The sequence below is a fragment of the Lactuca virosa genome, chromosome 8 (genome assembly GCF_052849685.1).
Source record: "Lactuca virosa cultivar CGN04683 chromosome 8, Lactuca_virosa_CGN04683_v6, whole genome shotgun sequence".
NCBI classification, from domain to species: domain Eukaryota; kingdom Viridiplantae; phylum Streptophyta; class Magnoliopsida; order Asterales; family Asteraceae; genus Lactuca; species Lactuca virosa.
The window spans coordinates 104,740,577-104,812,665 of NC_136433.1; the positions used below are offsets into that span (position 1 = coordinate 104,740,577).

The following is a 72,089-nucleotide window of genomic DNA, read 5'->3' on the forward strand; positions in this document are numbered from 1 at the left end:
CGTTTTATAGGGCAAGGATTGTGCCCTTTCAGTTTTCCGAGCTCGAAGGAGTGAGCAGGCTTGTGACCCCAGGATCATGTTGTATTCTTGCACGGGGTCAGTTGGTTGAAGGGATTGGCGATAATATTTCAGCGTCTTTGAGTACAGGTGGGTCGATGTGGCATAAGTATTTTGTGATGTCCGGGTTGCCTTAGATCTCTTATATTGGACGGTAAGGGTTTATTGTGCGATCTATTGCACTTTTGGAATTGTAGACTAGGTCTTGGGAAGTAGTTCGAAGCCCAGGTTAGGGAAGAGGTTGCTTCAGTTGTTGCAGTTCAGCTGTGGACGTATGAGCGGGTAAGCGAGTTAGGGTGCGAACCCTGAATAGAATGATTCTAGAGCCCGAGAGCAGGAAAATTGTTTGGAGCACCTTCAGGGGAAAGGGGTATTAAGTGTGAAGTCTACGGATAGGGTCATCCATCATCGTCAGGATTCAGTGATTTCAGCAACCGTTAGTGATGTACGAATGAAAGCGCCAAGGGAAGTGGTTCGTTGCTGAGGCATTATTTGCAGCATTTATCTTTTGGTCTCCAGGACATCAGGGTGGAGCAGAGCCTCCGAGGGCTCAGGGACGCGCTTTCCAGCTTACAGTAGAGGAGGTCAGGAAGAGCCGAATGTCGCTGCGGTATGATTGAGGATCTTAGTAGTTAGGAGTTGTAGTTAGCGTTCAGGAGGACTCTTGGTCGAAAGATAAGGTTTATGATCTCGTTTCTAGGAATAGCAGCTGCGATGCGAGAAGTGTTCAGTTGAGGTTCGAACTTCCTTGAAGTCCGGGTGTGCGATGGCGGAAGGGTTATTCGGTGAAGGTTACTCACTCCCGAGGGAGTCAGTTCATGGTTAAGAGGGAATATATGGAGTAAGGGCGATTGAGCTATGCCGGTTTTGGACATTGGTGGTTAGTAGTCGGTGCACTAAGTGGGGGAGAATTGGAAAATTCTCCGGTGAAAACAGCAAGTATTCAGGGTTGGTTAGGTGCTTAGATTTATCAGTGTTGTTAGCCGAAAGTGTGGCATGATTGGAGCAAGTGATAGAAAAGTGGGGCAAGGAACAGACCATGGTTTCAGGTAAGGTAGTTGGTCGATGTGAGGCCTGGGTTTAGGCCATGGAAAGGATTCCGGGAACGGAACTGGAGTTCGGAACCCCTAAGAGGGCTGGAACAGATTGCATGGGAGAGATTCCCAGGAAGAATGGTTCAGGATGGCGTACGACAGTTTTGGGCGGTCTGGATAGACTGAAGGCCGGAAGGCGTACCAGTCAGACCGAAGGCTCGGGGAACGGTCCAGACAGGCTGAAGGCCCAGGAGGGTGGTCCAGACATGCTGAAGGTTCTGAGAGTGGTCCAGATAGGCTGAAGGCCTGGTAAGGCGGTCCAGTCATGCTGAAGACTCTGGATGTGTTAGTAGATCTGTATGCGGAGAATGAGTGAATATGTCGCCATGCAATAGTAATCGATATGGTCTGGCCCCAAGTATTGATCATGATGATGAAGTTGACTGGAGGCCGTGCGTGGGCCTAGTTTATTATGTGATCGGATTCGGCGTATATGGGAGTTCGAGAATAGCAGTTGCTCTACATGGATAGTGTAGAGTGGAGTTTAGCTCAGTGGCACTTATAAGTGCGGTAAGGGTTGTTGAGTAGACTTCCTGGAAAGGAAAGTTATGTAGCTCCGGAAGGAGTGTGGGTCCTCTGAAAGGAAGGCAGTGGAGTAAATGGATGATCGAAAGTGCTTGGTAGTAAGCACTGGGATTGTACCGGGTATATGGAAGCACATACAGGTTGGATGCCCGTTGAGGTTGTGGCAATGTTGGATGATGCGCAGGCATGTTTTCAGTCTCCTTGGAAGAGGAGGAGGAGAGTGGTTCCAGATTAGAGATTAGGACAGAGGAAGGTGAGACAGCAGGATAACAGACTCGGAGGTAGTCTGGATTGGTGCTGGGGACTGTATAAGGATATTACAGTCGGAGGTCAAGGACCTAGAGATCGTGATAGGGAGGTGTGAGTGGGTTGCACTCCGTGGTGTCGAACCGAAGGGTTCGAGAGTGACGCAAGGACAAGGTCCTTAGTTCCGAGAATGGTTGTAGGCTTGAGTTATGTATGTGGAGGTATTCCAATCTAGGGTATTCCATCATGAGGATTCGTTCCAGGTTGCAAGTTATCAGGGTTATCGCCAATTTTGGGCGAAGGAAGATGGATTAGTATTTTGGCAGAGCGCAGTGGGTGTTTGTGGAACCTAGAGTTCGCACGACACGAAAGTGTGTTCCTGACAAAAAGGGATAGTATCATCGAGTGATACATGATTGATATGTGGTGACATTGAGTAGAAAAGGCCGGTTGTCGGCTTGGAGTATTGGCAGGGATGCTAGGCGAGAAGAGGTTATGTTAAGAGAGATGCAGTAGTAGGGTTGGCAAGAACCTGAGTTAATTGAGATATCGGAGTGTGCAGTGCAAGGGGTTTGTTCTGAAGCGTATACTGCAGTAGGCTTCGAGGACGAAGCCTAATTTAAGTGGGGGAGAATTGTAACATCCCAAGTTCGGAAGCAAGAAGTTGAAGGGTGCAAAGTGTAATTGAAGGAAGGGACTCGACGAGTAGGCCTTCTTACTCGCCGAGTCGGAGCGGGTTTTGGGTCGTGGAATAAGTGGCCAACTCGCCGAGTCGGAGGCTGGGACTCGACGAGTTGGTACTGAAGGGAGAAAACCCTAATCTCAGGGGTTGTGCCCTATATAAAGAATGTTATATCCCTTCCTCAGCCTCCTTACCACTCTTGAGAGCCTGTAAACCCAAGAAATCGAGTGAGCCTCCATTATTAGAGAGAATAGAGCTTTGGAGGAGGAAATCTTGAAAAGAGGCTTGAAGATCAAGAGGCTTGCTGCAAAGGAGTGGTGTAGATCCAGGATTTACTTCAGTTAGAGCTTATATTGGAAGTAATAATCTGTTGCTTGGGCTCTTTTGCATCTAGATCTATTATTTTTTGAGATTTGGGGCATTTTTGGTATGATTGAAGGTTATTTCGGGTTTGGAGGGTAGATCTGAGGTTCCTACCTCAGATCTAGACTTGAGATGGTCCAGAATGTCATAAAGTATCTGTCTAAGAGTTGTTGGTGAAGCCCCCTAGTCCTTAACCCTAGCCCTAATGTGTTTTGGGCCTATATCTCCTTGGTCTCACGTAAAGTTTGCAACTTTATGTGAGGGTTAGACTGTAGAAGAGTGGATCTATGGATTGGAGCCCCTGCATGGCTCGAAAAGCCACTGTATGGATTGAGAACTGGAGAGACTCGGCGAGTCACATGGGTGTACTCGACGAGTTGTATGAACATAGGCATGGACTCGACGAGTTGAAGAACAACTCGGCGAGTCTATTGAAGATTGCCTTGGACTCGGCGAGTCTGTTCTTGGACTCGGCGAGTCTGTTCTTGGACTCGGTGAGTCAGGTCGCAGAACCCCTAACCTCTTCTGGTTAAGACGCAGATCAGTGAGTCGAGGGGTGACTCAGTGAGTTAGACATGATGGGACTAGGAGACCGTTGGACTCGACGAGTCTTGGGGTGACTCGGCGAGTGGAGTCGTGTTCTAAGAGTTTTCAGAGTATAAGGACTCGACGAGTCAACGGGTTGACTCGGCGAGTAGGGTCGGTCAGGAGGTTGACTTTGACTGAGGACTTTGACTTTGACCAAGAGTTGACCAGTTTGACTTCCAAGGGTATTTTGGTAATTTTGGTTTTGGTCCTTTGGTAGTGTGTTGTGGTGAAGTTCGTGTCGGTGGTCGGAGCAGCTTAGTCGTATCTCTTCAGTCGGCAATTGCAGGTGAGTTATCCTCACTATATCGACAGGGTCTACGGCACCAAGGTCGGCCCTTTATCGGATGGAAATCCGGGTAGTGTTTGTTATGTTATTGCTTTGCTAGATCTGCATCCTGGTATTTAGGATGGTGTTATGTTAGTGACCTGGTTAAGGTCGGTACCCGGTATATAGGGTAATGTTATGCTAGTGACCGGTTAGGTCGGAATCCTTGTTAGGATGTTGATATGCTATGTGATCTGTTAGACTGATAGTCTGGTTAAGGATTTGTTATGTGATTGATTGTTTTATGTGCACATGGTTGTTTGACAGGGGTTGGGTTGAGGCGGGTCCTGCTTTGTGCTGAAGGCCAACATACCCAGGGCGGACCGGATATTCCGAAGGCCCAGCGAGTGGTCCGGATAGGCTGAAGGCCCCAAGAGGGCGGACCAGACGTGTCGAGGCTCGGAGAGTGGACCAGGCCGACTGAAGGCCTGGTGCGGGCGGACCAGTCATACTGTAGACTCAGAGAGTGGACCAAGTGGATTGAAGGCCCGGTGCGGGCGGACCAATCACAATGTAGACTCGATGTATATGGTTAGACTCGGAGGGTGGACCAGGTGGACTGAAGGCCCGGTGCGGGCGGACCAGTCACACAGTAGACCCGATGTGCATGGCTGTTCTATTTGTGATATGTTATGAGTATGATATGTGTGGTTGGTATTTTGGGGGTAACTCACTAAGCTTTCGGGCTTACAGTTTCAGTGTATTGTTTCAGGTACTTTAGGAGAACGTGGCAAGGCGAAGGCGTGATCGTACCGCTCCTCATGTTTTATGATTTATGTGATATGGTTCTAGGGGATACTCTGATGTTTAAACTATTTTGAAAACGAATTGTATGAACGTAATGGTTTTTGAATGATTTAAAATGTTTTAAATTGGCTCAAATTTTATTGGTGTTACAGTTATGTATGGCTAGCATGCACTAGTGCTACAGGGTTGGTGGAAGTTTCACAGATGGGTGGGTTGTGTTAGGCCGGGAGGCCAGTTATGAGATATTTAGCATTCCTCTAGGAGTGAGGATTGAGCGCTCGCTATGTTTATGTATATTGTTAGGGCGTTGTGATGATACTTGAGACAAATATGGGTAGGTGTGGAAGGTAGTATGGGCCCGTACTACTGAAAGCACAGGACCCATACGCGTAGCAAGGAAGTCACAACCCCTAGGGTTTAGTTGGGAATTGGCTCTTTGTCATTATATGGGTTATCAGAGACCTTTCTGGTGTGTTACCAGAATGGTGGTTACGAGACGTCTTGAGAGCGGATTCGAGTTAGGATCGGGAGCTGGCAGCCAGGATAGGCCAGCATTGTCAGTGGATCGTGTCGGTGAGATCATCCGGGAGGAGGTGATCGAGATTTGTCTGGGGTCAGATTCCGGAGATGTTTGGGTCTATCAAGACCGCCATGGTTGAATACCTTGATGAGCGCTATGTAGCCATTGTTGAGACGGCTGCCGCAACAGCTTCAACAGCTGTAACGACGGCAGGGGGAGGAGCTGGTCGAGCTTTTCAGTACCGGGACTTGTTACCGGGACATATTCTGATGAGCAGAGAGCTACAGTTATCTGGGATCAGGAAGACGATTTGTACTCGTTATATTTCCGCGGGTGAGCGGGAGAGGATAACACCTTAGTTTCTAGATTTGAGGCTCGGGGGTTTTGCTCGAGGACGGATGTGTGTCGCGGGGACTCCGGAAAGGAGTAATGATTGTGTTCAGCTGGAGTTATGCAATTGGAATTAAAAATGGTTTATTGATAGGATTGGAATGTCGTTTTCTAGGGCAAGGATTGTGCCCTTTCAGTTTACGAGCTCGAAGGATTAAGCAGGCTTGTGACCCTAGGATCAGGTTGTGTTCCAGCTCGGGTCAGTTGGTCGTCGGGATTGGCGACATTAGTTCAGCGCTGATGAGCGTAGGTGGGTCAATGTGGCATAAGTGTGTTGTGAGGTCCGGTTCGCCTTGTATCTCTCGTACCGGGCGGTAAGGATTGATTGTGCGATCTATTGCACTTTTGGGATTGTAGACTATGTCTTGGGAGTAGTTGTAGCCCGGTTTGGGGCAAAGGTTGTTTGCAGTTCAGCTATGGATGATTGAGCTGGTGAGTGAGTCAGGGTGCGAGGCCCTGAATGATATGATTTTTAGAGCTAGGAGCGGGAGGATTATTGGAACACTTTGGGAAGAAGGGTATTATGTGGGACGTCTGCGGACAGGGTCCCACAGGATGGTTGTTCAACATTGTCAAAATTCCGTGGTTTTAGTAAGCGTTATTGATTGCCGAAGGAAAGCGCCAATGGAAGTAACTTGTGGCTGAGATGTTAGTTGGAGCAACTACCTTTTTGACTTCAGGATTTGAGTGTGGGATCATTCTAGCATTAGGGATTGTCGGTTTCACTGGAATTCAAGAAGTGTTCAGCTAGTTCTTAGAAGTGTGTGATCACTTGTGGTTGGCTAGTAAAGGAGTACTAATTGGAAAGGTCTGGTTGTCATCAGATCGATCGTTGGAAAGTGAGAAGGCTTGGGAATTCTAAAATTTTCATGTATTGTGCAGACTTAGTTGAATCTAAGTGGGGGAGAATCGTCCCGGAATGCAGAAGCAGGATCGGTTTTGAAAATGGGATAAGTTTTGCATCGTTGTCAAGAAGGAAGACAACCCAAGTGGCTGTTCAAGTTTGAGGGTTGTATGAGTGGGAGTCCAATAAAACTCCCCGACAAGTAAATCGCGTCTTTTCGATGCTCGATAGCATAATTTAGGGAATCAGGTTGGGATTCTAGCCATGAGTTACATTCAGTTGTGTGTTAGGTCGAGTGCGTGTTCGACCAGTATGGAGAGTGTTGTAAGACTGCGGGGGTAGCCGTAGCATTCACTAGCGATCAGGTAGTATGGGGAGTGATGTAAGTCTGTGGGTGTAGCCGCGGCGTTCACTAGGTTAGTAGATAGCATGGGCGCGTTGTTAGGAAGCGGAAGGGACTGTAGTAACCACCAGTTTGGGTGTGGCAGTGAGGATATGGAAATCCACGGATGGGTTTAAGGGTTCCAAAGAGGGATTAGACCAGGTTAAGCAAGTGATAAGACTGTAGGAACATCACTATAGTTATGAGATCAAGGAAGCAATGGATTGCTTAAGGTTGCTTGTGATGTAAGGCTACCATTGGTCATGTAGCAAATCGCTTTTAGCCTTGGATTTGATGACGTCAGGATTTGACGCATGGATCTGATCGGTTGGATCAAGAGGTTGTTAGAGTCGCAGTGGCATGATAACTAGTGGCAATTAGTTCCAGGGAAGGATTTCGCTCGAAAGTCGTGTGAGGCAACTATGTAGGAGTCCTCTAGCTCTGCGACCGGGCCGGAACCCGGTATTTCAGATGAGTGTCACTCGGTTGTGGCGAATCAGATGATTTTTGGATGAGATACAAGGATAGGTCCTTGGATTTCAAGTTATGGGTTAGACCCGACTTATGTATATAGTGATATTCCAATCAAGGGTATTCCATCATGAGGATGACCGGACCCTACGATTGAGTGGAACTTGTGACAACCGTCAAATTTTGGTCAAGGCAAAGTCAAACTAAGTCAACAAGTCAAACCGGTCAACTCCCTTAACCCTTGTATGTTAGGGTTTACGTTATGTAATAACTGTACAATTCGCTACTTTAATGAGAAAACATCATTTGGAAAATTCGTGTGTTTGATTTTCCTTAGCCTTTACAGTGCTAAACAACATTGGAAATTTAATAAACCCTACTCAAGATTACTTGACGCTAATAGGATCAAAACCCATACACTACGATATAAATTGACGTTAATAGCAACATAGTATAGTACAACGTTATAACTATAATCCAATTAAATTATGATAGCATATTAAAATCAAATCAAAGTATAATGCTCTAATTAAATTAAAAGAATCAAACTTGAATACCATAATTAAACTTCAAATCAAAGTAGATTGTTATAATCAAATAATAACCTATCTTTTATAAAACTCTATTTTTATAAACTTTACATTAAATTTTATAAAACTCTTATATTAATTATGTAAAAGATGCTTGTGTTAGTGGGAAATTATGAAGACCACCAAAAGCAAAAAGATTATTCTCATGGTCTCCCACTCACACCTCCCATCCACTTTCCTTTCCTTTTTCTCCCAACACATTATTCTCTTCACCACTTAAACCTTCTATATTCTTTTTCTCACTCTCAATCTCGAAATTCATCCAAGAAATACTCATATTCCAGCCAAGAACAATCTATTATACTCCAATCTTCATCCCTTTTGAAGCATTCAACAAGGTATGTTGTTAAAAGTTTCAAATTCATATAAGAAACAAATTAAATCCACCAAACTATCTAAAACTTATTTTATGCATAAACCTGATTTTTCTCATAATCCCATCAATAAAATAAGAAGTTCTGGAAATTTTCAGAAAATAATTTATTTTTATTGAATTACTATAATTATTGCAATAAAGTAGGGCAATAATTCACATAAAATACTTTTTGCATTCAATAAATTCTGAGAAAATTCTGGGATGACCTATATATTGATTAAACATAATTTATGAAGTTTCATGCATTTATATTACTGTTTACTATTATTTATGATTTTATTGATTAAATAATAATGAAATATATAAAAAATACTTCCCATAGTCACAAATATCCGAAACTTATACAATGGGCTATATATTATGTTATAAAACTATGGTTAATTTTACAGAATTTTTGGGAATCATTTATTATTTTTCCCGGATTTTGTTGTTGTTTAATCATTAAAGTATTAAATAAATACTAAAACAGTTCAGAAAAATATAAAAATTTTACAGTAATTATTATTGTATGAAATAATGATTTCCTAATAATTTCATAATTTTTCAATACTGTTTACTATTTAAAACCATTTTCCGAAGTATTTAAGCATGTAAAAATGCATTTTAATGATTATTTCATATAAATAATTGTTAAAATCTGTAAATAATTATAATTGGGCAAATTATTATTTTAATAAGAAATTATTAAAATCTGGCCTAAATTGAAAATATAAATTAATTATGCAAAGTAATTAATTCAATTTAAAATTCATTTAACAAATGAATACCTTAATATTCTAATCAAAATGAATTATTGTTAATTCATCTAATATAAGAATATGTGTCTAATTATTTGTATTAATACTCTATTCTCGTTTAGCAGTTCCTAAACCAAAACTATTAATTATATTAGGTTCTACGCCATTTTGACCCGAACCGTCTATCGTACGACACACGCATTTCGTTTTGGGACTAAAGTGAGTAATCTACCCCATACTTTATAATTTTCAATACTTTTGGGGTGTATCATGTGGTTCTAATATGTTCCAACTTCATTTTATTGTTTTATCACAATTGAGACATTGTTGGGACATTTATACGTGAGTCATTAATTGTATAACTATTGTTTGTTTACGCTACATGTACTTGTAGTGCATTACCATTTTTAGTCTAATCTCCATGACAATGCCCGTATTCTTGAGGTACGTTATGGACAATAATAGCGCTATTGGGTTGACCACCCGGCCTTGGGACGCTAAGGTGATTGATCGCACGTGGTTGAGTGCGTTTGATGATTAGATGCTCCATCCTATATATATTTATATATATATATATATATATATATATATATATATATATATATACATACATATGTATATATATAGGGTGAGGACTTATTGTTGTTGTTATCATTTGTTAATCAATTTTTGATTTATAAACCGTTATCTCAAATACAATTGTTTGCCGACTTCAAAAGAAAACCAATTTCAAATTATAAATGTTTCAACTTCACAATTTTCTCTACTAAAATTAGATTACTCACCAACTCTCGTAGTTGACCTGTTTTTACCCATGATGCAGATTTGAAGAATGAAGTTGATGAAAAATAGGTTGTGCCTTAGAAATCCACAAGACTATTTAAATTTGATGTAATAAATGTTGTTCGTATTTGGATTTGTATTTGTATGTTGTGGATCTTGTTTGCATACTTAGTACTTAATTGAATCTAATCATATTATAACATAGTTGTCATGAGACTTTGAACAATATATCACGCCTTGATCGATTCCGACAAGGATCGGGGTGTGACAGAACTGACGTGTTTGGTATTCCAACCCGAGGGTTGATTTGACCAAACATGTGCATGATACGAGGGTATTCCATCTTAGGGATGACTGGACCCGTCGTAGGCATGCCTGGTATTCCAGCCCGAGGCTGATTGGGCCAGGTATGAGTATTTGTGCTTATGAGCCGGTTATTATATGTATGTGGTTCGGGAACTAAAGGATCATAGTTAGCAGTGTGGGATTTGTGATTCGGTTTTCTAGTGGGAACCTCTGATTATAAGAAGTTGACTAGCCAGTTGGGAGTTAAGTGTAATGCATTCGACAATGATCCAGTGTGGACAGTCTGTCAGGGAGCCAGACCATCTCGAGACTTCATATTACAGATTGAGTAAATGTGATCACATTGCAAGGGATTCGTTTATCTTCCTGGTTTTAGAACCCTGCGAGGGTTGGATGAGGTTGCCTTAGAAAGGGTAGGGTTATGCTCGGGATTGTAGCCAAGTAGTGCAAGTTGTTTGGCGTGTAAGGAATGATAAGAAACGATTTCGAGGACGAAATCAAATTTAAGTATGGGAGAGTTGTAACATCCCGTTTTAAATAGAGTAATTAAATAATAAATCAGGAACCCGGGAAGTAATTATTTTGATTATTTTATATTATTAGAGCTTAAAATTTAATAATAATTATTGGAATGTAGTTTCGGGGGTTAAAGAATGATATTGGACTTATATTGAAAGGATTTTATGGAGTCAGGGGCCGAAGTGTAAATTTCTGATCTGATTTGAAAAGAATTGAAGAGGGCAGGGTTGAAAAGGTAAATAATGGGCTATGATTGAAAGGAATATTATGGGGAGGGACTGTAGTTGCCATCATGGCAAACATTAATTGGAAGCGGGTATTTAAGGGATCCGAAACCCTAACCCTAGGGACCATTTGTGCAGTCGTCATCTTCTTCACTCCCTCTCTCTCCGCCGCTGCCGCCGACGCAAGTGAGGATCGAGAGCCAATGTTTGATGGTGGAGTTGGTCGGTTGAAGCAAAGCTGCGGGTGTGATTGTTGCAGTTTGCCGGTTGGGTTCGTAACCCTCTTTCTTCTCCCCGTTCTTCTGTTGCAGCGAAGTCACCCGACCACCGCCCCTCCGCTGTGGAAGCCGGGAATCTCCAGACCGAAGCTGCCATTTCCCCTTCTGTTTCGCTGTGTTTTCTTCGGTGCCACGTCCCAACTCGATCGCCGCCGCCTGTGTGGTCTTTCTTCTACTTCAGTCGACATCCGTCACCTCAAGGGTGGCTGTTGTGCGCATGCTCAGCCCGTGTGTCACGATGGTGTGTGTTTTGGGTTGCTGACCGCACGGGGATGTCTTCTTCTGGCCAGATACATCATGGGAACCACCATGGTGGCCCGCCATGGTGGTCGTCATCTCGCTGTCGCTGTGCACCACCATAAGGTGGGTGGTTGTGTGCGTTTTTCCGAGCAAATGGTTGTGGGTTTTGGGGTGTTTGTGTTTGAATGTGGTGACGATATGAGGCTGCTGGAATGATTTTGGCCGGAGATCTGGAGGAAAACCCCACTGCCACCACCATGAGGTGGTGGCTGCCGCTCTCTACCGCCGACTGTCGCCAAGGTGGATGTGTGTGTTATTAGTGTGTGTGTATTATTAGTATGTGTGTGTGTTTATTTTGGTATAAGCATTGTAACTTGTAACAAGAAAGTGAAATAATGGAAAAGAAAGCCCTAACCACCACCGTGAGGTGGTGGCTGCCGCCACCGGCCGCCGTGTCTGGTGGTGGTGTGCTTGCTTTGTGGTATTGATTCGTTGGGATGCTTGAAACCCTAATGGGCTTAATGAAACTCTAGTGGGCTTAATGGGGCCCAATAAAGCCCTAATTGACCTAATAAAATCCTAATGGGCCCAATAAGGCCCAATGTGACCTAAAAGTCCAATCAATGGACTAATGGGCTAGTATTGTGTTGGAAAACCCTAATAGCATAAAACCTTAATTTTGGGAATTGATCGGCACGCACACGAGAATTATTTAATAACTTGAAATATTAAATAATAGTCATTGGCAAATTAATGTAAGGCAACAATGGACTTAATAGATTAAGTCCTTAATGGGTTAAGTAAGAAACACTTAACCCTAATCATCATTTCATGTGAAAGCCCTAATCTTGCTCGGGCCTTGAGTTGGGCCTTGAGTTGGGCCTTACTATTGGGCTTTGGTGATTGGACTTATAATGGGCTTTCCAAGAATGAGTAAATGGACTAAATAATTGTATGGGCTTAAGGATAAGGCCCATGTGAGAGCCTTGGGCCCAATTTGGAAAATTGGGCCATAGATGGGCCATAATTGGGCCTTTATGAGTATGTGATATTGGGCCATGGGAATTGGATTGGAATAAGTGGATGAGCCTTAAGGAAAGACTGTGTAGAGGTCTGGGCCTAATTTGGAAAATTAGGCCATATGTTGTACTTTGGCCCATTACTTGACTTTTGGGTCTTTGGAGTGTGAGTTGGACCTTGGACCTGGAACCAATTATTAATTGGGTATTGTTTGATGTTGACAGTTCAGGAAGCTGTCAACCAGCAGCTGGAGTTTTATCTGCGGGACTTCAGCAGTGCCGGGTGAGTTATCCTCACTATATCAACAGGGTCTACGGCACCAAGGCCGACCCTTTATGATTTACATCCTGGTTTAGGATGGTTGCTATGTTATTGATATGCTAGATTACATCCTGGTCTAGGATGGTTGCTATGTTATTAATATGCTAGATTACATCATGGTTTAGGATGGTTGCTATGTTATTGATATGCTAGATTACATCCTGGTCTAGGATGGTTGCTATGTTATTGATATGCTAGATTTCATCCTGGTTTAGGATGGTTGCTATGTTAGATTTCGGATAGATCGGTATCCTGGTTATAGTATGTTTGTATGTTGTTATGATCTGTTAGATCGGTATCCTGGTAGATAGGATGTTGTTATGCTATTATGATTGTTATATCGGTATCCTGGTATATAGGATGATGCTATGTTAGTGACCTGGTTAGGTCGGTATCCTGGTTATAGGATGTTGTTATGATTGGTGATATGTTAGATTGGTATGATTGTTATATATATGCAAGTATATGATATTTATGTATACATGCTTGTTTGATTTGGGGTTGGGTTGAGGCAGTCCTGCTTTGTGCTGGAGGCCAACATACCCAGGGCGGTTCGGATAACCTGAAGGCCCTGCAAAGGGATTCAGTCAGACCGAAGGCCCGACGAGCGGTCCGGATACGCTGTAGGCCCTGCGAGGCGGTCCAGACATGCCGAAGGCTCGGAGAACAGTCCATATAGACTGAAGGCCAGTGAGGCGGTCCAGTCAGCCTGACAACTCATTATGCATGATGTTCTGTATTTGTTGATATGATATGATTATGGTTATTTGAGGTTGGTATTTTGGGGGTAACTCACTAAGCTCTCGGGCTTACAGTTTTCAGTTTATTGTTTCAGGTAAATCAGATGAACGCAGGAAGGCAAAGGCGTGATCGTAAAACTCCTCTTATTTTATGGTTTTATGAATTGATTATGGGGATACTCTGATGTCTAAACCATTTTGAAAACAAACTATAGTAACTTGATGGTTTTAAAATGTATTAAAAAGTTTTAATTTGGCTTGAATTTTTTTTGGGTGTTATAGTTTTGGGTAGTCGGACTAGGTTTCCAACTGTGGGTTGAGGACCAATTGTTTATTTGATGTTATTTTGATGTTGTTAGCGCCGGGATTTTCCGGATCGGCAGTCCGAGCTTTATCGGTGATATTCGGCAGCTTGAGATGAGTCTCCTCACTGTGTTTAGCGGGTCGAAGGCACCAATGCCGGCCCATGGTTTATTATGTTAGGGTGCTAGATGTCTGCGTGACTCTTGCATGTTTTATGCGTTGGTATGTATACCGAGCGGGGCTCGATGTCTGGGAGGGCCCGATGACTGTTATATATGCTATTATCTTGTGACTTCCGCATGTGTAGTATGTGATATGTATACCGGACGGGGTCCAATGTCAGGCGAGGCATGATGAGTGTGTTATGGTAGGATAACGGTCACTATACTTGCGGGTCGAAGGCACCAATGTCGGCCCAGTAGATTGTGTTATAGTATGCTAATTGTCTTTGTGACTCTTTCATGTATTTTATGTGTTGGTATACTTATCGGGCGGGGCCCGATGCCAGGAGGGACCTGTTGAGTGTGCTGGGTGGGTCCCATCGCATGAAACAGACAAATTTGAATACCGAGCGGGGCTCGATGACGGATGGGGCCCGATGAGTGGCGGGGGGCCATTATGTGTTTATTTTGTATGGTATGTGGTATTTTGGGCAACTCACTAAGCTTTGTGCTTACGATATTCAATTCATGTTTCAGGTATTTCTAGTTCGAAAGGGGAGTGCCGACGTGATTGCACCGCATCCACCCATGTTTCCGCAATGTGATGATTTTGGGATTGTACTCTGATAACTGTTTTATTATGAAATACTTCTAAATGTTTGAATAAAAAGATAATCGATGTTCTGACTGTATTAAAAATGAAATTTTTACCTCATAGTTTTTGGGACGTTACAAGTTAGTATCAGAGCCTTGGTTTGAGGGATTCGGGCACACTCTCGGGTATGTTTAAACTCAAACTGAGGAATTGATAATATTTTGAAAGAAAATGAGTTTCTTAAAAGATTTTGTAAAAGGGGATAAATTTCTAAAAGGGTTTTATAAAGATAAAAGGGGTGGTGCGTGCAATCATTCGAGCTTAAGTAAGTGATTCCCAGAATACCCATACATGCTTGTTATGATTATATATTATGGGAATTGCATCCTAGGATTAAGATAGGGATACTTTCAGGTATTGCATGATAGATTGGTCTGATATGTGATGCCTTGTAGCCTAGGAAGCATTGGATGTTATGCTAGATTGGGAATATCTATTGGTATCAGTAATTGCTAAGTGCATGCTTTAAAATTGTATACGATTAGGATCTATAGCCATAGAATGATTGATTTGGCCTTATTTCCTATTCCTCATTTGGTTGTGGTCCTAGGGTAGAGTCTTTTATTCGACAGTTTATTTGATCATGTATTGTGTATATTTGATCATGTTCCTTTGGTTATTCTATGGCTGGGAGTGTTACTGCACGAATGCTTCTTGCTTTGTGGTTTGTGGAGCTCTTAAGTGATGTGAGTTAACTATTAAGTGAATATGTTAAGTTACATGTGGCAAAGGTTGAATAGTCTCAGAGTGATGAATTTAACCCTATTGTGCAGCTCTCGTTTGAGTCTAACCGTTGTAGGGATGAGCCTCTTTTTCGAAGGATGATCTAAACTTTGCTGCATGTGGTTGTGTTCATGAGATGGTTAACTGTCATTATGGGGAGTTCTTGAACAGCTGATGGCAGGGTGAGGTTGGAAACCTAGGAAAGCCTAGGAAGTGCTTTAGTGGGTTTAGTTGCACTGTTTAGCGAGTGCTTGGAGTACCAGTTTGAGAAGGCGACTTAGGGGATTTAGGATAATTCTTGAGGAAAGTACGGATAGGTGTGGAAGGTAGTATTGGGTCCGTACTACTGAGAGCATAGGATCCATACTCGAATTGAGGAGAGTCTTGGAGAATCTAGGGAACCTGTGGGATGAGGATTCGTGGTTATGTTCTAATCATTTTTATGGTTGTTTCTTGGATTGGGGATGAACACTCAAGAAGGGGGTTCAGGTTCTGGTCCGGGTCAGGTGCAAGTGTTGAGCCGATCGACAAGCGGATGCGGAATTTCATCTCGTCGGAGATCACCCGTGGTATTTTGGAGCAGACTCCTTTGATCTTTGGTTCGGTCAAGGAGGGGGTTATGTAGTTTTTATGAGCGTATGGGCGCATTCCGTATGGAGGTTATGGCTATTATTGGAGGTCGCACTCTTTTATTCCTTGAGTTCCGTTCTTGAGGAGCTCCCGAGTTCCTTGGGGAGAAGGACCCCATTGCCAATAGGAGATGGTTAGCGGATATGACTAACGCTTTCCGGACAAGTTTCTTACCTGAGGGGTTGAAGGTCAGATTTTCCTCCTCTCTTCTAAAGTACAAAGCCCGAGATTGGTGGGAGGAGGTAGAGTTCGCCTTGATACGATGACTTGGGTTGAGTTTGTGACCCAGTTTAGGGACGAGTTTGCACCAGCTATTGAGGTGCAACAGCTGGAGAGAGAGTTTCAGGACCTTCTCCAAACGACTGAGATTGTGGCAGGGATCACTGTCAAGTTCCGGGAGAGAGAGATTTGTTGGTTCCACAGTATGCAGCGGATAAGGAAATGAAGAAGGCAATGTATCATGACATGCTGAGGGATGACATCAGGAAGTTTGTAAGTCTGTCAGGGTGCGAGACCATGAATGATATGATTGCGAGAGAGATTTGGTGAAGAGACCCAGGACTGATGATTCACGTTTGGGAGGCCATCAGGGTCGGGTCTATTGTGCCATGTTTGGGAGGACCCATGAGGGAGGATCTCGGGAGACATGCCGAGGATGTTTCAGTTTTGGTCAGATGGGTCATTTTAGTAAGGATTGCCCCGTGGGCCGGTTCCGATGTGCTTTCACTGCAACCAGGTGGGCCACAAGAAGGCCGATTGTCCGATGTTGAGAGGTGGAGCAGTGAGTGCAGCTGCTCCAGTTACTTTGAGGAACACTGGCGGTCATTAGGGTAGGGCAGGAGCCCCGTCAATGAAGAGCCGAGCATTACAGTGACAGACAGGGGAGGCCAAAGTTTCAGCAGATGCTATTGCTGATGGGTTTTATGTACTCTAACATTCCTATGGTGCACATACAACCCTAATGCTTTGGATCTAAGTTTTCTCTAATTATACATGCAACATTGTTTTTCCAAAGCACAAAGCCTAAACTAGCATGCAGGGAAACATTTGAATCATAAAAACAGTTAGAGAATGACCTTGTGTAGTAGCTTGCTTGTCTTTGACCTTTAGGAGCCTAGCACCTCAAGTGTGATGCCTCAAATGTCTTATAACAAACCAAGAACAAGAGAATAGACTTGAGAGAGAGGTTGGGAGATCAAAATCGGCTAGCTACAACTAGTGTCCATAGGGGTGCCGAATTTAGGTGTTACGGTCTTCTTATATAACTTAGGATTACAACCATGCAAACCCTAATGACTCTTCATATTACTTAGTCTTTTGGGCTAAACCTTTATGGACTTTCACATAGGTTTAGTCTAACTCTAATCAACATGAGTCATGAGCCCAATAAGAAGTATTACTGATTTACTTAATCGGTCCCTGTAACTTTAATTAGATTCTTTTGATCACTAAATTAATACCAAATTAATTCTTGATCAATACTAATTAAATAATGTGATTCCTCAATTAATATATTATACTTATAATATATTAATAAATCACAATAACCTCTTTCTCAAGTATCCATTATATCAAATTGTTCCAGAGTGTTACAACCCAAATGGACCATGCTATCATCGGGTCAAGTACATACCAATTATAGTTATCGGCTTAGACACCTAATCGAACATTCTCCCACTTGGATAAGTCTAATAACTATAATTGCCAATGTAGCTTAAGAACCTAAGTAGCAATCGTAGCTCTCTAAAAGCCAATGTCGAATCCTGACGCGCCATTTAGATAAGGGATCATATAATCCTCTGTTCTTCAAGATATCAGCCGGAAAAATACATGGAACAATGTCATACTTATTGTCCAATAGTTTGTTTCCCGATTTCTGATTTGTTTGACATAGAAATAATTGAACACATCAATAGAGTTCTGACCGGGCCCGACAGATAAGTCAACACAAAATCATCGAGGGGCCCAAGATATCGATTTTAATCCTCTTAGAATAAAAGGAACTGATAAACTTCGAATTATATGCTTGTACTAACTATTAGTTAAATCATACTCAACAACACGTTTTATAACATCGAGTTACTGATGCGTTTTCGCACTGTCAATATACAACCAACTAATAGTTGCCAACTCATATATCTTGGTTTGAAGATTATACGATATTATCATCTCACAATCACTCGTGATAAATTCCATGAAGTGATTCATGTGAGTGTGGGTTGATCCAATACTCAAATCTTATTTCAATAGCACTCATGAATGTTGTAGCAAACTTTTGCTATGTCTAACACCTTAGACAATCTTACAAACCCTTCATGACAGTCTACGTACATAACCTACTTCCAAAGTATGCTCGACTGTGGATAGTTTGAATAATATTATTATTCTGGAAGTCAAAACATACAAACTGAAACACAAGAATAATCGAATTCAATAGGGTCTCAAAACTTTTGAATATAAATAAAACACCTTTTATTTAATCACCATATTGATTACACATTATTCATTGTATAATGTTTCGATTTATCAACTTAATACTTGAATTAAAACAATAGTTATCCCATGCTCCAAGCATGCACACTATGTTTACCTATGGTCCTAACTTTGAGAAATAAATCAATTGAAGACATTTTCCAATAATGGTCATTTCACAATTCCAAATCCTTATCACAAGTGTAAGAATACCAAACTCTTGCCACTATCAGAATGTGTTAGGTTCTAACCTTTATGCAATGATCCTTTTGTAATGTCATGGTAATAATGTCACAGAGACTTTGCCAACGATATTACAAAGTATTCCTTTGGAGATTGTTACAAAACAATTCCATGGAAGCGAAGTCTCAATTTCAAAGTACATTCCTTTGAACATCCTTCTTGCATAAAAGTTTCTAACCTACACATAGATTCTTAATATCCAACTCCCATTATGGAAACATTTCCATATTTGCCATTTGACTATCAATTTCTGAACAAGAGTTACCTCTTCTCAGAACATGTCAATATGGTCCTTCCAAAATTATACTATACTTCCAACTGTCCATAAGCAACCAATCCTCAGCGAACTTTAGATCGTCCTTGACAGTTGTTTAACTACTTATTCATATTCGGTTCTAGTCCTTTTTCCCTCTTAATGCCCTAGGCATTTGGAAAATTAGAACAGGCGAATATTATAGCATATGCAATCGACCCTATACCCGAAGCATATATGATACGATTCATAATGTCTTACATAAAGACATGATGCTTGACCAGTCTCTTGCTATAATATTTACATATATAGAATTTCCAACGTTGAAGCATTTCAACATGGTATTCATATATATCCTTGACTAAATTTGATTAAAATCTCAATCTAAGCTTTTAGATTTGAAATGAAGTATGAATTCCTCTCCCTTAATTATAGCAAAACAACTTTTCAAACTCTGAAACTTTGCGAATTGAAACTTTTGTTTTCTATAATGAACATTGCTAACTCGCAACACTTAGCATAATAATAATTATGCTCCCACTAGCATAATAATTACATTCTTACTAGCATAACACTTATGCTCCTACTAGCTTTGACATGTACCCAGAAATCAGTTGGACTTCTAGAAATCAATACTTGTTGACTTTCTTACCAAAATTAAAATTTCTGATACAAGATGCTTTGATAAAACTTTATCTAGGCTTCTCAAACTCATACACCTTTCCTTAGATAGCTCACATGTGTTTCTAAACAATTTTTGGAACTTACAACAATAAGTCTCAAATGTTTAGACCTTCGCCATTTCTCACAATTCGAACTATGAAGAGGGATGTCGTAATCATAATCGAATTTGAGAATGCAATTAACACAACTGCTATCTCTTTAAAATCTACTTAGTGAAAGTGTTTCCTCACAATCATTTTCATGAATTAGAGAAACCTTATGACACTTAGATTTTTGATGGTGTATGTATTCCTATCCATGTGAATTTTTCATAACCATAATCACAAGACAAGGTTAGTGACAAATCCAAACTCATATGGACTGAACTTGTTCAATCTAAATTTCTTGCCACTTGGCAGCACAAGGGCCTACCATGTCTTCCAAATTGTTGAGCAAATCACCCTTACTGATCAATGAACTTTCACTGATCAAAGTGCTTTCCCTTATGCAAACAATTGAGAACTCATAGGAACTCACATGCATAGTTATCTTAACTGGAATAGGTACATAAACAAGAATATGTCAACACGATAGGTTATTAAACTCAAGTCGTGTGCTAGTGTTAAACAATAAGTTTATTCTTTATTTGTTCTTGAAACTTTTCAAGACCATTAAGACTCCCACTGACCTCTTGACATATAAGATTCTCTTGTCAAGAACCATTCCTCGACAAACAAATATTCAAGAGTTAGTACGGTTTCTTATCAAGACAAATACTTCTGACAATTGGTCTTAGTTGGTCTTTGTTTTATCCAAATATTACAACTTACCGATTTCAAATGTACAAGAGTAGAAAACATTTTACTCTACATTTGATAAGTGTTATAAACCCTTCTTAAGATTGTGTCACTCAAGGCTCGATCTTGGAGTGTGACTCTAAGACTTGATTTTGGAACGAAGTATGATTTACCTTTTTGATTTAACCATTTCAACAATTCACGATTCCTCTTCTTAGCCATACAAATGCACTAAGATGTTCTTAGAGAATCAATTGTGATGTGGTTTCATAATCACTAAGATAATCATAAAACACGATACTCAAGTACTCTCCCTTCTTTTCCAATTTGGAGAAACTTTTATCTTTCTGCCTAGTTTGATTCTTCTTATTCGTTCTGCTATATATTAAATTTTTTTCAACGATTCAGAATTATACTTAATCTTGTAAGTATACCCATATTTACCAAAATTTTAGCAAATCATGACGAATAGTTTTATCGTTCTTTGTGGTGGACCTGACCAACGCACAACCAAATGTTCCCGATCCCCTAGTCCTTCACTTGACTCACATACATATGTGAACAAGGAACTGGTGTTAATTTCCCAAAGATGAAGGTTCTCATTCATCACACACTATAAGTTGCATGACTCCAAGTTTCTATCCAACTGAAACTTGGGTGATGAGAAGCTTTCCTTATTTGGTAAATTATGACACTACCATAAATGAAAGAATCAAATCTATTTTCCAATATTGCTTAAGAATAGAAACATACAAACATACATTTTCACAAAAGCCATTGCAAGGATAAATATAAAATAAGACAAAATTAAAATTTTTCTTTATAAAATGCAGAAACACTTTTCCTTACAATGCAATTACAAGTGAAAACTATGTTTCTAAGCATTTCCTATGCAATCTATCACAACTCTTAGCAGCAGCTCAAAAATCTAATCATCGAACCATGCGATCGAAATCCATCTCTTCGCGATCAGACTCAGCTTACTCTTCCTTCAAGCTTCCTTTCTTTTCTTTGACCCTACAAAACATCAAAATGTAATTACATTACATCATGTATTAAGAATCTCCAAATAGGAACTTAATAGAGTTAGATAGTGGACTTACTTGAAGTAGAGTCAAACATTTTGACTTTACCATCCTTGCGATCTTTCAGGTAGATACGGAAGCTTCGCAACCAATGCCCCTTCTATTGGAAATAGAAACAAATGGACTCTTTGGGAATGGTACATGGTACAATCTCAGACTTAACATTTCTCTTTACCATTTGATCAAATGACTTGACCATGGCCGATCCTTTTCCATTGGGAAGAGAAATCTTTTCTAGACTTCCAATGTTACCATTGTGAATGTCCATGGAAGTTTAGGAAGTAGATCTTCCAATCAAATTCGTTTGACCAGTACGCCAAATCATTGCTGATTCAGCAACAATTATCAAATATGTAAGATCAATAAGGATCATGTCGCGGTCTGCCGTATAATAATCTTTAATGAACTCACTATATGACTTAGGGAGTGACTGAAGAACCAAGTCAACAACCAACTTCCTTGAGACATCGACTCCTAACATTCCCAGCCTGTCAATGTATAACTTCATCTCCAAGACATGTGCACACACATACCTTCCATCTTGGTGTTTGCTTGCCAATAGGGCTTGAGTGACCTTGAACTTTTCAAGTCATTTAACTTGTGGGTTAGGGAGAATTATTGGAGGAGGTAGAGGAAGTAAAGTATGATTTCCATTTCCATAATCCAAATGTGGAACATCATCTTTATAAGAAAAGTGTTTTTCAAAAGATTCGGGAAGACCATAGTTGTCAGAACTAGACATACACAAGGGAGAAATTCAAGTTAGTTGATTTAAGTCCTTAACATAACACCCAAAATGAAATATTAAGGCTAGGACCCAACACAATATTTTACAATTCGGAAGAGGGATGCCGTAATCCAATTGCAAAATATTTGAAGGTAGGTAATGACGATTTACCAATTTTCACCATCAAAAACGAAATTGATTATTAAGTTTTAATTGGCTTGAAATTCCTAGATTCCTTTGAGATTCATTGAACTTTTCAATGACATGTTTAAATCTCGGTTATGCCCTTCAGGTTTGTGACTGGGATGCCGAGGATCACAAACAAGATGTGAATAACCATGCAAATTAGCTTGGTACACTTAATGTTACAAATCATCCCATCAATGTGCTGGTTAACCACACACGCTCCATTGATCCATGATTGACATTAAGCTACCCTTTGCCACACATTGTCAGTCCCAGATTAGTGTTCCGGTTAACCACACACGCTCCACTAACGACTTAACAAGGTGCAAAGTGCAATTTCATGGGATAGCACCATTTTCACATTTTTCCTAAAGTAACTATGATTGAGAATTTATAAAAGTTTAGTTACTTTAATAATTTTCATTATACTTATTAATGAGAATTAATGTCCTATCCTACCCGTTCGGCTAACGACCCTCCACCAGTCAAGGAAGCAGTGGGTGAGAGTGGACACCCATTAAACCACCATTTTATAGGCAGTAACCTTATACCCCCTTATAGACCGGTTTCGTGAATGAGGCCTACTAACGGTAGCACTGACTTGTCTTATACATATATACATATAGATATTAAACTTTAATATTATAATAGTATAATGGTTTTAAACTTCTAAAATTCTAGGGTTTGGAATTAAAGTTTCATAAATGAGACTCTTCAAGTTCCAAAACTTGAGGGCAAGTTTTGTAACTTGTCAAGACTTTTGATTTCCATAACTTATGGGTTTTAAAGTTCCATGAATGAGACCTTTCAAATTCCAAACTTGTGTACAAGTTATGAAACCTTTCAAGACTCTTTGAATTCTATAACTTACATTAGTTAATGGTTTCATAAATAAAGACTTTTCATATTCCATAACTTGAGGACAAGTTATGGAACTTTTCAAGAACACATATGGATCAAATTAACTAGTCCAATTATGATATGATGGTCATTTACCAATTTGACCTAATTTGATTCATATTCAAGATAGTTTCAAATTTTACGAATAACTAGTATTTTATAAAAAACAAGTAGTTATCTTAGAACTTGACAAACTTCATGGTTTTAGATGGGGATAAACATTATCATATCATTAAAATCAAATTTTATGAACCAAAACTGTTTGTGGTAATGCTCATAATCCAAAACAGGGCAAAAACTCGAAAATTCTGCCATCAGATGCATCAACTCGTCGAGTCCTATTATGGACTCGTCGAGTTCAAGGCAAAACTCATCCAACTCGTCGAGTTCACTGATGGACTCAGCGAGTTGGCCCTGGCAGAATCCTGAAATGGAGTTTTATCAGCTTTGAAAACTTACACAATTGCATCAATACAATAGAAAACACCCATGGCTCTGATACCACTGATGAGTTTTATGTACTCTAACATTCCTATAGTGCACATACAACCTTAATGATTTGGATCTAAGTTTTCTCTAATTATACATGCAACATTGTTTTTCCAAAGCAGAAAGCCTAAACTAGTATGCAAGACAATATTTGAATCATAAAAACAGTTAGAGGATTACCTTGTGTAGTAGCTTGCTTGTCGTTGACCTTTAGGAGCCTAACACCTCAAGTGTGATGCCTCAAATGTCTTATAACAAACCAAGAACAAGAGAATGGACTTGAGAGAGAGGTTGGGAGATCAAAATCGGCTAGCTACAATTAGTGTGCATAGGGGTGCCGATTTTAGGTGTTTGGGCCTTCTTATATAGCTTAGGATTACAACCATGCAAACCCTAATGACTCTTCATATTTCTTAGTCTTTTGGGATAAACCTTTATGGACTTTCACATAGGTTTAGTCTAACTCTAATCAACATGAGTCATGAGCCCAATAAGAAGTATTACTGATTTACTTAATCAGTCTCTGTAACTATAATAGTTTCTTTTGACCACTAAATTAATACCAGATTAATTCTTGATCAATACTAATTAAACAATGTGATTCCTCAATTAATATATTATACTTATAATATATTAATAAATCACAATAACCTCTATCTCAAGTATCCATTCTATCAAATTGTTCCTGAGTGTTACAACCCAAATGGACCATGCTATCATCGGGTCAAGTACATACCATTATAGTTATGGGCATACACACCTAATCCAACAATTGCGGGTATGTTATCTTCTGTTTTCTTCATGCTTATTATCAGTAATTTTATTGCCTTAGAATCTTGTATTGGTTTGGGAAAGCATTATCTTTGGTTTAGTTCTATATTATTGCCTGGGTTTTTATCATCGAGAATTTTTATATGCCATTTTTGCATGCCAAGAGTCCTTAGTGGGTCGTATCTTGCTGAACAGAATTCAGTTTGTTCGGTTGTTGTTCCAATTATTTGATGAAGTTAATTCAGGGGTATCATTAGAAGGTCTATGGTCGGATCAGCTGGTTAGTTCTTCAATGAAGTCAAAGTTTGGATGTGATAGCATTTATTTAGGTAGGATCGGCAGTCGTCTATGGCAGGACCTTTGGGTCCAATCTCTACCGCTGTTAGGGAAGGAGCGGTAGCAGGAAGATGAAGGTGGCAACCGCAAGAGTTTATTTGGTCATTGGAAGTGCCAAAGGAATTATATTATCGTGAGGGTTGAATATGGTTAGAATTCAGAGATCCTTCTGGGGATGGGAAGTCGGAGTGAAGATTCGCCAGTTCAGAGCAAAGGTTATGGTCTTTGTCACCAGCATAAAGGACTTAAGGATTTGGTGCTGTATCATGGGAATCGATTGGGAGTTATTGAGCTTGCTAAGATTTCGTGGAGTATTCATCTGGATTTCAAGAGTTATGTGATCATCGAGATTGGCTAGTAATGGAACGCTAGTTTTGGTAAGCGTAGGTCGTCGGCGGTTCGAATTATAAGGATGTAAGATGGGTTAGGAATCCATCAAAAAATTTGGGCTGGGAGAGCTTCGACGAATCCAAGTAGGGGAGAATCGTTCGGATGTACGGGAGATGAATAAGGTGTGAAACTAGGGTGAGTTTCACATCCCAGTCAGGAGGGAAGACGACTTAAGTGGCCATCTGGATTGAAGTTGTGTAAGTTGGGAGTTCAGGAAACTCCCGACATTTGGTTGGCACCTTCTTTGTGATGTATAGCAGGCATGTGGGTGGATCAAGGTTGGGGATCGTGTCAGAGCCTCGCTGACTGCTCTTGTTTGATGAAGGTTTTGGGGTTCGAAGCATGACCCGAACACCTGATTGGGACTCAGTTGGATGCGGTTTCGAATCAGGATGATGGGGTTGATATGGTATAGGTGTGGTAAGACCATGGGCGGTAACAATGGCGGGATAGGTGTATCGTAAGACTGTGGGGTGGCCATAGCATTCACTGGATTGGCAAATAATATGGAATTATTGTAAGTTTGCAATGGGATTGTAGCATTCACTAGGTTGAGGTAGACCATCGTTGGGGTGGTCGTGAGTATAAGGAGGATCAGTTCGTACCTTAGCTAAGGCGGACAGTGGGGTCAGAGAGCATCTCTTTGTTATGGGAGGAGGACCATTGGGGTCCGAGGCGAGGTTGGGTCTGTGTAGCTCTCAATGGGGTGAGACCTGTGGGTGTGGCCCGTTCGTTGGTATAGACTGGGTGAGACCTGTGGGCGAGGCCCATGTGATTATGGCAATGCAGGTGAGACCTGGTAGAGACCGGTTGGGTCAAGGATATGGATTATGGTTTTAGTAGGATGATTATGTGGCCAGGAAGTAGCTTAGTGTGGTGAAAAGGCTAGGGTAGCCTTATCAGTTGGACCCTCAGGAACCTGGTGGCTGGACCAGGTATGAGACTGGCAGTCTCATCGGGGATTGGGGATTTTTATATCTCGGTTTAGTGACTGGTACCCGTGAATCAGAAGGTTCGGGTGAAATACAAGTGTAATCCTTGGATCGCAGGTTATGAGTTATGCACCGAGTTGGCTTTTGGTCGAGACGTGTATTGGGAATCGCTAGTGTATATGCAAGATCTTTACTTCATCAAGTTATGGGTTAAGGCACCTGACTGTCAAGGATATCAGTTGAAGGATTCAGGGTCAATAGGATGTTTTCAGCGTCGATGGTAGGAAAAGACTCTTAGGTTTGTGTCTCAAATTAGTTCCACTTGTGTGGAGGACAGGCAAGTTATGGGGCTATGGAATTATAGCACTAAAGTATTGGATTGACAGTTAAGGGATCGGTGATCGTGCAACATTAGGAGGTGTTGTTCCGAACGTTGGTTCTCAGAAGGGTGGTAAGGAATGATTTCGAGGACGAAATCTAACTTAAGTGGGGGAGAGTTGTAACACCCGACTCAAAGAACTTTTCAGTTTAGACCCTTGGTGTGTAAATGCTTTGCAGATTTGGTCCCTGGGGGCAGTTTTGCCAACTTTAGAAAAGTTGAAGTACGCTGGGCATATGTATGCAGGGGACAAACCCTAAAATTTAGGGTTTGGACCATATTTATTCTCTCATTTCTCATCTATCATTGCCCTTAGAGTGTAATTTCGAAACCCTAGCTTTCCTTGAAGAGTTTTGCCCCTCTTGAGTGTGTGTTGGTGAAAGTTGTAGAAGATTAGCTTGGAGGAAGGAGCTTTGATCAAAGGGAACTTGTAGATATAGATATATCTCATCATTTGCAGCTTCATTGAGGTATAAAGCTTGGAACTTGCTCTTTGTTTGCTTATATCTAGTCCTTATAAAGCTTTGGTCCCATTTTAGTCATATGATGAGGTCTAGTGGATTCCTCCCACTACATCAGCTAGGAATTGCTTTTCTTGGTATTTCTGAGGTCCTAAGTCCATAAAGTTAGCATCTTGATGGTTGTGGATCAACCATGCATGAGTTTAGGTCATTATGGTGAAGTAGAATGCTAAAAGTGAGGTTTGGGTCCTTTTGATCCATGAAAAGGCTCCAAGTTCATGACTTTATAGCTTAAGACGTTTGATAAGAATTGGATCTTAATTTTGGGCTTTTGGTTGCAAGTATTAAGCACTTAATGGAAAAGTGCTTAATGGGCACGTACGTTGGGCGTACGTATGTGTACGCTGCGCGTATGCTGCCCGGTCCTCGATCATGGATTGCTTGGTAGTACGTCGGGCGTAAGCCTGAGTACGCGGGCCGTACTCAGCCGCCGTTGACTTCAGTTGACTTTCTCGGTTTTGGGCCACTTTTGGACTAGAGGGGTTTTGGGCCTTATTGGGCCATTAGTTTTCCGAGTTCGGGCTATTTCCGGGTTTTTGGGCTTTCTTGGATTAGGCATATGATAGGGTTAGGCCCAATTAGGATATTGGACCATATTGGGTTTTTGTTGCTATTGGTTTGGGCTTCGGATTTTGGGCCAAGTGAGGAAGGGGTAAAATGGACTTTTACCCTGAGTTTTGGGCAGCCGGACTAGGTTTCCAACGGTGGGTTGAGGACCAATTATTTATTTGATGTTATTTTGATGTTGTTAGCGCGGGGATTTTCTGGATCGGCAGTTCAAGCTTTATCGGTGATATTCAGCAGCTTGAGGCGAGTCTTCTCACTGTATTTAGCGGGTCGAAGGCACCAATGTCGCTCCATGGTTTATTATGTTAGGGTGCTAGATGTTTGTGTGACTCTTGCATGTGTTATGCGTTGGTATGTATATCGAGCGAGGCTCACTGTTCTGTATGCTGTTATCTTGTGACTTTCGTATGTGTAGTATGTGATATGTATACCGGACGGGGTCCGATGCCAGATGAGGCCTGTTGAGTGTCTTATGGTAGGATAACGGTCACTGTACCATCGGGGCGAAGACACCAATGTCGGCCCAGTAGATTGTGTTATAATATGCTAATTATCTTTGTGACTCTTTCATGTATTGTATATGTTGGTATGCTTACCGGGCGGGGCTCGATGCCAGGCGGGGCCTGTTGAGTGTGTTGGGCGGGGCCCATCGCATGAAACTGACAAATCTATATATCGAGCAGGGCTCGATGACGAGCGGGGGCATAGTATGTGTTTATTGTGTATGATATGTGGTATTTTGGGGAACTCACTCAACTTTGTCTTACGGTATTCAATTCACGTTTCACGTATTTCCAGTTCGAAAGGGGAGGGCTAACGTGACTGCACCGCATCCACCCATATTTTCGCAATGTGATGATTTTGGAATTGTACTCTGATAACTGTTTTATTATGAAATACTTCTAAGTTTAAATACTTCAATTGCCTTAAAAAGTGCTGAATATAATATATTAGGACTTTTACATAGTGGTTTCGTGGTGGTTTTGACCGACGAACGATAACCTAATTATACCGGTCGTCATACTATATTACTTATGTCATAATTGGACCCTTTATATGCTGGATGTTTTTGTAATACTATGACATGATTGTATGTTTAGCTAGACCATTATGGTTTTACTTGTTTTCTTGTATGTTTAATATGCTTTATTTGGTTGATGAGAAGACCAAATCCGGCTGTGAGACAAACGGTCCGGTTGGGATGATGACAAGATCGGATTAGATTGTGAGTCAAACAGGTCCGGTTATGATGATAGCAAGATCGGGTTAGGCCGTGAGCTAAACAACCTGATATGGTTATGTATATTTATTACTTTGATGTTTGTGATATTTTGGGAACTCACTAAGCTTTGTGTTTATAGTTGTGGATTAAATGTTATTTAGGTTGTTCTTCTGGCAATGGGAAGGCTCCAACTCGACCATGACACATGCACATCTCTTATTTTTATGTTTTATACTTTCGCTACTTCTGATGTTTTTGGATATAATGATTTTCATATGTTAAGCATTTTGGGTTTTGGAACTATTAATTCTTCACCTTTATGGAAAAAGAATGTTTTATTTACATTTTCAAAAAGAAAATTATGGTTTGAAATTTGGGACGTTACAGCTATCCTTAGGCCATAGGGTATACCCATCTTTCACATTTCACTTTTTGAGTGTCATGTCAGCTTTCCACTTACTCGTCTTTCATTCACCAAAAGACATGAAATGGTCACATTTCACTATCTTCAATTTTTTAAATTAAAAAAATATATATATTTTATACAAATATTATACTCCGTTTGTAGGAATTAAAAACAATGAGTTCTAATATATTTTTTTATAAATTTATAGTATATATATAATTTAATAAATATTAAAAAAACTAAAAATAAAAAAAGATTGACCAATCAAACGAGGAGAGAGAGGGCGGGATAGCCTCCCCGCACCCTCTAAATCGCGGTCACGATATTGTGTTTCCGGCCACGATTTCTTTCTCGCACCTTCTTCCCCGCTACATACCCTCCGACCTTATGTTTTCTTTGGAATTTTGATCTTTATAGAGGACCTTATTACTTGTTTACATGTGGTGAATTATTAATAGCAATTGTGTTCATATATTGTCATTTTGAATGTGGGTAGGAGGATAGTAGGAATAAAATATAGGAGGATATTTAATTTCTCATATATATATATATATATATATATATATATATATATATATATATATATATATATATATATATTACATAAATAATTATACATATTAGTACATACTAATATGTAGGTGTATTATATAAGATTAATGATAAAATATGTACAAAATAAAAAAGATTAATGGCTTAATATAAACAACAAAACCTAACCGGTGATAATAGTATATTTTGAAAAAAATAAAAAAAATTTAATAAAAAGACTTGTATATAAATAACTTTCATGACTAAATATGTACAAAAAAAAAAATTATTACCTTTATACGTCATTAACTCTTATTTTACCTTGGACTTAAAGTCAATGCCAACGACAATCATCACAACAAAGAATCATTTTATGTTCGACACATGCAACAAATAAAACATTTATATGATATCATTTTATGGACAATAGGTGCAACAAATAAAGCATTTATATGATATCGATACATTTTGATTTATTATAAGAACAAACATTGTGATTTAAGACGTTGATATGAAGTTTTGGAGAATTTATAGTTTTTAGGTTTTAAGAAAAAGCTTGGACATACAAAAAAGATTGTTAGACCATAGGAGCATTTAGATCTTATTCTTAAACAAAAAAAAATTATAATCTAAAAACTACTTCAAATAATTTTTGAAATCTTAAAAAAGTTTTCTTATTTTACGTAATTTTATATATTTAAAAACTAACAACTATTTTTACCTTGGGCATATACAAATTATAGTTTCAAGTACTAGTTATCTGTTCCCTAACTAGTTCACTAAATACGTCCCTTATTCATTTTCTGTTACATTTTTACTTCATCAAATGATTTGCGTTTAGGCGATGTAAAATATGTACATTTGCATTACATTAGGTCAAACAAGAATGACTCACACTTTTATTGATAAAAACAATAATAAATAAAATATACAGTATGTTATTTGTTTTTAGTGCTTACTAGGTTATAACCCGTGGAAACCACGGTAGTTATGTTCAAAGTTTTTATTATATAGACAAAAATAAGATTAAATGTCAACATAAGAAAAAACAATGTATTTCAGATTGTAAGTAAAGCCGGATGAATTTGATAAGTAAAAAAGAAAATCTTTTAAAATACATTTTGAAACACTTCTTTGTATATATAATTTGACGTTTTGTTATTTGACGTTTTATTGGTTAAATGATAATTTTTATCTAAAATCAATAACTTCAATCATTATATGCTCATTTTTTCTGGATAAAGCAACATATAATTGATCGTGTGAGAAAATTGGTTCTTGTAAAAAAATCAACCTTCGACATCGATTGACATTAACTTTTATTTATGGTCATAGCAAAACAAACAGCCAACGAAAATTGTCTCATTTTCAAATTGAATGTAATTTTGATGTCCAAAGGCGTTAAAGACAATTTAAAAAAGGAACATGTATTATATAAAAGTGTATAGATAAATATATGATAAAGTCATTGTTATTTTATATTATTACTAAACACTTTGTATGTATAATTTTTTTTAAAAATTAAACGTTAATGATGAAACATTAAATTTTAAAACTAAAATTTAACAATAATAACTTATTGTGTTAAAAAAAGCTGTAAATGTATTTGTGATTAAAAGTAAAGTAATATAACTTTTTATAATTATTTAAAGATAAAAAAGTAATTACATGGGTAAAAAGTTATTGGAAAAAAAATTATATGGACTTATGCTGGTACACTAACAAAGTATAATGACCAAATTCAAACTTTAAATAAGAAGCATGAAATTGGATTAGAGAAGGTATAAGAATTTTTAAATCAAAGATGGTTTACCGGTTACCAGAAAAAAAACGGAAAAATTGAAAATTCCTTATTAATACTTCTTACTTTTTCGATAAATTTATGTTATTAGGATAGGATGTTTTTTAAAATTTTAAATGAAAGATTTTTAAAATTAACAAAAAAAATGGAAACTTTAAATTTGAATTTTGAATTCTCATAAATACTTTCCGGAAAATAAGGAAATACAAAAAAAAAATCGAAAATTAGGAATTTCTTATAAATTGCCACGTGTCAATTAGCCTACTTAAAAATGGGACATGTGGCAATTAAAAGTTTTGTTTATTAGAGGAGGTAGATTTGATTCACAAAATGTATTGATCGATGAAGAAAATGCTTTTTAAAAATACATAATTAAATGCATTTGTTAAATGTGAAATTTTTAATAATGTGAAAAGAATTGTGTTCGATATTTGATGTTTTATATGAAAATATGAACAAAACCAATTTAGATGACTTTGCATGGTTTGATCATGTACAATAACTTGGGTATAATGAAATTTATCATCATAAACTGAAAAACAAACTTTTTCACAAACTAAATAAGGATAATCCATTTACATATTTAGGTTTCTAAAATGAAATTTTAGTGTACAAGATTTGGGTTTTTCGATCGTCATTTAGACTAGGTCGTACAAAATATGGGAACATGTTTTGAATTGGTGATTTCCATTACCAATTTCACATCCATCTATACTATCAAGTCAATGCATAAATGCGAAGGTGTAGCCACACAGCCGCAAAATAAGTCATTTATCATGTTAAGAACATGATATTTAAGGATGTGTTTGGTTGTAAAAAAATTCTCAGATTTTATGAAAATTTTCAAATGAAATGAATTTTTTCAAAAAGCGTTTAGTTGATTCGGTTTTCAAAAAAATATATATATCCATAAAACTGAAAATTTTTTGTTTTACAAATTGAATGTAAATTAGAAAATTAATTTTTACGGTTTTCTAAAGTTTTCTAAAATTTTAAAATGGAAAATAAAAACTTCATCGATTCAACCAAATGTGGTTTTTAATTGTTATCGACAATTGAAAATGAAAACTCATCTCCGTTTTCTAAAAACGTTTTTTTTAGAAAAATGAAAACAATTCTTCATAACCAAACGTACCCTATACATTATGTTAGTGCTATAAAATAACAAAAATGCTATTAACGAAATAATATTTGAATTGCTTCAAATTTGTAAAAAAATTATATAAAAAGACGAAGAAATAAATGGTGACCATTTCCTAAATGAGGGGAGTGAAGACAAATGAAGTGATGTTAAGTTGAGAAGGTAAAAATGAGAGGTGTAAAAAGAGTAAACTCATTGAGCTTAGACTAGTGGGTTGTTAAGGATGAATCTTTGTATATTAAGAATGTATCTCCTTAATTTGGTGTATAATATCCTTGCCAAACTTATGTATCAATTCCCTTGATCCTAAGCTTAATTATAGGACCAATTAAAAGCTTGGTGTATTTAGATCTCCCATATATTGTATAAATAGTATTGTTGTACATTTGCTCTAAATATAGAAAACCTTCGAGTTTCTTTATTATTCACATGGTATCACAGAGCTAATACAACCCAACCTCCTCCTCCCCCCCTCCCTTCTTTTTTTAAGCTCTCATCATCAACCTAACACCAACATTCCCGTCATGTTAAACACTGAAAACACCATTCCTAATAGCCATGAACCTACCAAACACTTAGTCTCAGTCAATATGACCACATGCACCCAACTCAACTCCCAAAACTATATTTCTTGGAAATGTGGAGTACAATCCCCTCTCAAAGGCTATGGTCTCATTGGCTACCTAGACCGTACCATCTCCCCTCCACCATTCACTATCACCAAGATCACCATGCCAATTGTAGAGAATTCCAGTTGCACGTCTACTGAAGAACTCAATCCTTTATACAAAACTTGGCACCAACAAGATCAACTATTGTTAGGTGCCCTAACCGACACTCTATCCCCTTCAACCTCCTATTTCATCCTTAGAGCCAAAACTTGATCGATTTTGAGCATAACATACAATCTATGTGTGCATGCAACCCTAAATAATTTGATCTACGTTTTCTCTAATTGAACATACAAATTAAACAACAAATAGAAAACCCTAGCATGCTTCTATTAATTTCGAAATACACAAATAGGGTTAGAATAATCATACCTTGTGTTGTTAAAGCCTCGAGAGCAAGTGCCACAAATGTCGCACCTCTAATGGTTCACACCCAACACTAGCAATGGAAGATGATTGAGAAGGAGGTGAAGAGCTCAAAATTTCAGCTGGAGTTCTATAAGAACAAGTGACTGAAATCCATAGGGTTTAACCCCATTATATAGTGCAGTCAGGAAACCCGAGATAAACCCAAAATCCAAGATAATCTTAAATCGGGTAATTATCCATTTTCCTGATTATCCATTTAGGGATTATTCTAGAACCCTTAGGCTCCAAGAAATCGTCTCACTTAATGGATGGTTCTAGATTGCCTCTTGCTCAACTATTAAATAATTACAATTCAGTCCCTGCACTTTTAATTAATTATTTTAATCCCGAAACTAATTCCAATTAATTTCTGATTAAATATTAATTAAATATCATTATTTCTAATTAATATATTATTTTCATAATATATTAACAAATCATTTATTTCAATTTATTAACAAATAATAAATCAATCCTCTTTCTCCAAAATCATCCTATCCAGTTGCTAGTTTTGAGGGCAACCCAAAAGGATTGTGCTACTATTAATTTAAGTATATACCAATTATAGTTATAGGCTTAGACACCTAATCCAACAAAACTTTCTCGTGAAGCTTGGACTATTCTCTCCAACACATTTTCCAATCCAACTCGAGGCCACATCCTTTAAATCAAAGTACGAATTGACACCATTTTCAAAGGCACCAAAACCATCACTGAATGCATGAATTCCATAAAACTTTGCACTGATGAGTTGGCTCAAATGGGAAAACCAAAGGATTGTGAAGATATCATCGCCAAAGTACTATGTGGTCTAGATAACACTTACAAACCAATTGTTGACATTGTACGAACTAGAGACACATTCATCTCCTTTGAAGATCTCCACGAAAATCTTATTCAACATGAACTAACTATCAAACATGCCTCTACCCTCAACACCACCTTCGTTATTTCTGTTCACCTTGCCCAAAACCACCCCACCTACAAAAAATCATACCCAAATTGTACCAACAACAACCCTCGGTCCACCCCCATACTGACTTAGTGAAACAACAAAAACCCTTAAAGGAAAATGTCAATTTTGACGTATCACCGGACACATTATTACTCAGTGTCGCCAATTTCGTGCTCTCTATCCAAATGCCACCTCCCCCTCCGACTCGTCGCCCTCATGCTCATATTTCTCTGTTAACAAAACCTCCCCACACTAGTACGTGGCTTCTTGATAGTGGTGCTTTTTATCACATCATATATGATCTTGTCACTCTTTCTATCCATAAACCTTATGATGGCCCTCGTGATCTAGTAATAGGCGATGGCTCAAATCTACATATCTCTCACAACGGTTCATTCTCTATTCCTTCCTCTCTTAACAAACTCCTCCTTAATAATGTTTTATATGTTCCTAAAATTTCTCTCAAACACTTATCAATCTCTCAGTTCTGTCGTGACAATAATGTCAATGCTATTTTCTCACACTCTTTTTTTTATAAAGGACACAACAACGGGAGCGACAGTCCTTCAAGGACCAACCCATAATGGGTTCTACCTGTGGCAACCCTCATCATCTCACACTAACACTGTCTTTTCCAATCGACTTCATCAACACCACTCGTGGCATCATTGCCTGGGGCATCTTTCTTTTATTGTTTTAAAACTTTTAAATTCTCAGTTTAATTTGAGCATTTCCAATGTCACACATTGTAATTCGTGTTCTATTAATAAAAGTCAGAAACTTCCATTTTCTCATTCTACTCTTACCTCGAGTGTACCTCTAGATCTTATTTATTCAGATGTTTGGTCCTCCCTTGGTTCCTCTTTTGATGATTATAAATACTACATTATCTTTGTTAATCACTTTACACATTAAATTTGGTTGTTTTCGATTAAGAAAAAGTCTGATACAACCCCTGCAATCCAATCTCTTCAAAAATCTGGTTGAAAAATTCTTTGACAAATCCATAAAACGCCTTTACTCTGATAATGGCGACGAGTACAAAAAGCTTAAACAAATCCTCCTTGAAAACGATATTAGTCGTCTTACATCTCTTCCATACACCCTTGGGCACAATGGCTTTGTCGAATGCTGCCACAGACACGTTATTGAAACATGTCTTGCTTTACTCTCCCACTCCAATCTTCCCTCTCCCTTTTGGTTATACGCTTTCACCACCGCCACTAAGCTTATCAACCGTCTTCCTACTCCATATCTTAATAATTAGTCTCATTAATTCTCCATATTCAATCAACACCCCAACTGCAACAAACTCGATAATTTTCGATGTCTCTGCTACCCTTGGCTACGCCCTTACACCTCTCACAAATTTAAACCACATTTCATGCCATGTGCCTTTGTTGGGTACTCCACCACTCAAAGTGCATATCTTTGTTTCGACCCCACAACTAATAAAATTTACACTTCCTGTCATGTCAAGTTTGCTGAAAGACACCTTTCCCTACATCACCCTCACTCAAACCCCACCCACCACCGGCTCCCAAACCTCCACTCAATGGTGTACTTTTTCCATTCCTCTCATAATTTCTAGAAATCAGCTTAACCAAACACCTACAGAACCCATTCCTCTCCCAAACGGATCTCATCCAGAACACTCACCCCTTCACCAACACTCACAAAATCAATTCCAACCACTATCACCAACTCTACAGCCCTATCTATACCTTCGAACTCACCAACTAGCCCATCCCTCCCATATACCATCCCACACTACCTCACCCTCGGTCACAACTAGTAGTTCCCAATTATCTCCTTCATCGATGACACAACCCGAAATTTTCTGGCCACTACCTACCCCCACCATAACCTCACCACTATTCCATTTGCCTCTCCCATAACATCATTAAACCAAACCCCAAAGTATATCAATAAACATGTTCATCATACATCTCTTCTATCGCCTTATACCACTACTAACACAACAAAACAATCCCTCATTAATCCTCGTTGGCGTGAAGCTATACTAAAAAAACATAGGTTCTCCTACAAAATAAATTTTGGACATTAGTTCCTCGCAACCAAGCTCAAAATGTCATAGAATGCAAATGGGTGTATCGCATCAAATACCACCCCAATTGAAAAATTGATAAATGCAAAGCTCGCTTAGTAGCCAAAGGATTCCACCAACGACCCATACTAGATTTCCCACAAATATAGACTTGATTACCCACAAACATTTAGTCCCGTTATAAAGCCTACCACAGTTCGTCCCCTTTTCTCCCTTGTGGTCAACAACAAATGGTTTATCCGCCAACTTGACATCAACAATGTTTCCTTCAAGTCACTCTCATAGAAAATGTATATATGTCTCAACCACCAGGTTTTATTAACCCAAAAAAATTAGATCATGTCTGCAAACTCCATAAAGCAGTATATGGCTTTAAGCAAGGCCACACGCTTGGTATACCGAACTTCGTAGCTACCTAACTGCTTATGGATTTACCAACTCACTCTCTGAACCTTATTTATTTATCAATCACAATTTACCTCACCTATATTTTCTTGTCTATGTTGATGATATCATCGTCACTATCCCCAATCCCGCTGATATTTTCACATTCATTAAACACATTTCTTCTCGGTTCTCTCTCGATGATATTGGCCCTATCTCTCTCTCTCACTTTCTTGGAATTGAGGTAATTCATACACCACAAGGTCTTCATCTCTCTCAAGCAAAATACATTTCTGATCTTCTTGCTCGTCACAATATGCTTAAAAGCAAACCTATTTGCACTCCTATGACTCCTCATCCACCACTTGTAAAACAGCCAGACAAAACGATAACCGATGAAACTACCTATCGTGCTATTGTTGGCAGCCTCCAATACCTCTCCATGACACGACCGAACATCTGTTATAGTGTCAAAAAACTTTGCTAGCTCATAAATCACCATACTCAAGATCATTGGATAGCTCTAAAAACGGTTACTTTGCTATCTTCATAGAACCATTAACCATGGTTTTTTAATTCAAAAACACACCACCTCTACCCTTAATGCCTTTTTTGATGCAAATTGGGCTAATGACAAGTATGATTATGTATCCAAAACTGATCTTATTTTTTATCTAGGCCGCAACCCCATCAAGTGGGTCTCAAAGAAACAACGTGCTCTATCTCGGTCGTCCACAGAAGCAGAATTTAGAGTGGTAGCTAACACCACGACTAAACTTTTGTGGCTTCTATCACTTCTCAGCGAAATCAAGCTCACCATCCCTCATAAACCAATTATCTATTGTGCAACTTGGAAGCCACTTACTACCCCGCTAACCCTATATTCCATTCAAGAATGAAACATCTTTCTCTTGAATTTCACTATGTATGTGAACAGGTCCACAAAAGCATGCCTCATATCAATATATTGTTGGTGATGATCAGCTAGTTGATGCTCTCACCAAACCACTTCTCATGCAACGCTTCACTTGGCTTATCTCCAAGATTAGACCCACCCCACGACCATCCTTTTTACGTGAACGTTTTAAGGATGAATATCTATATATTAAGAATTGTATCTCCCTAAATTGTTGTACAATATCCTTGCCATTATTGTGTATCAATTCCCTTGATCCTAGACTTAATTATAGGACCAATTACAAGCTTTTGTATTGTATAAATAGTGTTGTTGTACATTTTCTCTAAATATAAGAAAACTTTCAAGTTTCTTTATTATTTACATGTGTATGGGTATGATGTTATAATACTAAAAATTTATCACATCACATGTCACGTCACGTCCATGTTATAACAACATTGTAAGGAAATGATCCACACGTTATAACACCAAATAATTTTCATGTCATCATTTTGTTTTTTGTTTTTTTTCGAGTTTCTTTTTTTAATAATTATAAAAACAAATACAATTTTCTAAAATATGTTATTTAAATAAAACATAATATTTAAACCAACCATAACATTTAAAATTAAAAAAAACATTACAAGACCAAAAAAATACAAACATAAAACGATAGTCCTAATGGCCCAAATGTTTTGCCCAAATCTTCGCCTTCATCACTCATAACACTTCCTCATCTTCAGGCGCCAAACATTCATCGCTAGACTTAAGAACTATCAACTCATCCGTTATATTGTCTCGCTCGCATCGCTCCTTCTCCTCTCGTGCTTGCCTATGAAGGAAATCAAAATGTTCACGTCGTAAATCGTTTTTTTCTTTGTTGTAGTAAATTGTGTTCCTGGAACTTTGCTTTAATTTCCACCATATGCCTAACTTTTTTGTCAACTTCCTTTGCATGTTTTGCAGAGCGCTTCGCTTTGTCGCGTCGTACCGGTCGTCGTGGAGGGGGGGGGGGATCTTTTTGATGTTGTTTGGAATCTCATTGGTGTCGGCGTTGAGGTCGATGTGAGTCCATGCGTCGAACACGTTGACCAAACTCGAATTTCGATACCTCTTAGATTGAATCCCAGTCAATGTTGGAGTGGTAGTCCATTTTGGATCTCTTCTAAGTATCTACCATGATTTATCGAACTCAAACACATGACCCATTTCGACTCGATATTGTTTTTGTGCACCTCGTATTCATTTGAGCCCATTTATTACTAAACATAACGTAATTACGATATGGTTTTTTCTTCAAGATACCGTGAAATTTGGCGAGCACTGCTTCTCAACAAGCACCTTTTTTCATACCATTTCTGTGACTTTCATTTATCGAAGTCCCACACCACACTATGGCTAAAGTGTACTCCTCCTCCGGTGTCCACCATTGTGGATCTTCTTCATTTTCTATGACAATTATTTTACATTTCCCATTCCCTCTCCCTTTCCATTTCCTACTACTTCTCGCTTGCGTTTCGGTAACAATTCCTACCGACGGTTGTGTGGGTGGTGGTTGGATGGTTGTTTGTGTTTGGTCATTTGGCATCGAAGCAAAAGTGCCGAAAAAGTTTTGTTGTAAATTTGGGTTTTGGCCATAAAAATTTTGTTGAATGTAGGAAGGAAATTGGATTGGAAGTGAGTTGAGAATGAAATAAGTTTATTATAATAGTATTTGTGGCGAGAGTTTAATAGTTTTATATAATTTTCATATCCGACGAATCCGACTGGAGAAGTTATGTTTGGTTGTTGACTTCGGTTTGGTGGAAAGGTGTTTGGGTTTTGCTTATTTTTTTTGGTTGAAGATGTATTGAATTGTATAAAAAAGAGAGAGAAAAAAAAGAATGGTGTGATGAAATGTGGTAAAATGGTATGTATTTATATGTAAATTTTTTTTATTAAACTGACCGTTGTAAACGGTCATACTGTTTGTGTTCAAACTCTCCCGTTTCAAGATGTTATAACGCCAACGAGAATTAACAAAACGAGCAAGAGGACGGTGTTTTCCGCGTTATACTTATACCGTCGTTGTGGAGGTGCAACACTACCACATCGGCCCTCCATGGGGTTTTGGAACCCATACCTAATATTCTTATAGATGGCTTTACTTAACTACAAACGGAAAAATTTTTGAATTTTTTTGTTTTTTTTTAACTGTTGATCTTTAAAATAGTAAATATAATTTCAATTAGGAATTGTTCTTCTTTTATTTGATTAAACAAAACTGATTTTACAAAACAAATACACACATTTTGTTAAACAGGAAATTGATAAAAATGTATTTAACTTTTGATTCGTTTGTGACTTTGTTCGGTTTTGATCATCCCTTGCACTCAAAAAAGAAGTTTCTTTTGACACAAACCAAACCATGCGTCCTTCACTCTTGGCATACTCCAATAGCCATCAGTGGGACCATTCCAAAACCCACTTTGCTACGTGCTCGTGTCTACAGGTCCCACGCCTTATAAATATATCCACATCACCCCCTCTTTCTTCATAATTCCATTCCACAGTCGCACCGGCACATTGGAATCTACCCTTTCACGCCGTTGGATATGCTCCATGCTTCTCAAGCATTTCATAGGGTGAGATTCTCTCTCCTTACAAATTTTCAAATTCCAATTAAATAACCTTTTCCAATACTATAATCACACCAAATCATTCAAGATAATGTTGATTTATTTTAGAATTTCAGTAATCCCATGGAATAGGAATATTCTCGACTATATCCTTCCTTCTCAAGTATGTTATATACCTTCATCCATTATTAGGTTTTTCTGAAGATTATTTGAAGAAATGGCAGTCAGATCAAAGCGTGTAACTGGTCCTCTAGATGAACGAGTTAAGGATCGAATCGTCGGCCGTGACAGGGTGCCGGATATGGTGTACAGTAGCAGCGGTAGCGAACACAGCGGCACCGGCAGCGAAATCGGTGATGATGAGTCATCGTCAGATCATTCTCTATCTTACCTTCTTCATTGTTTCGATGAAGACGGAAACGAAGATGCGATCAACGGTGATGAGTCAGATGAAATTCATTTGCAGGATAACGATTTGGATTCGGATTCGGATTCGGGTTCGAATTCCGATCGTATGGAAGCAAAATGTATCGAAATTGTTTCGACATTGCAGAGTTTAAATGCTGATAAGTTCAGAAACGTCCTCTTCGCCAATGTTGTAAAAGCTATGGAGGTTTTTCGATCTTTAAGACCTAGCACACAGATTCTCAACCGAAACATGATTTACTTCCTTCAAAAACTCGGCTATAACGCGGCGATTTGCAAGACAAAGTGGGAGAGCTGCGGTGGACTCACGGCCGGGAACTACGAGTTCATCGACGTGGTCCGATCCGATTCCGGCATTCGTTACTTCATCGACCTCAACTTTGCCGGAGAGTTTGAGATCGCTAGACCAACGAATCAATTCCAACGCTTCTCAAAAAAATTACCGATTGTCTTCGTCGGAAAAAGTGGAGATTTGAAAACGATCGTGAAATTAATGAGCGACGAAATGAGGCGATCACTGAAGAGCAGAGATTTACTCCTCCCTCCATGGAGAAAAAACCGGTTCATGCAGAACAAATGGTTTGGACCATACCGCCGAACGTTGAATTGCACGGCGGCCAACGTCGCGATTCCGGTAACACACACGAAGCCGGCCGTTAAAGGCCGTTTGATTGGATTTAACGTCGTCGACAGTGCTCCGTTATTCTCCGCGGCAACCCGTACAAGATAATATAAAGTAATATTGTCGAAATCTAGAAATGCTATAATTTGGAGTTTTGAATCGAGACAACGTGGGTAAATATTATAATAGTACGAGAAAATCTGGAGGTTTATTCATCAATGTTTGGCACCAAAACTTTACACAAATATTTAAAAAGGTAGACTTTTTTAATATATCTAACCATTTTAACATCCATATCGTATATTAGGATGTTATTAAAATTACTCATAAAGATAAAAATAGAGGTTATTCAATAAAAAATTAAAATGATTAAGTTTGGGACTTTTACATCATCCGACAACCCATTTTTCGAAGATTTTATAAGAGTAACCACTTAACTCGCAAGAAAAAGGATGCTAAATTCGTGAACTTGTTTTTGCTTACGTACTTGGCGAATTTTATTAGATTTGGTGATCATGATAATATTTTCGTGAAAGTGACGTCAATTCGTGAAAAATAATATTGTATACTCAGCGACGAACGTAAGAATACATCGTAGGTGTTGCCGATGAAAAATAGGTAAAAGAAAACGAAAAATTTTCAACTGCGGATAGAAAAAGTAGGAGTTGTCGGTGCTATTCCGGGACCCTGCTAAAACCGCCCCTGTGTACACCTAAATGTATAAAAAAAAGTTGCATAAAAAACACTAAGTTTATATAAAATTTTGATTTCATCACTTTTTAACTTTTCTCAATTATGTTGTTAAATTTATTATTATTATTATTATTATTATTCAAATTTAACCAATCGACCTCGGGTGATTCATACTTATATGACTTCCATATATGATCTAAGTTGGCAAACATTTGTGTTTAATTGAATTCTTATGTAGATCTGTATTCACTTTCCTTTATTTCTTCTACTTTCTGTAAGATAATTGATTGATTGATATTCAAAAAGTAATTACATATCATAATATAGAGAATATCTAAACCCTAATGGCTTAAACTCTAAAGGGCTTGGGCCTAAACCCTAATCATTAACACCCCCCCCCCCGGGTCCAGTTTGATCGGGAGAAGACGATTAAATTGGAAAATAAGAAAAGAACAAAACATAAAAAAACAAGAGGAAGATAGCGGTAATGATAGTGACAGAGCTCTGACGATTGCGGCTAACAACGACTGCTTGTCGGATAAGGAGTAAAAAGAAGTAGCGACCAACGACAATTCCTTTGTATTAGAAGAGAGGAATGGCGGCGGCGACAACGATCATGGAGCCATCAAAAGAGGAGTCTGGAGAGTAGCAACGAGAAAGAAAGAGGGTTCAAGCTACGACAGACGGGGCCTATTGTGACTGACTCGGAAAATATATCTGAAAAAATGGTGAGTTGAGGAGAAGGCAGAAGGCTCGGAGGCAGACGTCATCCGAGGAGGAGGTAGGAGGCTCGGAGGCAGGCGTCATCCGAGGAGGAGACATAAGCAAACGAAGCAATAGAAGGATCCAATGAAAGAGCTATAGTTTGGTGTCGGCGACTGTTTTATTATTTAGGAGAAAAAAATAGGAAAAATATGGAGCATAATCAAGGCACCTCCGACGACTATGAGAGAATGTCGCCGGAGATGGAGGGTGCGGCTGTGGGTTATGGTTAACTGTAGGGTTTTAACCTAAAACTCTGATACCATGTAAGATAATAGATTGATTGATAATCAAAAGATAATTACATAGGAATATATAGAAAATACCTAAATCCTAATGGTTTAAACTCTAAAAGGTTTGGGCCTAAACCCTAATCACTAACACTTTTCTTCTCTCACAGCATCACAATTTTGTGCAATGGTTTCCCAAGTTCGATCAAATGATTCATCATCCAAGAATGGCATAAGAAAGAGAAGGAAAGTTTCCTTTAAGATGTTACTCTAGACAAACTTTTTTCTCTTGTTTACACCGTTTTGGGATGATGAATCATTGAGCGACCTTGTGAAGTCATTGCAAAAAATCCAAATTCTTTGAGAAAAAAGAAGAAGAAGAAATTAAGGAAAGAAAGTACATATCTACATAAGGTTCAATTTACCCCAAATTTTACCAACTAGGATTATATGTGGAATACATATCAGATTTTTACCTACCCAACAAGTGAAAAATATGAAACACCTGAAACAAGCTGGTCGATTGGTTAAATTTTCAACAAAAATGTAAACTTAGTAACTTAATTTTAGAGGTGTAAACGAGTCGAGCCGAGCTAATATTATAAAAATAGTTATATTTTACTATTTTTTTACATTTAACTATGTGATTTATTTTTAAATATATTTTTGGATAACAGTTCTATGGCGACTAATTTCACTTATTACCGGCTATCAAACTAGTAATGCTCATTTTAGTTCTACAAAACCAGTTATATTAAAAAAAAAAAAACATTGCGACAACGATCCACTTTTTTAAGAAAAAAATAGTGTTTTTTTTTTATCGAGAAAAGTTAATATATCAAAACTTATAATCAAATTTTCTCTATAAACAAACAACAATATCAACATATGTTGATGCCAAACCGTAACTTTCATTTTTTTTTTTTATAAAAAACCATTCATTTTAGATTTCCATTATTTAGTTTCAGTGTTTTTGGATTGAAAAACATTTGATATAGGTTTCTATGATTTAGTTTTATTAAAAAGTAATATTTTTAAACTATATTTTAAAAATGGTTCCTTTGTATACAAGTTACACTTTCAAAATAAATCATAGAAACTAAATTTTGTACTTTGCAGTTTGACATCGATGAAAGAGTTTTTCAATAAAAGAAATAAACTTTGCAGTTTGACATCGATCTATATTGATATAGTTGTATGTTATAAAGGAAAAAGATTAGAAATTTTGAAATGATAACTTTTTTCAATAAAAAAGCACTAATATTAAAAAAGAACAGAAAAAAAAACGGCTAGTAGTCTTGATAGATTTATTTTTTGAAGCCATGGCTGGTTTTTGTAGAACAAAAATAGGACATTACATGTCTAACAAATATTTATAAGTTTTAATGATTTCCGCGAGAGAATTTTTATCAAAAAAATGATTTTTTAGTACAACATGTAACTAGAGACTTAAAAGAAGGAAATTTGACAAACTATATTGATTTTTATGTTATTAACCTTTAATGAACAAAGAGGTCATTTTAATATAGTTACTTCTTTGAAATGTAACCAAGCTCACAAGAGCAGAAAATGGTTAACGTGTGTTGTGATGTTGGAGGTTGTGGGTTTAACCTTTGCAACTACGTTGTTACTTTAGTACAGACATTAAAGAAAAACAACCAAACAGATTTTAATCTTTACGCCGATAAATTCATGATTTGAACTCATGTATGTTCAATGTATTTAAGATGAAAAAAATAAATAGATTGACCTTATTTTTTGTTATTTGATCAGATTGACAATAGTATCATATAAAATATTGACAATAGTATCATATAAAATATGTATAATTTTAATACCAAATTCAAAGTAATTAGATGGACTGATTTTATTAATAAATGAAGATAAATACTTGTTGTAACGCCCGTAAATTCGAGCTAAACATTTAAAATATAAAATATAATAATAATTTAAAATTAAAATCCTCGAATAAGATAATTATTCGTCGTACGCGTTACGAGCCATAAATAACATTTTAATTAGAAGATTATTTAAGATAAATAATCTTAACTAAAGATGTATTAGTCGTAATGATGATCTCGGGGATATAAGGAACGCTTAAATCTGACTTCATCTAAAAAATTATGATTCTTTGAAGTTTTGCGATCAACTCTATACGACAAAGTGTGTCGTAAAAAGTGAATCTGAGATAGGTAGCATTAAGCCTAAGTAATCTAAAGGAAAGTCATGGTAATCGTAAAAGCGAAAGCGGGCATATAAAGAACACCTAAATATGACTTCGTTTGAGGAAATTATGATTTTTCAAAGTTTCGATGCGACACAGTACAACAGTATGCGACTCAGAAATTGAAATGAAAATCGGTTGATTGTTAGCCAAAACAAATCTAAACGAGAATCGAAGTACTCGTAAACACCGATCCATCAATATAAAGAACATCGAGAATGGAGTTCGTATGGAGAATTTATAAATTTTGCACGATCTTTTGCATTGTGATCTTCGTAGACTGTTAAATTTAAAATGGGATGAGAATTAACCGACGGAGTCTAAATAAAAGTTGTAGTACTCGTCGATACCTATGCGTGCATATAAAGAACATCGAAAACGGAGCTGGTATTCGAAAGTTATGAATTTTTGGTAATCTGAAGTCTTACCCGCTTCCGGCGCCACGTGTCAGCACCAGAGTCGTTGCTTGCTGGCTACGCAAGACCACGATGTGGCACGACCATTTTTAGCCTATAAATAGTTGCGATACTTGCCTCATTCCTCACAATTTTCACCCCAACTTCTTTGGAGAACTCCCCCTCTTCTAGCCCCAATCTTCTAGGGATTCAACTACTTTAACGAGTCTATGAGGTATCTAGAAGCCTGAAAAATAGAAGCTTTTGGGTCGGAATTCTGCCTGCGAATTTTCTGGACTTTTTTAAGAAAACTTTGTAAGTTAAGCTGCAATTATTATGATTTAAGTGTAACTTACATTTATATTCATAGTCGTTATTATAAACTTATAAATAAGATTTATCAGTGATTCCATATCATAATACTGATTGATCTACTTACGTGAGTGATGTCAAGGCTTGATATATTAAAGTGGATTTTCCAAACAGTATACTTCGTATACGAAACAGAAACTACATCTGATATGATCTTACCTGATTATTCCTTATTTGATAGATCTTGATGTGGTCATTAGGATTATTGAGGAATCTAGACTATCGTTATTATAGTCGTAAGAAATATAAGACAAAGACTAAAACTTAGTAATATTCAGATCTTTTGAGAGTAAAAGGTAAGGTGTGAGGCGAAACACTGACCTAATAACAAGTCATTCACTTTTAACAAGTGAGTGCATACTTACTTTCATCTTACACATAGATACAAAATATTTAGATAATTAAATGTTATATGTTATTATTATTTGTGTTCTTGATATCTATGCTAGATGCAATAGTGTGACATGATTTTACTTGATTTAATCATATATGTATTTTACCGTGCTTATAAAATATTGGGTAGAGAAGGGTTGAGAAAGAGATAAAATAATGATGAGAGACCATACCCAACATTGTACTAATGTACTACTGAGACTAGTCATCTAGAAGAGTATTGATGATGACCACAAGACTATTCAAGATAGTCCAGTGGAACACTAGCAAACTCGCTATCTGTAGGTGTTAATGAATCATACTATCCAGGAGTATGAATTGTGTGTTCATTCGAGTACTCTATCCCCCCCCCCTTCATCGTTGCGTTATTGACATGTATTGCTAAGGAATCCCGAGGCAGTATTGTCTACTCATTATTACAGAGATCCTTTAGGATAGGTCCCTCAAGATTATCATCTTAGGATCGGGGAGTGAGAATAATGAGAATGGGTAATCAAGTTATTTGTTTGGTGCAATATATATATATATATATATATATATATATATATATATATATATATATATATATATATATATATATAAATGATTATAATTATATTATTGTGGGTTAAAAACCCTATGCACTCACCACGCTCTCAATCCTGACCCACTCAGTTTCTTTGTATCACAGGTAGTTGTTGATACATAAAAGTGGACCTCTAGCAATCCGAAGCCAAACTAGAACCGAAGTCATAGTGCCTTCCGAGATGTGAAGAGTTCCGAAGTCAGTCTTCTTCCAAGATGAATACATTTCCGAGACATTCCTAGTTTTTGATGTAATAGGGTCCGTACAAGCATTAAATGCTCCTTGTCATTTTTATTGATTGAACGATTCATAGGACAAAATCGAGTAAATCGTGTGTGTCAGCTTTTCTGACTTATCAGATTTACATTATCCATGCAAGTCTTGTATTTTGTCTTATTGTCTCTCATTTCCTATTTAAGGAGATGATTTATACATGCATTGTAACCTTGAAGTAGCAATATTCTCTTCACATCAAATAGAAAATATCTTGCAATTCAAAACTCTTTCTCCAACATTCTTCTTGTTCTTAAGTTATCTTTACTTTTCTCATACTCACTTTACTTTACTTAAATATTTTGTTGAATACTTTGTTGATCTTCATACTTCAAGACAAGACTGATTTACCAGACTTGACTGGACCAAAATATTAGCAGCAAACATTGATTTTAAGTTAATTCAAGGTTTGAGTTTTCAAACCTTGTCCGCGCACTAAGTCTTGTACTTTCAATTGGTATCAGATCTTGAGTGGTTGTCCTTTGAATCCATAAGAATATATTAAAGTTGATCTGAGATTACCTTGGTATCTCAATCATTTCTGTGTTCAGGATAAAAATTCTTCTATATACCACTTCTGCTCCAATACTTTAACTTTAATGGTTGCTCCTAATCATAAAACTTAACAAATGTATTCAATTCAAATAGCATATAGTGTGGGTTGCCCTTCTCGTTCCCCACTGCTAGTTGTTGAAGAGTATGATCATTGGAAAGTTAGGATGGAAATATATTTACTTGGTAAGGAAAAAGGTGAAGACATATGGAGATTTGTGAAAGAAGGTCCTCATGTTCCGTTTAGACAAATGGTGAGAGATGGTGCTGCTACTCTCATGGGCAAAGAAGAACAACGTCCAACACCTCTTACTGCATCAGACATCAAAAATCTTCATGCTGACCAATTTGCATTTTCAGAGATGTTGTTTGGTGTTCCTCCATCTCTCTTTGAGCACATTAAGTTGTGAAAATCTGCCAAAGAGATTTGGGACACTCTTCAAGACTTGTTCGAAGGGTCTGAGAACATGAAGTATAAGCGTCTGACTTCGGTTGTCAATGATTTTGATACCTTCACCACAACTCCCGGTGAATCCACAGCCTCTGCTTCGAATAGGTACAAAATTGTTGCGAACAATATGACTGCACATGGTATAGTCAGAACTCCCGTCGAGTACAATCTGAAGTTTATCAATAGCCTCAGAAAAGGCTTGGGGAACGTCAAGTCATATCTTCAGATTAACGGATCTCTGAAGAAACTGAAGCTTTATCAACTATTTGACGAACTACAAGGCCATGAATCTAACATTGCTCAAACGTTAAGAGAACTATCAGGAGGTCCTCTTGCCTTGGTTAGTTGTGTTAACCCACTAATTCCAAGCCCATCTGTGTCATATCCTTTTGGAACTATCCCACCTATTTCGCATATTCAACCAACAATTCCTACACCACCTACTCCACCTATTCTGAATCATTCATTTGAAGAAAATCTTGATCTCGATTCAGCTGATTCTGAACTTTGCTTTCAACAGGAATTCGCACTATTGTCCATGAAGTACAAATGTCCCCAGAATCCCAGTCATAAACCTTATCATAGATGATTTCAAGCCCCTCATCAAAATAATCCTCAACCATTTCCTAAACCTTTAGAAAACCCACCTGCATACTGACCCAACATCCTAAATCACTCCTCGGAATCCCAAGAAATTTCAAAATCAATCAAACCCAAGATAGTTTGTCATAAATGTGGTCTCGGTAACCACTTTGCAAAAGATTGTTTGGCTGAAACCTCTCAGAAACCGAAGGTAAAAGATTGTGCATACTATGCTCGCAGAGCCCAAGAGCTGGCAGAAAGTGAGAGCTTTTGTCACCATAGTGTCGAGAAATGTTGATGGGTACTGGTCTTCTGGAGATGAGGATAAATGTGAGAACTGGAAGGAACATGTGTCTTATGGCAAGACAATCAACCGAGTGTGATGAAGGCTACTGGTCTTCAGGTTCAGAAGAAGACGATGACGATGTTGAGCCGAACTTTTGCTACATGGAAACGAACGATCCACCCGGCAAAAGCATCATCCAGCAGGTAAGATCTATGATCACTGTTAGGTGCATTTCATGCATCCATTTTTGTAGTTTTACTCTATTGAATGCATTGCATTTAGGTTTAAACTCATGCATGTTGCATATTTTTCGGGATTTTTCATGATGCAATTCCATTCACACACTTTTGTAGTATTTCAGGGAATTTTGAAGGTAGGATCTTAATTGAGGTGATGAATAAAAGATTTGGATGAAGTTTCGGGACTGTTGGAGCATCGAGGAGGGAGTTAGCAAAGAAATAAAGATTTCAGCTTTTCAGAGATTTACACGGCCGTGTAAATGTAAGACTTGAGTTTACACGGGTCGTGTAAACGTATACTATTGAGCATCGAACTTTGAAGACCTGGCTGATTTGAGCATTCTACTTTTTGTATTTACACGGCCGTGTAAATGGTCAGTTATAGTTTACACGGGCCGTGTAAACGTGGTCGCTAGTTTAAATCAGTTTTCTCCTTTCTAAAATGAGGTAACCGGTTCCAGAAGAAGGGGGGTCGATTTTGTGAGTTCTAGAGGCGATTTTGGGGAGCATTTTTGAAGGCAATTGTTGCTTGAAAACACTTGGGAACATTTGATTTCATTTTGTAAGAACTTTAATTTCATTTTCTAGATTTGTGATCTTGTTCTAGTCATGAGTGGCTAGAAACTTAATTCTCCAACTTTATGTCTTGACATTTGGATGTGATTTCAATCATATGACTTGATGTTTGCTTTCAATTTTCTATCTAGTGAATTTGATTTTGTCTCAATCGAATGTTTGATTCTAATTGTGATTCTTATTGGCCATTTGAATTAGGGTTAGATCATTCAAGTTATCTAATTGCAAAATCCGTAATTGTTTTGTGAATTGGACTAGGTAACAAGCACTAATTTGATTTCTATTGAATGGATTTAGTGTAAATCTTTTCACACACTTTTACACTCCCGAGCTTGTGAGGAGTATTGAGTGTTGTTGGGAACATTCACATAAAGCTTAAAGCAACCTTTCAATCCAGTTCTAAGAGCTTGTTTAGATTAGGTTAGTAAGGTTAGGATTAATCAAAGAGCTTGTTTTGGTTAATTATTGTGGTGAATGGGAAGTGTTAGAGCTTGTTAACACTTTCAAGTACCAAATTAGATAGAATTAAACAAATATCTTGTCATCCATGGAATCACATTGCTAATTTCTCTTGCATAGAGTTGGAGTTCTCACAAATCCTGAATTTGTTTCATTTAATTGATCATTTACTTATTGCTTTATTCTTTTGTTTAAATCATTGCATACCAACCCCCCATTTATGTGACCATTATTGTACCTTCTGCAAAAAGGTATAAGCACTTGTCCCGTGTCTCTGTGGATCGACCCTGCTTACCTTGTATTACATTTTTAGTACAAAGTAACAGTGTTTTGGAGTCATTTTGTACCCCTTTATTTGTTGGGTTTGACACGCCTAACAAATTGGCGCCGTTGCCGGGGACACGGTGTTACTAATTGTTTATGCCAAGATCTTTCCGTACAGGTACACCATTGCCAATTGACTCGGAGATAGAGAAGACTGCAAAGAAGTTAAGGAAGCAAGCCAAGCTTCGTAAGAAGCAACCGGGCTCCAGGACTTCTTCATCTTCTAACCCTCCACTAATCAACATTTGGAAGGACATACCTCTCTCAAGTGTGTCCGCATCCGAAACAAAAAGCCTATCACTCTCATCTCAACCATCCTCACCCAAAAATACCACTCCACCATCTTTACCTACTTATAATATCCCAAACACTACACCCACAGAAACTTCAACCACTACTCACACCATGGGAGATAACCATGGAGGGAATCCACCTCCAAACCCACCACCCGAGCAAACTCTCCGTCAATGGTCGAGGCAAGAGGTTACTCAACAACCTCTTTGCATCACATATCCAACAGCCACAAATCTTGAACTTAAATCCGGACTCATCCACCTACTCCCTACCTTTAGAGGTTTGGAAAATGAAGATCCTCACAAGTTCCTCACTGAGTTCCATGTTGTATGTGTGGGCATGAAACCACACAATGTCACGGAGGATCAAATCAAGCTTAGGGCATTCCCCTTCGCAGTGCAAGATGCAGCCAAAGATTGGCTTTATGACCTCCCACCGGGGACGGTAACTACTTGGGTAGATCTTGCAAGGTTGTTTTTGGATAAGTACTTTCCCGAGATGAAAGCTTCAGCCCTACGGAGGGAAATCATTGGAATCAAGCAACACAAGAGAGAAGCTTTTCACACATATTGGGAGCGATTCAAGAAACTTTGTGCCCGATGCCCAAAGCATGGGATCACCGAATACCAGCTCCTCCAGTATTTCATTGAAGGCATGACTCTAATGGAAAGAATGCTTCTTAATGCCTCCAGTGGCGGATCTTTACCCGACAAGACTCCCACTGAAATCCACAACTTGATCAAAAACATGGTTGAAGATTCTAAACATTTAAGTCATGATGAAGAATGGTACACGGATGCACCCCGAGGTGTAAAGGAAGTCCAAACTCCTCAAATTGAAGCTCAATTGTCCGAGCTTACAAAAGTTGTAATGATGCTAGCCAAAGACAAAGGTGTGCAACCCACACCCCACCCTTGCGGTATTTGTACTCAAGTGGGGCACCCAACCGATATGTACCCTCAACTTCAAGATGAGGATTATGAAGAAGCGAAAGTCATGGGAGGTTATTCTGGGTTAAACCAAAGGGGATATGAGCAACCACGAGGTGATCAAAGATGGAACAACAATCAAGGTTGGGGAGGAAATCAACAAGGGAGTTATCAACCAAGTCAACCACATCAATACCAACAAAGACCACCTTTTCCACCACAAAACTTTCAGCCAAGGCAGCCACAACACCCTCCTCAACAAGCGGGTTCATCAAATATGTCCTTAGAGGACATAGTGAAGAGTTTGGCAACTAGTACACAAGCTTTCCAACAAGAAACAAAATGTAACACCCGGTATCAGAAAAGCCAAGAAAGGAAAGGAAAACCCTAAGTCAAAGGGGGGTCAACTCGTCAAGTCCAAGGAAGAACTCGACGAGTCGGAGCGGGATCCGGGTGCAAGTTAAGTGACCGACTCGACGAGTCGGAGAGTGGACTCAGCGAGTCAGGTCTGGGTTAGGAAGCCCTAATTCTGGGACTTGGTGCCCTATTTAAGCATCTTATTCTCTTCCCTAGGGTTCATTACAACCTCTCTCGCCTAGAACCCCAAAACCCTAGCCACCCAACTTCATTTTTGGAGCTTTTGGTGAAGATTAAGGTCCATTGGAGTGGAGTTTGAAGGCTTGGGAGAAAGGAGCAAGGAAAGAAGTGTAGATCCAGCCTTCACATCGAGTTGGCAGCTGTTAGAAGGTAAAAAGTCTGGACCTTGAGCTTTCAATTGATAAATCCCCTTTCTAGCTTACCTTTTTGTCAATTGGATCATTTCCAAGTAGAATCCGAGTATTAAGCCTTTGTGGATGGTTTGGACAACAGATCTGGACACTCTTGAGCTTTAGAAGCTCAAAGTAGTTGGCTTTATTCAGCTAAGGTCCCTTTTCATGACCTAGGTCTTCTTGGAAGCATTGGATTAAGTGTTTTAGCCCCATAACACCTTGCATACACGTAAAGTTAGCAACTTTACGTGCAATGCTAGCATAAGGAGTCCATATTTATGAGTTGGAGGTGTTGGGATGGTCTGTAATCGACAAAATAGAGATGTCACAAGATGGACTCGGCGAGTCAGTTCTTGGGCTCGGCGAGTCGGGTCACAAACCTAAACCCTTCTGTTTATGATACAGATCAGTGAGTGGAGTTAGTAAAGGATTTAGCCAGTCTGTGTCCGTGATGGACATGAATATCATGGTACTCGACGAGTTCAAGGAGGAACACGGCATGTCCAAGGCAATCTTCTTAGCTGATGAAGATGGACTCGGCGAGTTGTAGAACAACTCGACGAGTCGGTTGAAGATTGTCTCGGAGCGTTAGATAAAGGAGAACTCGTCGAGTTCTCGCTAGACTCGACGAGTGGAGTCGAGGTTGTTTGGGATTTGAAGAGCATGGACTCGGCGAGTTGGTAGAACAACTCGGCGAGTCGAGTCAACTGGAAGGTTGACTTTGACCAGGACCTTGACCAGAGTTGACTTAGTTGACCTCTGGAGGACAGTTTAGGCTAAGTTCTATTATTTGGTGTTGGTAGCTCGGTAAGCTAGGAGAGCAGCGCTTCAGAGAATAGTCGATTAGCAGCCAGAGGATTATCAGCAGAGTTCAGCAGTACATGTAAGTTTCCTTCCAGTAGGAACATATCTACGGCCATAATGCCGGCCCGTTTAGTTAGCAGTAGTTCCGGACTTCGGTCCGATGCAGTAGTTCAGTGTGCTTGATGTCTTTGTGATTCAAGCATGTTTATGTGTTAGTTAGTCCGGACCTCGGTCCGATGCAGTATGCAGTATATGTGTTTATGCTGGTAGCTATGATTATGTTATGTTATGTTCAGTTAGTCCGGACTTCGGTCCGATGCAGGGGGCAAGGCCCCAATTAGTCCGGACTTCGGTCCGATGCAGGGGGCAAGGCCCCAGTTAGTCCGGATTTCGGTCTGATGCAGGGGCAAGGCCCCAGTTAGTCCGGGATGTTTTACTCTGATAAGAAGATTATGTTTGAATTCACATTATGATTTTATGTTATGATTTATGTTATGAATTGACAATTGTGGTTTAAGTAATGTTTTTAAAACGAAATTTTTAGTCATGATTTTTGGGTCGTTACAAGTTGGTATCAGAGCCTTGGTTTGAGGGATTCGGGCGCACTCCCGAGTGTATCTGAACTCAAACTAAGGAAGTGGTATAAAGTTTTCAAAAGAAAAGAGTTTTATAAAAGCAAAAAGAAACTTAAAAAGGAAAAGAGTTTTAGAAAAGCAAAAAGAATTTTTTGAAAGAAAAAGAACTTTGAACAGAGAAAAAGGGTGTGGTGCATGCAATCAGCTGAGCTCAAGTAAGTACTCCCAAATTACCCATACAAGTTTGTATTATGATTATCAGTTTCAGTTTCAGTAGAACAGCATGCTAGAATAGGACTAAGGATCTAGGAGGATGCCTTATGTGCCTGCTATATGTGTTTCAGCTTTATTAGAATTGTATGCTGGTATTGAGTAGACAGTAGTAGGATATCCTGTTTAGGTTATGCCTGATAGTATGAGCCTAACATTGTATGCTAGTACAGTTTCTCGTTATCAGAATAGATTTGCTTGAGTAGTTTCCTGTGTCCGAATGTTGCTTGCTTTGTGCTTTGTGGGACTCTGAGTGATGGGAGTTAGCCATTAGGTGAATACGTCACGTCACATGTGATCAGGGTTGAATAATCTCAGAGCGATGGATTTGGCCCTATTGCGCAGCTCTCGTTTGAGTCTAACCGTTGTAGGGACGAGTCTTTTACTTGAAGGATTATTTGAGCCTCGTCACATGTGATGGTATTCAGGTGATGACTAATTGGCATTACAAGGAGGCCTTCAGCAGCCGAGGACTGGTTTGGGTAGAGTCAGAGATTTTCCTAGGGCAAGCCTAGGATGAGAGTAGCAGAGATCAATAGCAGTAGAAGGGACTTGGTTGAGTTAAGGTAACTCTTGAGGAAAGTACGGATAGATGTGGAAGGTAGTATGGGCCCGTACTACTGAAAGCAGAGGATCCGTACTCGATTCAAGAGGAGCCAAGACGAAACCAGGGAAATTGTAGAGTGTGTGAGATCCCTCAGCAGCCATGAGTATTCTGACAGTTAATGCGATATGTTTTTAGCATGGTGACGTTGCGCGAGATACCAGTTGGCAGTTTAGGTGTCGAGGAGGGATCTGGCTCGGGCTCTAAAGCCGGACAGCTTGATGAGCAGATGAGAGATGTCATTTCCGCAGAGATTATGCGCAACATCATTGATCATACTCCTGCGATATTCGGTTCGGTTAGGGAGGCCATCGTGGAGCTTTCGGATAGTCGTCTTGAGGCCTTTAGGGCTGGGATAGTTTCAGGGCAGTTTGGGGCTTGTCTAGCGCCCGACTCTTATGGATCCCAGGGATCCATCAGGGAGGGGGATCCCATTCTTAGCTCTTGCCATCAGGGGTCGAGAGTGAGTCCCACCCTGTCCCCAGGAGAGTTCTCTGCGTGATTGGGTTGCTACGGAGGTATCACGAGTCGTTCGCGAAGAACTACCCGACATCGTCGGGAGGGTCACTGATAGGTTGTCCGAGAAGCTCCTAGATCAGACAGCGGTTGTTCAGACGATTGATGGGGACGATGGGGTAACGCAGGAGCGAGAGATTGACAAGGAGTCAGAAAAGAAGAGGAAACCGGATGAGGTTCAGGGGCCCACAGGTTCGGGTAAAAGAACCAAAGGGCCGAGTTCGAGATCGAGAGACTTCCAGGGCCGCAGCCGGTGCGGTAAGTGTGGCAGGACGCATGGGGGTGCGTGTAGGAGTAGTAGAGGTGGTGATCCTGGTTGTTTCAAGTGCGGACGGACTAGTCATTTTAGCAGAGATTGTACTGCTACCATCGCCCAGGGACTTGACCCAATATGTTTCCATTGCAGTCGGAGGGGCCACAAGAAGGCCCACTGTCCGAGTTTTTGTTCAGCAGGGTAGGTGACAGCTCCTGCCCCTGTGACTTCGAGAACCGCCAGCAGACGTCAGGGTCGGGCAAGGGCGCCCACGGCTCGGAGCAGAGCATTCCGGTTGATTCCAGCAAGGATTCGAGCAGCACGGGAGGTTGGAGGTACATATCTTTTACCTTCCTGTCAATTATTATTTATGATGTTGTTGTTATGTTCTGCACCGATTTAGTAGGTACATATATTGGAATATTATATTACCTACTTGTGAGTTAGTCATATGCCATCTGCATATATTGGATTTGGAATGATAGCTGGAGGACGTCCCCTGTAGAGCAGGTTACTTCGGATGCAGTAACTGTAGCAAGTATGAGTAAGACTCGATAGTATCTCACTACCTTCGGGAAGGTGTAGTTCGGGTATAGATCGGTTATATTCCAGCACGAGGATCACCTGAGGGAGGTGCTAGAAACTTTGAGAAGGGAGAGACTTTTGCAAGGTACTCCAAATGTGAGTTCTGGTTGTGCGAGGTGCAATTTCTTGGGTACCTTGTCAATCAGAAGGGTATTCTAGTCGTTCCGGCTAAGGTAGAGGCCGTGATACAGTCGGAGTTTTCGAGGTCTCCAATTGAGATTCGGAGCTTCCTGGGTCGAGCAGGTTATCATCGGAAATGTATTCAGATTCTTGGAAGTGGTGTGACCTTTTGGATTGGTTAGTAGTGACACACTAGCAATGGCAAACCTGGTTTTCAGCAGATTGGGCATAGAATGGTAAGAAGGATTGAGGATCCTTCCAGCATTGTGTGCTGTAGGACGTTAGTTGAATCAAAGTGGGGGAGAATCATCCAAGGATTCAGAAATAGGAGCAGTTTTGAAACTGGGATAAGTTTCGCATCCTTATCAGAAAGGAAGACAGTCCAGACAGATGTGTGGTTTGAGGATAGTGTGAGATGGAAGTTTGGAAAAACTTGCCAGTAAGGAGATCGCATTCCCGTAATGTTTGCCAGCAAGCCTTAGGGAATCAGGTTGGGGGTTTCAGTCAGGACATGGGTTGAGTCTTGAATGATAGGTCATATGTATACTCGTCGTCGGATGTGTTCGGATCAGTAACCAACAAATGAGATAGTGTTAGAGTGTTGTAAGTCTGCGGGTGTAGCCGTAGCATTCACTAGCAACCAGATAGCGTTAGAGTGTTGTAAGTCTGCGGGTGTAGCCGTAGCATTCACTAGCAGCCAGATAGCGTTAGAGTGTTGTAAGTCTGCGGGTGTAGCCGTAGCATTCACTAGCAGCCAGATAGTGTTAGAGTGTTGTAAGTCTGCGGGTGTAGCCGTAGCGTTCCCTAGCAGCCAGATAGTGTCAGAGTGTTGTAAGTCTGCGGGTGTAGCTGTAGCGTCAGTAGCAGTTAGGTAGTGCTAGAGTGTTGTGAGACTGCGGGCGTAGCCGTGGAATACACTGTTGGATTAGTGTCTAAGCCCGTAACTATATTTGGTATGTACTTGACCCGGTTGTGCATGGTCCTTCTGGGTTGCCTTCACCAAAGCAACTTGACAAGGTAATTTGATATGAGAGAGAGGATATTATGGTTTATTAGTATATGATAAGAATAATATATTAAAGGAGAAATCATATTTATTTAATTAGTATTAGTCATAAATTAATTAGGAATTAATTTGGTGACTAAAAGAGATTAATTAAATAAAGGGGTATAAACTGTCAAATGTGTGATAGTTGGATTTTGGGCTAGGAAACCTAATGGACTAGAGGGGGAACGAAAATATGATGAAAGGATCATCATATTTCGTCCAAGGCCCTATTCCAGAAGGTTCCTTGGGCTGCTTGGTGGCTAAGCTGTCCATTAGGGTTTAGACTGAAACCCTAGTAGCCTGCAAGTATAAATATGACCCCTAGGCTATGGAAATCAGCTAGACATTATTCCAAGAGAAACCCTAGGCCGATTTCTAGCATCCTCCCTCCTCTCTCTTATTGTTTTTTTGCTACTTGGTGTTTGTGATCCATTAGAGGAATTACAATTGTGATTCTAAGCTCAAGCAAAGAAGATTCAAGCTATTTGAAGAGGTAAACATCTAGATCTGATGTTGTTTGTTATTTTGATAATATGTATGCTAGTTTAGGGTTTGCAAGACTTGGATTCAAAGCATGTATAATAGAGAAACCTAGATCCAAGCATTAGGGTTTGTATGAGCACATAGGATTGTTTCTTATGCATAAAACCCATCAGTGGTATCAGAGCCTTGATTGGTTTCAATTGTATGTGATGCTTAACTGTTTTGCTTGCTGAAAATCGAGTTTTTTGCCTCTGCCCGACCCAACTCGGCGAGTCAGTATCTGGACTCGGCGAGTTGGCCCCTACTCGGCGAGTTCAGAGCTGACTCGGCGAGTTCGAGCGTCAGACAGAGGATATTTCGGGATTTAGTTGCTGTTTTGACTTGGATACAATGCCTAAATCGTTTTTTGAAGTTAAAATCCGAATTTTATCTTAATTAAATGATTATCCTTGCCAAAACAATAGATAATTTCAAATCTTTTGAATATTGGTTGTTTATATAAATATGGATTATTTAAAATTATTTGGTAATTATCTAATGACTAAATAAAGTTAGATCAAATATAGATAATTATGAAATTAATTGTTTAATTTAAATTATGTGTTATTTGATCCCTTATGTTTTGAAAAGTTCAAAACTTGCCCTCAAGTTTTGAAATTTGAATTTTGTGATTAGAAGTTTAATTTGAAAATTTAAATTTCAAACCCTTAGAATTTTACAAGCTTAAAATTCAACCTTATGCTATTATATTATTACAAGATTAATTAATATATATGTATAAGAATAAGCTAGTCTTATCGCTAGTAGGCCTCATTCACGAAGCCAGTCTATAAGGTGGGTATAAGGTTGCTGCCTATAAAATGGCGCTTAATGGGTGTACACTCACACCTACCGCTTGCTTGACTGGTGGAGGGTCGTTAGCCGAACGGATAGGATAGGGCATTTAATTCATCATTATAAATATAATGGAAATATTAAATTAACTACATTGTTTTATAAATTCCCAATCTTAGTTACTTTAGGGTAAAATGTGAAAATGATGCTACTCCATGGAATTACACTTTGTACCCCTGTCAAACGTTAGTGGAGCGTGCGTGGTTAACCGGCACACTAATTTGGGATTGACATTGGTGACAAAGGGTGGCTCGAGGTTTTATCATAGATCAATGGAGCGTGCGTGGCTAACCAGCACATTGATTAGGTGATGAAGACATTGAGTGCGCCATGTAGATTCGCATGGTTATTCACAAACTTATTTGCGATCCTCGGCATCCCAGTCGCAAATCTGAAGTGCATATCGAGATTTAAACATGCCATTGAAATGTTCAATGAATCTCAAAAGAAATCTAGGAATTTTCAAATACATTTAAAACTTAATTCTTTTCGTTTTGCATGGTGAAAATTAGTGAATCGTCATTCACTTACCTTCAATATTATTTACTTTTAGATTACGGCATCCCTTTTCTAAGTTGTATATAATGTTGTTGGATCCTGGCCCTAATTTCTCATTTGGGTGTTTAATTGGGGATTCATTTCTAATCAAACCTTGTTCCTTTCTATTTCAGATGTCTAATGCAAACGCAAACAACAACACTTCTGGGTCGTTCTCGTTGATGAACCTGTGTCAAAAGGTGACATTTGATGGCTCGAACTTCAACGAGTGGATGAGATACATTCGCATGATAACTCGCTACGAGGACAAAGAATATGTCCTCGACGAGAAGCTAGAGAAGATTAACCCAGAAGAAGCTACTTCTGAAGAGCTGGCCGCCTTTGAGGCCCACGAGCGTGATGCAACGAAAGTTCATTGCATCATGTTGGCTACCATGAACCTCGAACTCCAAAAGTCCTATGAGGACATGTATCCATATGAAATGCATCAAGATTTGCTGGACAGGTACCACCAGAGCGCGAGGCAAGAGCGCTATGAGATCATCACCCACATGATCACCGCTAGGATGGGAAGTGGAGAATCCCTGACATCTCATTTGCAAAGAATGCAAAGGTATGTTGATCGTCTTCACAAACTTAATGTTAAGTTTGATGAGGATTTGGCTATCGACATCATCCTCTACTCCTTGCCTTCCTGCTACAACCAAGTCAGGATGACCTACCACATGAACAAGGAAGAGGTCACCCTGAGTAAACTCCAAGGGCTCCTGAGGACAGCTGAGAGCAACCTCAAGGACAAATCTGTTGCATCATCCTCTACTGTAGCTGCTCTTGTGTTGGCAATTAGCCAAGGAAAGGGTAAGAAGAGGAAGGCTCCTTCCAAGAGCCACCATAAGGGTAAGACCCAATATGGTTCCTCTTATAGTGGGACCAAAGCAGGTTCTATTAAACCCTCCTCTGACCCCAAGGAAGCAGAGTGCTTCTACTGCCACCAGAAGGGCCACTGGAAACGAAGTTGCCCCAAGTATCTGCAGGATATCAAGGATGTTAAGATAAAGCCCACCTTCGCAGGTATGTATTTAATTAAATCTAATAACTCATCACTTGCTACTTCATGGGTCCTTGATACAGGATGTGGTTACCACATTTGTTCTGATTTGCAGGGGCTAAGAAAAAGTAGGGAAGTGGAGCATGGAAGGATAAGCTTGATCATGGGAAACAAGAAGTCTTCACCAGTAACCAAGATCGGAGTTTATTCCTTAGTGTTGAGTAATGGGTTAGGACTAGATTTAAATAATTGTTGCTATTCGCCAGATATGGCAAGGAACATCATTTCTTTTCATGGATTGTTTAGACAAGGTTTCAGATATTCGTTTGATAATAGTAATGGTTCTATTAATGCTTATTTGAATGGTGTCTTTTATTTCAATGCATTACCTTGTAATGGGATTTATGAATCTGTGTTAGTTATTGGTAATTTAGGAAATGATGTTTTGAATATTGATTCGTCCACAAGTATGGACAAAGCATGCTTGTGGCATTGTCGCCTTGGCCATGTCAACAAGAAACGCATAGCCCAACTCCAAAAGGATGGAGTCTTGGAGTCATTCGACCTTAGGGACGATGACGTGTGCGAGTCTTGTTTGCTTGGGAAGATGACCAAGTCACCCTTTACTGGCTCATGTGAAAGGGGTGAGGGTGTATTGGATCTCATACATACAGATGTATGTGGACCCTTTAGATCCACCACAAGGGACGCTTGTCGCTTCTACGTGACTTTTTACAGACGATTATAGCAGATATGGATATATCTACTTAATCAAACAGAAGTCAGAAACCTTTGAAAAGTTCAAAGAGTTCAAGAATGAAGTAGAGAATCAATTGGGCAGGAAAATCAAGATGCTTCGATCTGATCGAGGAGGAGAGTACCTAAGTCTTGAGTTTCACGACTATCTAAAAGAATGCGGAATAGTTTCACAATTGACGCCTCCTAGAACGCCACAATTGAATGGTGTGGCTGAGAGACGTAATCGAACCTTGTTGGACATGGTTCGCTCTATGATGAGTCGTGCTTCGTTACCAATCTCATTCTGGGGGTATGCCTTAGAGACTGCCGCCCATATCCTTAACTTAGTTCCCACCAAGAAGGTTACCAAGACACCTCACGAGATGTGGACAGGGAAAGCTTCCTCGTTAGCACATATCAAGGTTTGGGGTTGTGAAGCTTTCGTAAGACGAGAGACTCACGACAAGCTAGAACCTCGTAGTAAGAAGTGTTATTTCATCGGCTACCCGCAGAAGTCTTTTGGCTATCTCTTCTATAGACCAAGTGACAATGTTGTCTTTGTTGCTAGGAGAGGGGTTTTCAGAGAGAGAGAACTCATAAGTCAAAGAGACAGTGGGAGTCAGATTGACCTTGAAGAGCTTCAAGAGTCAGGAGATGAAGGAACCTCTGACACTGGCATGCAACCTGAGGAGGAAACTCCTGTTGAACCAATTGACCAGTCCTTACCTCTCAGACGTTCAAGTAGAGTTGTTGTTCCACCCCAGTTTTATGGTTTCCATATTACTACTGACGGGGATACGTTTATTAGTGATAGTACACTAGTAAATCTGGACGAACCTAATAGCTACAAGGAAGCCATGGCAGGCCCAGAGTCTGATAAATGGAAAGAGGCAATGGACAGCGAGATTCAGTCCATGTATGACAACCAAGTTTGGAATTTGGTTGATAATGTACCAGGTCGTAAGACGGTCGGGTGCAAGTGGATCTTCAAGAAGAAGACAGACATGGATGGGAAAGTGCACATTTATAAAGCGCGATTGGTCGCAAAGGGCTTTACTCAAACTCCTGGAGTTGACTATGATGAGACCTTTTCGCCAGTTGCCAAAATAAAGTCTATTAGGGTAATGCTCGCAATAGCTGCGTTTCATGATTATGAAATCTGGCAGATGGACGTAAAAACCGCTTTCCTAAATGGGAAGTTGGCTGAGGATGTTTACATGAATCAGGCAGAGGGTTTCGTCGATGCGAAGCATCCAAATAGAGTATGCAAGCTTGAGAAATCCATTTATGGATTAAAGCAAGCATCTCGCAGATGGAATCTTTGTTTTGACGAGAAAGTCAAAGAGTTTGGTTTTCTGCGAAACGAGGATGAGTCATGTGTGTATGTCAAGGCCAGTGGGAGTATAGTGAGCTTCCTCGTATTGTATGTCGATGACATACTACTCATAGGAAACGACATCCCAACCTTGCAGGAAGTAAAGTCCTGGCTTGGGAAGTGTTTCGCTATGAAGGACCTCGGAGAAGCTGCATATATTCTGGGAATAAGGATAGTGAGAGATAGAAGTAAGAGACTGATAGGACTCAGTCAGGATACATATTTGGAAAAGGTACTAAAATGTTTTAGTATGGAAAATTCCAAGAGAGGGGAGTTACCAATCCAATGCAATACCAAACTGAGTAAGACTCAGAGCCCAAGTACAGAGGCAGAGATAGCAGATATGAGCCGAGTACCTTACGCTTCCGCAATTGGCTCGATTATGTACGCTATGACCTGTACTCGCCCTGATGTGGCTTTCGCTTTGAGCATGGTCAGCAGATATCAAGGGAACCCCGGTAGAGCACATTGGATTGTTGTCAAGAATATTCTTAAGTACCTACGAAGGACCAAGGAATGGTTTCTAGTCCTCGGTGGGAGTGATGACTTAAGGGTGCGAGGGTACAGTGACGCTAGTTTCCAGACAGATCGGGATAATTACCGATCACAGTCGGGCTGGGTCTTTACCCTGAATGGAGGAGCAGTGACTTGGAAGAGTTCCAAGCAAGAGACCGTAGCTGATTCAACGTGCGAATCGGAGTACATTGCGGCAAGCGAAGCGTCAAAGGAGGCTATATGGTTGAAGAACTTCATAGGAGACCTTGGAGTTGTGCCAACCATAAAGGAGCCCATGGAAATTTTCTGTGATAATGAAGGAGCGGTTGCCTTAACCAAGGAACCAAGGGATCATGGCAGATCTCGACATATCGACAGGAAATATCATTTTATTAGACATCGGGTAGAAGAGGGACTCCTCGTTGTGAAGAGGGTATCGTCAGAAGATAACTCAGCAGATCCCCTTACGAAGGGACTGAGTAGGGTCAAGCATTTGAAGCATGCTAGGAGCATTGGGCTAAAGGACGATATTAGTTTAGATTAGATAGGTAGGAAACTTGTAATAGATAATTTTATATTCAACATTTGATGATTAAATAAAGGTGTTTTATTTATAAGAAAGTTACTATCCTATGTTGATTATTTATCTATTGTTTCAATTTTTGCATGTTTTGACTTCCTGAATAATAAGATTATTCGAACAATCCACAATCGATCATATGTTGGAAGTAGATATGAAAGAAGATTGTCATAAATTAGTTTGTAGATTGTCTAAAAGGTTTTAGACATAGCAAAGGTTTGCTGCAAAGTTTATGAGTGCTTATGAAATATGTTTTGAGCATTGGAATAAACCCGCACTTGCTAGTATCACTTCTTGAATGTTATCATAAGTGATCGCAAGATGATAATATCATATAATCTTAAAACCTAGAGATATGGTTGTTGTTTGCTAGTTGATTGTATATTGATAATACGTAAACGCATCAGTAACTTGATGTTATAAAATGTATTATTGTGTGTAACTTAGCTAGTAGATAATAAGAGCATATAAGTCGAAGTTTATCTGTTCCTTTTATTCTAAGAGGATAAAAGCGATATCTTGGCCACTCGATGATTTGGTTTGACTTATGTGCCGGGCCAGGTCAGGATGATGTTGATGTGTTCAACTGAATTCTATGTCGAACGAATCAGAGATCGAGAAACAAAATGCTAGACAATAAGTATTGTCTGCATGATATCTAGAACAGAGGATTATACGATCCCTTATCTGAAGGACAGGATTTTGATCAGAGTGACAGAAGCGTATAAGAGCTACGATTGCTAATCGGATTCTGAAGACGTATGTGAGATATAGTTACTAGACTTATTCAAGTGGGAGACTGTTGGATTAGTGTCTAAGCCCGTAACTATATTTGGTATGTACTTGACCCGGTTGTGCATGGTCCTTCTGGGTTGCCTTCACCAAAGCAACTTGACAAGGTAATTTGATATGAGAGAGAGGATATTATGGTTTATTAGTATATGATAAGAATAATATATTAAAGGAGAAATCATATTTATTTAATTAGTATTAGTCATAAATTAATTAGGAATTAATTTGGTGACTAAAAGAGATTAATTAAATAAAGGGGTATAAACTGTCAAATGTGTGATAGTTGGATTTTGGGCTAGGAAACCTAATGGACTAGAGGGGGAACGAAAATATGATGAAAGGATCATCATAATTCGTCCAAGGCCCTATTCCAGAAGGTTCCTTGGGCTGCTTGGTGGCTAAGCTGTCCATTAGGGTTTAGACTGAAACCCTAGTAGCCTGCAAGTATAAATATGACCCCTAGGCTATGGAAATCAGCTAGACATTATTCCAAGAGAAACCCTAGGCCGATTTCTAGCATCCTCCCTCCTATCTCTTATTGTTTTTTTGCTACTTGGTGTTTGTGATCCATTAGAGGAATTACAATTGTGATTCTAAGATCAAGCAAAGAAGATTCAAGCTATTTGAAGAGGTAAACATCTAGATCTGATGTTGTTTGTTATTTTGATAATATGTATGCTAGTTTAGGGTTTGCAAGACTTGGATTCAAAGCATGTACAATAGAGAAACCTAGATCCAAGCATTAGGGTTTGTATGAGCACATAGGATTGTTTCTTATGCATAAAACCCATCATACACTTGGCTGGTAGACAGCATGAGCGCGTTGTTATGACGCGGAAGGAACATTAGCCCCAGTTCGGGCGTAGCAGTAAGGATGTGGAAATCCACGAAGTGGGTTTCAGAATTATCTGGATGGATTAGACCGAGTTAAGCCAGTGATAAGACTATAGGAATGCCACTGCAGTTGTGAGATCGAGGAAGCAATGGATTGCTTCAGGTTACTTGTTATATAAGGCTACAATTGGTCATGTAGCAATCGCGTTTAGCTGTGGGTTGGTAACCCCATGATTCGACGTGTGGAATAGAACAGTTAGATCAGAAGGCCGCTAGGGCCACAGTGACAAGATAACTAGTAGTTGTAAGTTTCAGAGAAGGATTTCGTTCAGAAGTTGTGTGAGGCGACTAAGTAGGGAGTCATTGGGGCTCTGCAGTCGGGTTGGAACCCGATATTTCAGATGGCTAACGTATGAATTGAGACCAGGAAGGTCTCGAGAGATATTGGAAAGCAGCCATGTAGCAGCGTACCGTTCCAGGCAGTTCAGTGCTTCAGGCAGATCGGTGTTCCAGGCAGTTCAGTGTTTCAGGCAGTTCAGTGTTCAGGCAGTTCAGTGTTTCAGGCAGTTCAGTGTTTCAGGCAGTTCAGTGTTCAGGTAGTTCAGTGTTTCAGGCAGTTCAGTGTTCCAGGCAGTTCAGTGCTTCAGGCAGATCGGTGTTCCAGGCAGTTCAGTGTTTCATGCAGTTCAGTGTTTAGGCAATTCAGTGATTAGGCAGATCAGTGTTCAGACAGTGTTGGGTCTCCAGCGGAATAGGTATTTTGGATTTTCATGGATAGCTTGGGGAGTGGCAAGTCACTCAAAGCACGATTATCTGACTTATGGCCAAGTATAAGTGGATCGCAGGGATAAGTGGATCTATGAATTCTGTTGTTCTAGTGGGAACCTGGAGTAGTCAACATATAAGGAATGGTAAGGAGTGATAAGGAGTGATTTCGAGGATGAAATCTAATTTAAATGACTGGAGTAATGGATAGCGTGAAAGGAATGTTCTTCGCAGTGGCAGGGGAGATGGTTAGTTATGGAGAGTTGCCTTGGGAAAGCTAGAAAACGCGTAAGGAAAAGAGGGTGAGCCCTAGGATGTCCATCATAAGTACCCGGGGAGTATCGGATGGATGGTCAGTTGGGTGAGATGTGTTCTCAGGATTGTTGAGAATTAGAGTGCACTCCAGGTGATTAGCTACAAGAATTAATTTTATTCTGAGTGAATGGTCGGGAAACCCTAAGTTAAAGGGGGAGAGTTGTAACACCCGATATCAGAAAAGCCAAGAAAGGAAAGGAAAACCCTAAGTTAAAGGGGGGTCAACTCGTCGAGTCCAAGGAAGAACTCGACGAGTCGGAGCGGGATCCGGGTGCAAGTTAAGTGACCGACTCGACGAGTCGGAGAGTGGACTCGGCGAGTCAGGTCTGGGTTAGGAAGCCCTAATTATGGGACTTGGTGCTCTATTTAAGCATCTTATTCTCTTCCCTAGGTTTCATTACAGCCTCTCTCGCCCAGAACCCCAAAACCCTAGCCACCCAACTTCATTTTTGGAGCTTTTGGTGAAGATTAAGGTCCATTGGAGTGGAGTTTGAAGGCTTGGGAGAAAGGAGCAAGGAAAGAAGTGTAGATCCAGCCTTCACATCGAGTTGGCAGCTGTTAGAAGGTAAAAAGTCTGGACCTTGAGCTTTCAATTGATAAATCCCCTTTCTAGCTTGCCTTTTTGTCAATTGGATCATTTCCAAGTAGAATCCGAGTATTAAGCCTTTGTGGATGGTTTGGACAACAGATCTGGACACTCTTGAGCTTTTGAAGCTCAAAGTAGTTGGCTTTATTCAGCTAAGGTCCCATTTCATGACCTAGGTCTTCTTGGAAGCATTGGATTAAGTGTTTTAGCCCCATAACACCTTGCATGCACGTAAAGTTAGCAACTTTACGTGCAGTGCTAGCATAAGGAGTCCAGATCTATGAGTTGGAGGTGTTGGGATGGTCTGTAATCGACAAAATAGAGATGTCACAAGATGGACTTGGCGAGTCAGTTCTTGGGCTCGGCGAGTCTGGTCACAAACCCAAACCCTTCTGTTTATGATACAGATCAGTGAGTGGAGTTAATAAAGGATTCAGCCAGTCTGTGTCCGTAATGGACATGAATATCATGGTACTCGACGAGTTCAAGGAGGAACACGGCGAGTCCAAGGAAATCTTCTTAGCTGATGAAGATGGACTCGGCGAGTTGTAGAACAACTCGACGAGTCGGTTGAAGATTGTCCCGAAGCGTTAGATAAAGGAGAACTCGTCGAGTTCTCGCTAGACTCGACGAGTGGAGTCGAGGTTGTTTGGGATTTGAAGAGCATGGACTCGGCGAGTTGGTAGAACAACTCGGCGAGTCGAGTCAACTGGAAGGTTGACTTTGACCAGGACCTTGACCAGAGTTGACTTAGTTGACCTCTTGAGGACAGTTTAGGCTAAGTTCTATTATTTGGTGTTGGTAGCTCGGTGAGCTAGGAGAGCAGCGCTTCAGAGAATAGTCGATTAGCAGCCAAAGGATTATCAGCAGAGTTCAGCAGTACAGGTGAGTTTCCTTCCAGTAGGAACAGGTCTACGGCCACAATGCCGGCCCGTTTAGTTAGCAGTAGTTCCGGACTTCGGTCTGATGCAGTAGTTCAGTGTGCTTGATGTCTTTGTGATTCAAGCATGTTTATGTGTTAGTTAGTCCGGACCTCGGTCCGATGCAGTATGCAGTATATTTGTTTATGCTGGTAGCTATGATTATGTTATGATATGTTCAGTTAGTCCGGACTTCGGTCCGATGCAGGGGGCAAGGCCCCAGTTAGTCCGGACTTCGGTCCGATGCAGGGGGCAAGGCCCCAGTTAGTCCGGATTTCGATCCGATGCAGGGGGCAAGGCCCCAGTTAGTCCGGGCTTCGGTCCAATGCAGTGGGCAAGGCCCAATATGTGCTTTATATGTTATTGTATGGTATGTGGTAGTTTGGGGGAGCTCACTAAGCCTCGTGCTTACAGTTTTCAGTTTTGGTTTCAGGTATTTCCGGTAGCGGAGAGTAGAGCTCGGGATGATCGCATGGCACACACCATAACTAGTCAGCCTGGGATGTTTTACTCTGATAAGAAGATTATGTTTGAATTCACATTATGATTTTATGTTATGATTTATGTTATGAATTGACAATTGTGGTTTAAGTAATGTTTTTAAAACGAAATTTTTAGTCATGATTTTTGGGTTGTTACACAAAAGAAAGCATAAAGAACTTAGAGAAACAATTTTCACAGCTTGCTACTTCCGTAAGCAAACTAGAATCTCAAGGAAAGTTGCCTGCCCATACTGAAGCAAACCCAAGGCACAACGTGTGTGCGATCACATTGAGAGGCGGAAAGAGCTATGATGGTCCAAAAGTGTCGGTTGATCAAAAGGAAGAAGAAATAGTGGTCGAAGAGGCAAACAAAGAAGAGAAGGAGGAAGAGAAAACAATCAAAAAGAATCCCTTCATCACTGAGTCTAAAGCCACACCTGCTCAATTTCCCGAAAGATTAAAGAGCACGAAAAAAGAACGGGAGGAGAGTGAGATCATGCAAATGTTCAAAAAATTTCAAATCAACATTCCATTCCTCGAGGCCATCAAGCAGGTACCTAGATATGCAAGGTTCCTTAAGGATCTTTGTGTATCTAAAAAGAAATTAAAAGGAAATCAAGTCGTAACAGTTGGGGAGCATGTATCTGCGGTTTTTCAAAAGAGGATGCCCCCGAAGTGCAAGGATCCCGGTGTCTTTATCGTGCCTTGCAAATTGGGGAATCTTTATGTACCCCGAGCTATGCTTGATCTAGGTGCATCTGTAAATTTCCTACCATATTCTCTTTTCAAATCAATTGGTGTAGGAACATTGAGCAAAACCGGTGTGATCATCCAACTTGCTGACCGGTCTTTGGTACACCCAAAGGGAGTATTAGAGGACGTGTTAGTGTAAGTCGATGAATTTGTCTTCCCGGTTGATTTTTATGTCTTAGATATGGGAGATGATGACTCTCCAAGTTCAAGTTCCATACTTTTGGGTAGACCTTTTCTTAAAACTTCTAAAACAAAAATTGATGTCTACAATGGAACTTTGAGTGTGGAATTTGATGGTGAAGTTATCAACTTCAATGTTCATGAAGCAAAAAAGGTTCCTTTTGATGTTCAATCTGTTAATTTTGTCAATTTGATCCAGCCCTCAACAAAAAAGGGTTTGAACTTGTCTAACAATGAATTTCTAGAGTTAGTTTTGTCACGAAAACTAGACAGGGACAAAGCCAAAGAGCTTGCAAAGAAGTTTGATATGGATAATGAGGTGTTGGAGATTTTAAAGTTTATTGATGACAAGAAGCGTATGAGGAGTGATGATATGAAATCCAAGCCACCTACTACCAAAGCCAAATTCCTTTCACCGGTGGAACAAGTGCAAAATTCGGGAGCAAAAACCCCACCGGGCCCTTTAAAGAATATACATGGCGCAAAGGTTGATGTATTGGAGAGGCCCACATACTTAGAATGAAGCACATTAAGGGGTCTAAGTCGAGCCAACGACATTAAAAAGGGGCGGCTAACCAGGAGGCAACCCGGGGGTATTTTTGTCATTTCTTAATTTTTCATCGCATTTTCTTCGTTTTCAAGTTTCCAAATTGCATTTCATGTTTAAAGAGGGTAAAAAATCATTTTCCGGGCGGTAGAGGATTGGCGGATTGCAATTCCAAAAAGTGAAAAAAAATCAATTTTTTTGGCCTTTACAGAGGTTTGCACGGCCGTGTAAATGTAAACCTTGAGTTTACACGGGCCGTGTAAACGACCAGACCAGCATAGATCAGACGCAGCGTTTACACGGCCGTGTAAATGCTACCCTTTAGTTTACACGGGCCGTGTAAACGTAAAAACAGAGCTGGACGATTTTAAGCCTAAAACGCGATTTTTTTAACTCATTCTTTTCACATAACCTGCGATTCTTCTCCTCCCTACTGCCCCTTTCGAAAAGACCCTCAAAAACATTCAATCTTACTCAATTTTGCATCAAAAATCAAGCTCCAAGGTATGAAATTCGTCTCTTTTCTTCATCTTCTTTGTCTTGCATCTCAATTTCACCCCTTTTAAGGCCAATTTTGGGGGTTTTGAGAAAACCCTAGAATTTTTGGGTGTCCAAATCTCGACCTAATGCTTGGAATTTTTTGTAGGATAAGCTTGGGGAAAGCTTGGGGAAGCATTGGACATCACCCTACCACCATTTTCAAGCACAAATTGGTATAATTGTTCCAAACTCTTTACTTGTGCATATAGTTAGATTTTGGGGTGATTTTGGTGATATTGCTAGTTTTTGTGCATACTCTTGAGTTTAAATTGGTCTACATTGTGTGCAAAACTTTGTTTAATTCAATTGGACAATGGCTTCCCGTGGAAAAAGGGCTAGAATTGGGACTTCACATATGGGTGGTCAAGAGACCAATGATGAACAAGACCAACAATTCATGGAAAACCCCTATGAATTTGGTCTTATTTTTTAGTCCAATCAACAAGAGATGTTGTATGCAACCCTTATTCAAAGGGTAAAAGGGGCACAAAAATTTGTGGACATCCAAGCCCTCAAGGACCTTCATATCTATAAAGGTGTCCACAAGCTCTTTAAGAACATTGGTTGGGAAGGGTTATTGAATCTCCATGCTATAAGCTATCAAACACCCATGTTGGAATTCTTGTCATCCATCACTTTCGATTACCAAACACACATCCTCACCTTCCGTTTGCTCAATCAATCCTATAGAATTCATTCTGATACTCTCTGTGATATTATTGGTGCCCCCAAAGCGAAAAAGGATGTATATACAGCAAAGGGAAGAAGTATCTCTTGTGAAGATGAGTTTCAGTCAGGCACAGCAAAGGCTTCCAGTATCATTCATCTAGTTCTTCAAGTCACCCACCGGATTATTGCTTCTCTCCTGTTCCCTCAAGAAGAGATTAGCAAAGCCAACAAGAAAGAGTTGGAAGTACTATGGTGCATGGTTAACAAGCCCGAGGAAGTTCCTCACTTCGGGTGTTGGGTAATTCAGAAAATGCTCAGAAACTCCTTAAGCAATGGTGGTCAGCTTCATTGTGGAGGCATGGTTTCTATTATAGCTGAACATCTTGGCCTCCATCTACCCAACAATCCAACCAATATAATTCTGGGCCGTACTAGTTTATCACTTGAGGTTTTGGAAATCATGCATCTTTTCCACCGCAATCCCAATGGGGATGTTCATTGGACCGTCGATGGCAAAGAATATCTATGCATCGACAGCCGAAATAAGAAGATATTAGCCTTGGCCAATGACATCCCATCTACACATTGGCATCTCCAATCCAACTTGGGTGTTACTGCAACCCGTAGACCTCCAACCATCACTCCTACCCCTCCTGCTCAACCTGCAACTGCAGGTGCTTCCAGCTCGTCTCGCCCCATTCCTTTCCCCGAACACAACCTTTACATGGGCGAGTTTGCACGTTTAGACC

At 39.5% G+C, this 72,089-nt stretch overlaps 1 protein-coding gene across 2 annotated transcripts; it reads left to right on the top strand.

Annotated features, from left to right (window-relative positions):
* The first annotated feature begins 40,573 nt into the window (after positions 1–40,573).
* On the top strand, positions 40,574–41,921 carry LOC145132975 (uncharacterized). Of its 2 annotated transcripts, none has more exons than XM_079067932.1 (2): positions 40,574–40,660; positions 40,763–41,921. In XM_079067932.1, the coding sequence occupies exon 2, from the start codon at positions 40,872–40,874 to the stop codon at positions 41,808–41,810; it is 939 nt and encodes a 312-aa protein (XP_078924058.1). In that variant the 5' UTR covers positions 40,574–40,660; positions 40,763–40,871; the 3' UTR covers positions 41,811–41,921. The 2 variants fall into 2 exon arrangements, with proteins under 2 accessions (XP_078924058.1, XP_078924057.1); XM_079067931.1 differs by having other exon boundaries at positions 40,583–40,660; positions 40,847–41,921.
* Positions 41,922–72,089: the final 30,168 nt, after the last annotated feature.

Bases quoted from the DNA above. Each gene is read 5' to 3' on its own strand.
- LOC145132975 (XM_079067932.1), top strand. From the start codon at position 40,872: ATGGCAGTCAGATCAAAGCGTGTAACTGGTCCTCTAGATGAACGAGTT.